Source organism: Anolis carolinensis, chromosome 3, assembly GCF_035594765.1.
Source record: "Anolis carolinensis isolate JA03-04 chromosome 3, rAnoCar3.1.pri, whole genome shotgun sequence".
Classification (NCBI taxonomy): Eukaryota; Metazoa; Chordata; class Lepidosauria; order Squamata; family Dactyloidae; genus Anolis; species Anolis carolinensis.
The window spans coordinates 256,525,274-256,593,144 of record NC_085843.1 but is presented as its reverse complement, the minus strand read 5'-3'; the positions used below and the strand labels follow the sequence as shown (position 1 = coordinate 256,593,144).

The following is a 67,871-nucleotide window of genomic DNA, read 5'->3' as shown; positions in this document are numbered from 1 at the left end:
ATTCTTTGCACTGCATCACTAGCCAAAAGCTTGGTCCCACATCTTTGTTTTCTTTCTAAAGGCCAGGGGGGAGGGTGCTGATCTAATCTCACTGGGGAGACAGTTCCAGAGCTGAAGAGCCATTACTGAGAAGGCTCTGTCCCTCATCCACACGCACCGTAATTGTGACACAGGTGGGACTGAGAGCAGGGCCTCCCCAGAAGATCTTAACCTCCGAGATGGTTTATAGAGGGATATACTTTCGGACAGGTAAGCTGAGCTGGAACCCAGCCCAGCTTACCTGTGAAAGGAAAGGAAAAGCTTCTGAAACACTTAGGGCAGAAAAAGATGTGCAGGGTACTATAAAAACAAAATAACTTACTATGTGATATTTCTTATTAGAGTAGACCACCTATAAAAATAGATGGAGAGTACTAGAATAAGTTTTTGATTAAGTATGTTAGTTGTTGAAGATTATTCAGATCAATAGTATGGTTTGATAAATTACTATCTATTTATTGACTTTTTCTAGAAAATAATTAGATGTTTCATGTTCTAATTTTGATAGTTAGTAGACAGATTTAATAGAGAATATAATAGCTACTGTACAAGAGTGATATAAATTGATGTGATTATTATAACTGCTAAAAAAAATAAGCCACTTTGATCATTCTACCTTTTCTCTCTCTTTTCTGTTTTTACTTTCCCCCCCCCCCCCCTGTTTCTATCTTCTTCTGGTTCTTGCTTAGTTTTTCTCTTCTTTGTTTTTCTTTGCTTTATGCATCCTTTTTAATGTATTGGAAAACCTTCAATAAACAATATTTTTAAAAAACAGAAATGAAGCATGACTAGGCTTTCAATACTCAGAAAAATCCAGTAGTTCTTTAGGGAGCAACTGCTAGCTTTTTCCACTGCATTTGGATGATGGAATCTTTAATTTTGAAATTCAGTGCCTCTCCACCATTACAAGGCCCTCCAGGGCAATGATCTATCAAGTTCTGACTGTCTCAAACTGTTTGTGCTGGATTCAGCATCTATCACTGCTCTGACTTGCTGCACAATCAGCCAAGAAACAATAATTTTCAATTAAGAAACCTGGAAAAGACTTGGGGACTTGATTTATGATGCATGACTAATTACCAAATAGCTACTCTAATGAAAATTAAGCTCCTGGTTACTACAAAGATTTAACTTTATTTTTGTGAGAAAATGTTCCTATGACGCAGGATATAATTTACAGAAATGTTATAATATATGTCAAGACAATAAAATGTCAGAGTTTGTAATTAAAATGATTTGATTCTAATTGTGCACCAGTGAAGTATATGAATGAACAGTTGTGTGATGATGCTTTTCCAAGTATGTTTCCCCTTCCCATTTCTTTATATCTATTATAATCACTCACTTGCTTAATGTTTTACTTAGGGCCAAACTGCACTTTACACCAAGTATATTATGTTTGGTTTCATGACTTCTAAAACATCGCTATTACTAAATGTTGTCCAGCTGTAACATTTTAGGAGAACTACACAGAAGCTGGGTTTGCTTTGACTTTTTCATTCCATACCACACTGAAACCTAAAGATAGGAACTTATTTGAGTGGTAATGTTTAGAAACTTGGACCAGTGCAGATGAAAACCCAGAGGAATTCACAATCCAAGTAACATGGAATCTACTAGCTAGATAGCATTGTAGCTGTACTATCTGCTATCTGCTCTGCAACTTGTGGATGTCATGTCAATGGGTTAATGAATCCACTCTGGGTTTTATTTCAGTATTTTATTCATTTATTTATTGTATTTAAAGTATTTACATAGTAACACCCAGCCCCCAGGGGCTCATAAGCCAATGCACAACAAATAAAAGCATTTAGAATAGTATAAAGGTTTTGTGTTTCTAAAAAACCTAAAAACACATTACAAAACTCTAAAACAATGTAAAAGCCATCTTTAAATATAATTCTAAACTAATTAAACAGAGCAATGTCAAACATTAAAGAACATGCCAAACAACTGACAGAAGCTCTAAATGAATGAGACCAACCAAACTTCCTTTGGCTTTCATAAGCAGAGTGCTGCAACAGAGAGTGTTGCTACCTGTGCATACCAGCCTAATTTTATAGGGTGTTGGGATATAAAACATTAAACTGGATTGTATGGCAGTGTGGACTCAGATAATCCAGTTCAAAGCAGATATTGCGAATTATCTGCCTTGATATTCTGGGTTATATAGCTGTGTGGAAGGACCCCTACACTGACATATAAAATCCAGATTAATTGCTTAGAACTGGATTATATGGCAGTGTAGAGGGAGCCAGAGTCTCTGCTGAGAATCTCAGATTTGAGGCAAGCTCATATGTTTCAGATATCCTTTTCCTAAGCTGTTTAGAATACTGTAGAGCAAAAGCAGCATCTTGAATTGAGGTCAGGAGCAAATTGGATGTCACGTATTCCTTGAAAGACTGATGTTATGTGGTTTCTAAAATGCACACTGGACATGAGTCTCGCTGCTCCATTTTGCACTAAATGCAGCTTCCAAACTCTTCTCAAAGAGCCCAGAGTCTAAAGGCATGAACCACTGTGGCAGCCTTCCCTAGGAAAAGGTATGTGGTCCACCAGCACATCAACTGATGTTGAGCATGAGGTTTTCTGAGGCTGAAAGTGTGTGACTTGCCCAAGGTCATCCATTAGGTTACCATGGCCAGGCAGGGAATTGAACCTCGCTCTTCAGAAAAACAGTCCAGTGCTCAAACCACAACACACTTGCTCTATTCTCATTAATTCCTCCCAATGTCTGGCCATCATTTTCCATCACTTCCAGTCATCACTCAAACAACTTGTATCACCAAAGGTGAATCATCACTGTGGTCATACAGATGACAAATTTTCCTATAGTCTGGTTGATGGCAGTAACAGAGTGCAAAACAGATTAAAAGTGATTTTAAAAGAAAATGTCATCTTATTTACACATTCAGTTCTTTCCATGCATGCTTATGCTGGTCTCAAAACTTCTATGAGCTACAGTGGAAACAAGCAGAGATAGCTCAGTCATCAGGTTGTAATGGAGCCTCTGGTAGCACAATGGGTTAAACCCTTGTGCTGACAGGACTACTGACTGACAGGTCAGTGGTTCGAATCCAGGGAGAGAGAGTGAGCTCCCTCTGTCAGCTCCAGATCCCCATGTGGGGATATGCGAGAAGCCTCCCATACGGATGATAAAACATTGAAACATCTGGGCTTCTCCTGGGCAACATCCTTGTAGACAGCCAATTCTCTCACACCAGAAGCGACTTACAGTTTCTCAAGTCACTCCTGACATACACACAAAAATTAGGTAGTAGGCAGATGTACATTTTGGAGCTTAGACAAACAATCAATACATAGTAATTCCTCTTTCAGAACTGCCATGTAGCTATACCCTTAAAATGCAGATCTGAGATATTTATTTGTTAAGCTGGATTGAAGACATTCAAGAATCGCAAAAGGGGGAAATAAAGAAAAAATTAGTAAACGTAGAAATCTTGCCGGTTCTTTCAAAAGCCTTTGTTGATAGTCAGAAGGACAGATGGCAGCCAGAAAGGAAATTTCAAATATGTTTCATTTCCTCCCTCACACTGTTATAATGTTTGAGATTTCTTTGAGCAGGTGTACAGATTTGCCCAAAAAACTAACATTACCAATTATTCTCTTTCATCCTATCTAGCACTGATCTTATTTTTCTCAAGCTCAAAGAGAGGCTAAATTCAGCAATGTCACAAGTTCTTGGTCAGAAGGGATAACAGAGCAATCTTGTAATCTTGTTGAAGGCTTTCACGACCAGAATCACTGGAGTGCTGTGTGGTTTCTGGGCTGTATGGCCATGTTCTAGCAGCATTTTCTCCTGACATTTTGCCTGCATTTGTGGCTGACACCTTCAGGCAAAATGACAGAAGAAAATGCTAAAGCATGGAGGTGGGAAGCAAAACCAGAAGTGGTGAGAAGTCTATTTCCGATTTTACAAATGGCTATTTTTGAAGTTAAATAAATCAGGGAAGGATTGAAATGTGTTTAAAGGGGGCTATTTAATTTTGGAACCTGAATTAATGAGAGACACTTTAGAGTAGTGGTTTGAGTATTGGACTATGGCTCTGGAGAACAGGGTTCAAATTCCCCCTTGGCCATGGATACGTGGCTTTGAACGTATCACACTCTCTCAGCCTCAGAGTAAAGCAACAATACCCCCTCTGAACAAAACTTATTAAGAAACCTCAGGATAGGTTCATGATAAAGTCACTCAAAGCCAAAAACAACTTGAAGGCATAACAACAACAACAACAACAACAACAACAACAACAACAACAACAACAACAACAAAAGCAGCCAAGCTGTCTTAGGTTCCAATACTGGAGAAAACCCTGTCCTAAGGCAAGAATATCAGGGCATTTTGTGCCATGTTCTTAAGTGCATCTACTTGGCAAGTGTTTCATGGAACCAATAGACATGGGGCCACCTCAATTTACACAGCAATCATGATGTTGTACAATTCATACATTGATGCTTGCTGCAAAAACATGGAACTGGTGAAAGGCACACTGCACAGTTCCACAGGACTACTTTGAAGTAAGTACTATCAACTTCCTTCTGCTTACTCCTAGGCAAAGGATTAATACTCCCCCAAATGAATTTCTAATTGCACGTGACCATGGATAATCCTCATCCCTATCCCAGTCACTCAACTCTAGCCTCTCAAAAATTGGTCTGAAGGGTAAGAAGTGCAATTTGTTCTATGTGTGAATAAAATAAGCATTTGTATACTGTAAGAACATCATATTCCATTACTCTCCTACACTTGTCACCTCTGTTATTTATTTTGAAATGGTTTTTATAATGGATTGAATAAGAGACCTTCTGAAACAAAGAATAAAATGTCATTATGCCTTGGCATTCTGTAACAAACAATTTATATAACATTAAGAATCAGCCTCCTTAAAATTTTAAGAAGTCTGATTCTTAATGTTATATAAATTGTGTAGAAGTGTTTCTGGTTGTTAGCTATTTTGTTGCCTTTTTCAAAATTTCTGAACAGTGCATTCAAATATATAAACATTATAGACACCTGGCACTTTAAAACAAATGCAACTGAAATACAAAGGTCAGGGTAATGGTTTGCCCATTTTTGAATTATTTACATCACCCTACCCTAACTTAGGAGCCCTGTGGCGTAGCGTGTTAAACCGCTGATCTGCTGAAGCCGGGGAGAGGAGTGAGCTCCCGCTGTTAGCCCCAGCTTCTGCCAGCATAGAAGTTCAAAAACATACAAATGTGAGTAGATCAATAAATACCACTCTGGTGGGAAGATAACAGTGCTCCATGCAGTCATGCTGGCCACATGACCTTCGTGGTGTTCTACGGACAATGCCGGCTCATCGGCTTAGGAATGGAGATGAGCACCAATCCCTAGAGCCAGACATGACTAGACTGAATGTCAAGGGAAAACTTTTACCTTTCCCCAACTTGATGCATTCCAGATGTGTTGTATTGGAACTCCCATTATCTTCCAGCTTGACTGCACAGGTAAAAGGGATGGGAGTTGTAGTCTGACATGTCTGAAGGGTATCAGCCAGGCCGGGGGGGAGGGGGAGCTGCCTTATATTGCTATTTTAGAATTATGTTCCCTTCCCTCTTTCTTCTTCTGTGCAGGTTCTCTCTAACTTATGGTGACCCTAAGCTGAAACCAACACAGGGGTTTCTGGGGCTAAGAGTGACCTTGTCCATAGTCATACAATGGGCTTTTATGGTTACGTGTGAGTTTGAAACATGGTTTCCAGAGTTTTAGTCTATACTCAAACCCCTATGCCATATTGACTCTATCCTCCCACTGACAACCCACTAATCCCTTATATTTAATGGTAATGTGAGCAGATGAGTCTCACACCTGCCTATCTGTATTGTCTTATGTTCAAAAGTGCCCATATTTTTTATGTGGATGGGGCACACATGGAGATTTCTCCCTACATGGAAAGGCATGCAGAAAATCCAAATGTGCAGGGTGATCAGTGACATCCTTCATTATATGTATACAATCATTATATGCACATGATCAGGAGAGCTGGCATAATATAGTGGGTGGAGTGCTGGACCACAGCTCTGGAGACTAGTGAGTGACCTTGGACAAGTCACATTCTCTCAGACTCAGAAGATGGTGGGGAAACCTTTGAACAGACCTTGCCAATAATACCCTATGATAGGTTCACCTTAGAGTTGACCTAAGTTAGAAATTACTTGAAGGAACACAACAAAGACAAATCATGTGGCACTAGTGTTTAGCATTAAGTATAGGATAGATAGATAGACAGACAGACAGACAGACAGATAGATCAGGAGTTGTTCTGAGAATCAATCCTACTGTTGATTGTCCCTGTGTTATCTGCCTGGTTCTTTGAAGCATCCCATTTTCATTCATTCACTTATTGCACATCTTAACGTGCTATATGGTTTAGAGACTGGTCTCTGCCAAAGCTGACAAAAATAAATATTAAAAAGTGATTCACAACAACATAATGCTTTGAATTGTCCCTGTCAGGGTTGATAACTGTTACCTAGCTCAGAATGGAAATCAAGGTCAGCTCAAGACATTAAACCACCTGAGGTGAAGGACAAAATGATGTCTGTCTTTCCTCTTTCCATATACAGAAGCTGATTAGTCAGGTAACCAAATCTTATTTTAAGATAGGATAATGAAATAATATTATTTAGCTCATCTGAAGAAAACAGTTTACCCAAAAGGGTCTGGGGCATGCTGCATCAGATGCACAGTTCTGTCCTTCAATACCATACCACATTTTCCTGTTCCTTAGCATATGTTGTTCCAAGTCAACCTAATGGCTGGACTAGTCCTGTAACAAACATAGAGGTCTTAATGTTCTGCTGAGTTACACATTGATCATTCATCCACTCCCAGTTCGTTTAGCTCAGAATGCAGAATACAATCTTGTGAAATGGGACAGATATGTGGTGAGTCTTCAGCAGACATTTGTAGCATTGTAATGAAAGTTCTCTAATGTTAAATCGTTTACTATTTCTGAAAGCTTGGATAAAATTACGATGCTGGGGGAAAAGGAAAGGAAAAGGAAGAGGGGCCAACCAAGAGCAAGGTAGATAGATGTCATCCTTGAAGTGACTGGCTTGACCTTGAAGGAGCTGGGGGTGGCGAGGGCCAAAAGGGAGCTCTGGCGTGGGCTGGTCCATGAGGTCACGAAGAGTCGGAAGTGACACAAACAATAACAACAATTTCTGAAACTTCTTTTGATTGCTGTGATTTATAAAGCCAGCTACTTTGTAGGGATATAAATATGTATTCTTTACTCTCAGTGAAATGCTCATCATTTGCTGTGAGCTCATTTCCTCATTTCCCACCTTTCTCTTCTGTTCTTTTATCTTCCTTTGTTGAGAGTATATTTTACATTTGATTGTTCATTGTCAATGTTTTATAGAGTTTCTGTGATCTATGCACACTAGATCCCACATTTGTTCCTGGGTATGTTTTATGGAAGGATACTGGTTGAAATTTTCAAAGACCAACCTGTCATTGTTAGTGATGGAATCTTCAGTTGCCCAGAGTGCAGTATGGGTATAGAGGCACATACATGCACCACAACCCTTGTACATATGCCAGCACTGTAAGCTGTGCTTGAATTCTCGGGAAGCAGCTGAGTTTCTTCTGGCTGTTCACCAAGAAAGCTCATAATTGCCAAGCCAATGCCAAATCAAGCTGTGAGGAATTTGTCCATCACTGAAGTCAAAATTGATATCACTGCTAGAGACCTGAAGAAATCTATAGTAGTACCATGAAATCACATTGTGGAAAATCCACATAACAATCTGTTTAAGACTTTTATATGTAAAACACAGGCTACAATGTTGTGGTTTTACAACCATGCACAGCAAAGCCTACTGGAGAGAAAGTTTTGATGCTGAAGTTCCAACTTATGAGATCAAGATCTCTCTTCCAGATCGTACCCATCTACTAAGGAGGTTTTTGTAATGGCCTTCTCTCCAGGCCAGAGACAATTTAGAAAGAATAAAAAAATGAAGGGTGTTAGTGATAACAAGGAGATGGAAACGAACCAACTAATTCCAGCCGTCAGCATAAAAAGATATTTAAATGTGTTTCTATTGTATTTATCTTTAGTTGCTTGCTATAAGAAGTGAAACACAAGCCCTGCAAGAAGATGGAGAAGCTGAAAATCCAGACCAGCTGATGCTTCAGGAAGAGTCTTGCAGAGCCTTGGGTGAAACAGAGATTCCAGGACCACAGTGGTTTTTTTTTTGTATATTGGGCTCCTCGCTATTACAGAAAAACTTTAAAATGCTTTTGAGACTCTTGTGTGAAGGTACAGAGAAGGTGTTTCAAACAAGCTTGATGCAGTTGGACGTGTAAGCTGGCCATTGTTTGGAAGGAAGTCCAACTGGTTTAAGTGGAAGACATTCCACAGCAGAAATAGAAAAGAAAAAGTCTTAGTGAATTATTCAAGCACAGTGGAAGGACAAAAGATAAACCTAAATTTGACAACTATAAATTAAACTTGAGCAGGGAACTGCTCTGTAACAGAACAGACTACCAAGAAATGCATGTCAATTTACAACATTTGTCCTTCTTTCTCTCTCCCTCAGTCGCATAGTCGTTTACGACTCTTCGTGGCCTCATGGACCAGTCCACACCAGAGCTCCTTGTCGGCCATCGCTGCCCCCAGTTCCTTCAAGGTCAGGCCAGTCACTTCAAGGATACTGTCCATCCATCTCGCCCTTGGTCGGCCTCTCTTCCTTTTTCCTTCCATTTCCCCCAGCATCGTGATCTTTTCCAAGCTTTCCTGTCTTCTCATGATGTGGCCAAAATACTTCAACTTTGCCTCTAATATCCTTCCCTCCAGTGAGCAGCCGGGCATTATTTCCTGGAGGATTGTCACGCCCAAGGCAACGGAGCACTAAGAACCGACACACGGAGGCCAAAAACTATCTAATATCTTTATTAAGGAAATATATAAGAATAATAAAAACAAGTAGGAAATGTAGTCCAGTGAAAGACCTTTCAGGGAAGGTCAAATATAGTCCAATTTTATATTGTCCAATATTTTATATTAGAGTCCAAAGTTATAATTCCAAACCGAAACACACTCTATTTACAAGCAATAGAGTGGGGAAGCGTCCAAGATCTTTCCAAAGTTCAAAGTAAGTCCACGGCAAGAACTGGGAACAAGGCTGGATACTAGAAGGAAGGTCCAAGGCTGGAAACACGGCAAGATAGTTCTTGAATACTTGGCTAGGCAAGGCAAGGCAAGGCAAGGGAACTGGAGTTGCAGAATTTACGAAGTCTACACTTGGCTGGAACACGAAATCACTCCTGAAGCTGATCTGTTGACTCCGCACGGAATCCTCTGTATCGGGCACTTTTAACTAAGTCTCATCTTCCTGCAAAGCAGGTGTCCGGAGCTTCCTTTCCCAAGGGAAAGAGAAGCGAAACACATCTCCCTCCAGATGCGTTCCTCCCTAGAATTTCCCAGGGGAACATAGCTAATTAATGTCTTGTTTAGCTGCTAATCTCAAGCTTCTCCGAAACTGCTCTTTTTCTCCCCGACTCGCAGCATAGGACTGTTTCCTAGCAAAAGGGGGGGAGGCAGTAGGAAAGGCCTGCTCAAGGTCTTTTTTAATGGGCTCTTGGGTAGAATAATCAACAACAGGCATCTGGAAAAATTCCGTCTCTTGCTGAGCCGGCAAAAAACCCATGTTTTCGTCATCATCAACCACGATGGCGCTGGGATCAGAACTCCAAGGCCCATGGGACATCACAAGGATGGACTGGTTGGATCTTCTTGCAGTCCAAGGCACTCTCAGGATTTTCCTCCAGCACCAGAGTTCAAAAACGTTTATCTTCCTTCGCTCAGCCTTCCTTATGGTTCAGCTCTCACATCCATAGGTTACTATGGGGAATACCATTGCTTTGACTATGCGGACCTTCGTTTCCAGTGTGATGTCTCTGCTCTTCACTATTTTGTCAAGGTTGGCCATTGCTCTCCTCCCAAGAAGTAAACGTCTTCTGATTTCTGGCTGCAGTCTGCATCTGCAGTGATCTTTGCGCCTAGAAATATAAAGTCTGTCACTGCCTCAGCGCTTTCTCCCTCTATTTGCCAGTTATCAATAGGTGTAGTTGCCATGATCTTGGTTTTCTTGATGTTTAACTGCAACCCAGCTTTTGCACTTTCTTCTTTCACCTTGGTGATTTGTCCTTAACCATATCTTAACTGAAGGATTAACATCCCACTGAACTTTGAGGACTTTTCAGATACTGTTACTTCATACAAATATGAAATTGTATTTATCACTGTTACCAAGAAACATTTTTCAATAAAAAGTGCATGGCAAATGTTCCAGCCACCAAGTTAGATATATCAATCAATAAAATAAAAAATCTATTACATTATGACAGAAAACAAGAGATGGATATCCATGGATAGATTATGAGATACTTTATGGGTACACCAACCAAAAATGCAGATAGAATGGAGACAGACTTTGTGGAATCGATAGAAGAAGGGTTGTTGTGTGTTTTCTGGGCTGTCTGGGCATGTTCCAGAAGTATTCTCTCCTGATGTTTCACCCACATCTATGGCAGGCATCCTCAGAGGTTGTGAGGTATACTGGAAAAACTAAGCAAGGAAGGTTTATATATCTGTGGAAGGTCCAGGGTGGGAGAAAGAATTCGATAGACTAAGGTAGCAGCCTCCCACTTGGGAATGTGCTGGAAGGAAGCTTAAAAATTGTTTATGAGTTCCATAGCAGATGAAAAGCCATGGGGATTTCCTGCAGTATGTTGTCCAATCAACATAGAGGTTGATGTCACATGTGACACCTAGTATGTGCCAAGTGTGATTGTCAGCCACTGAATTACAACTCTCATGATCCCATAGCATTGAGTCATGGCAGCTAAAGTGGTGTAACTGCACAGTTCGAGGAAGAGGATGTGACTAATTTGAAAAGGTAATTGTTAACACTCTACATTGGCTACTTATGCATATCTAATTAATGTATTCTAGCCCTCTCTGTCTCCCAACCCATCTTAACAGACAGCAGCTGAACTGAGCAAAGGGGATCTGTTAAGCTGCCAAATGTGCTGCAAGGGGTTAACATTTCTAACATTTCCACCAGTGAACAAGGCTGAGAAAAGGAATTGTAAGAGGGGTTTTGCTTCTGATTGTCACAGCTTTTTTAGATGGTGAGAAAAAGTTGGTGGAATAATCCTCCCCCTTGCATTGTGCAGTGGTGCCACTTTAATTCCCATGGCATCTAGTAGTAATCATGTGAAACTCTATGTCCTGTCCTTTCAAAAGGTTGTAGAGATACAGTTATTTCAAATTAGGTCCATCTTTTTGAATCAGCTTGTATTTTGGGGACAAGGTTCAGCACCTTGTATAGCTCCTGTAAAATGTAGACTAAATCAACTCTGGGAATGATTCACCATGCCACCTACATGGAAGCAATTGCTCTCTGATTTTCATAAGCAATAAACCTGACGTATGCTACCAGCTTGTTAGACATTCATTTATATGAATGGGTTCTTAATGCCACTTTCCTAGGCTGAATCCACATCTGCAAAATAATTTGTCCTTGCCTTCATCTCAGTCTTGTATGAATACCTAGTTTTGAGGTGAAAGCACTTCTTTTAGACACCTGAGAGTTTAAATACCTTTTTAAGGGAAAAGGTTTTACACTAATTTCTTGGTAAACAGTATTTTGGAAAATGTATCCTATGCCTCAAATCAGGACCAGGCTGAAAGGTAATGATAAGAATGACAGGAAAACAATGAAGTATTGGTTTATATGGCTGTACAAACATACATATATTAACCTACATGGTGTGAAGTGGGTGGGGAGACAATACAGCCACTGCAGCCCTGCAACCTAAAACAGTTTAATACTCTGAACATGTGAATATGGTAGAAATGCCCGTTTGTATGGCAGTGCCTTCAGGGTGGTGGTGCAGGGGTTGGATTTAAATGCGTGAATGTGGCTTTTAAGACCAATTTGAGTTCAAATGGATGATTGTAACCTAAGAGGATCCAGTTAGGCCAGGATAATACTCAGTGGAGTTAGAATTGATTGTTTATCCATCAGACTTAGGAACATGTGAAACTGAAGTGGATATGTGTATGTAAGATTCCTGGTTTATTGCATGTGAATGTGGATCTTAAAAGGAGCTATGGTTTAGTTAGCCGCCATTGTTCTATATTATGGCTGAGCCTAGTCAATAATTCAAGAGAAAGCTCCTTGAACTGAAGGACTCTGATACATAAGCTCTACTGCTTTACAAAAAACACAAGTTTCACTGCACTCTTAAAACAAATACACAAGATAAAAGGGCCTCCTTTTTAAGTTTTACTGCATACTCTGTACAGTATATCTGTAGGCACATTTCTGAAGGGAAATACAATTTCATTTTAAAAGCTTATTTTTCTTTTACTGTTCAAGCAAACCTTGTTAAAATGAGGAAAATGCAGTATAAACAAAACAGAAAAAAATCATAATAGCATCGTAACAACGGAAAGCTGAATCATCTTGTCTTCCAGTATTTGCCTGTGATTTTTCAAAGTGCTAAGTTTCTCTATTAAAAAGACATGGAGATCTTGTTTTACAGCATATTTGAAACACACAGAAAAATGCTACATGCTGGGCAATGAAATTGAATTTTTTTCCCAAGCCTTGAAAGAGACCTATCCATTTCATTCACATCTGCCATATTTTTAAGTAAAAAAACAATAGGCATCTAAAAAAATATTTTGGTAAAATCCATGGAGGTCTGCAGGGGTCCTGAAACCTAGAGAGTTATTTCTTCCAACCTTCATATGAATAACTCATCTAGTGCTCCTATTTTTATTTAGCTCAAATGAAATAATAGCAAGGAGATACTGAAAACCTATTCTCTGTTCTTCCCAATACTTCACACTTGTTATAAAGCTATTAATAAAAGCAAAGAATTTTGTAGGTTGAAGATTACAGAATCCAAGCAATTACATATTGGTGGTTAATTGGTGGTTTACAAAATAGTGCATTAAGAAGTGAATTGATTACAGATAGTTTTCTGGGCTGTATGACCATGTTCCAGAAGCATTCTCTCCTGACGTTTCACCCACATCTATGGCAGACATCCTGTAGAGAAAGCTCATGGGGCAAGGTACATAAAAATATACAAAGCACTACCACAACCGTGCAGGAATAATTTGTAATTAATTCTTTTTTGCAATAGCAACAGTATAACTACATTACAACTGTAATTTATGAAACATAACTTCAACCCTTTTGCATTTTCCAATTGCATTTATAGTTATGTACAATCTTACTAAATAGCAAAGGGAAAGTATGGTTAAAGTTCTGACTTGTGCCATGGCATGTTTTATTGCTTTGTGCTATATTGTACTTGCTGTGTTGAGGATAAGGCGGATGGCTATACACCTTCACCATATTTTGAGGGAATGCTCATGTGGTACTGGATGAAAGTTCTATGGACACCACAGATCACAAAAAAAAACCAAATAAAAGAGTCTAAGAGCAAATTAAGTCTGAACTCTTAATGACTGAAATTAGGATATCATAAATTAGATAAAATGACTGAATTTAGGATATCATAGTTTGGATACATCATAAGATGAAATGACTCATTGTGATTGTGCAGGCATCTTATTCTGACACCAGCAGATGCAAGAGAAGATGGTCAGGCACTCACAGGAAGCTCTGTGACTGGTAGGTATCATTAGTGGAATATGGAGGATGAGGTGGCAACCCAATGCGGTCCCAACCCATCTAGACACCGGCCCCAGAATCTGCATGTACATGCTCAATCTGGAGCTGTTCCAAGGCAGATTTATACACAAGTAACCTTCCCAGTGTAGATACAGCCATATTCTATTTTGAAGGGGTGTTTTTACTTGTCTATCTTAGTGTTTGCTATACATGCTATGAGATGGTACATAGCCCCCAGACATACAGACATACATATACTATAATCATATATTTTGGCAAGTTCCGCCTCCCAACATCTGCACTTTGGGTGCTAACATCTACAAAGGAACTGTTGAATCCTCTGGATCCAGAGGATATCAAAAGTCTAGATGACATTTTTATGTGGGCTGTGTAGGGAAGAACTTTCTAGGTATTAGAATCTGAGGAATATAGACAGGAAATCAGAGGAATTGAGTAATATTTCCATTCCAGAACCTAATATATCTAAGTAGTAGACATGCTCTCCATCTTGCAGATAAATCATATAAAGCTTAGAAACATTGGCCAACTAGAATTTGAACTTATGCAACTGAAAAAATGAGTCTCTCATACAGTCTCAGCCACCATCAAATTTGTTCCTTTCATGACAGGATCTTAATGAATGACGGTAACTTCCAAAACATTACTGAATGCATGCCACCATATTACTTAACCTCACCTTGTTGGAACCTTGAATCTTGTTTCCTTCATTCTTTATTCCAGTAACTGGTATGAAGTGAAGGATTGTATGCTCAAAACCAGATCATGATGGCTACTCATATAGTTTGGATTTCATAAATCATCCCCATGGTCATCAATTTACTCCCACTGATTTACGCTTTGAAAGCAAAGAGTGACTCATGCTTGGCAGTGTAAAGAATGTGTGGAAATTAAAAGCAATTGGGAAATGTATCTGTAGAACATCCCTTCTATGAATTATTTGCTGGTTGTCCTATAGAATTCAATGTGAAGGAAGCTTTATTTAGTGTATTTCTTGGAAAGTTGAGAAGGCTTAATGAAATGGTAGGTTTTTCCACTAAGGATAATGTAATATAGTTCAAACTATATTCTATGATTCTATGATTAATCGTACAGGCATAACTCAGTTAACAAAGTCTCTGACGCAGAAGCCTTTTTATAAAGTATTTTTATGACCATTCAGCCTTCTTTCCCTCCTTGTTCTCTATGTATCGGACACTTTTACACAGCAACAGAACTGGGGAGTGGTGAAGGAGAGCTGGGGGAAAATATCGTGATTTTTGGCTTACAGCCATGTGTCTTCAAAAAACAATTAAGCTTGAGTTAGGGAAAAGGTGAATGCCAACAGTGGTACACTAAAGAGGGTGATAATATTGGTAAGTACTCACAAAAATGCTGTGGGATAGAGGATTCATGTGATAAAGTCCTGAGAGACCTGATGGGAAGCAACAAGAAAGGATGGGAGCAATTCTTCTCTGATATTCCTGTTTTGTCCCACCTCTCCAACTATTAGAAAATCCCTCCCTCCCAAGGGAATACCCTGAAAATAACCCCCAACCTTTTCAGGGTGCAAATACAGTGGAAAAGATTAGGAGTCTGTGTTCATTCAGCCCTAAAATAAACTAGCCACTATGATCAATAAAGTATTAGCAATCTGGAGAGGTGAAATCAGTGGCTGGATATCAGCCTGAAATTATTACTAGGAATACTTAATGTTGACTCTTTTCTTTTCTTGGCCATTGAAACAGTCCTTTGAAAACCCTTTCAACAGCCAGAGTTCTTTTTTCTTAAAATTGCTTTCATACCACTTTGAAATAAAGTCAGAGAACAACTGTTGGTGTTGTATATTGCTAACTATTGCCATATATAACAAAACTATTTCAACTGCTTTTTCTTTCTCTCAATCTCCTTTCTTTAGCTACAAAATTTCCCTCCAAGTTGTCAGAAGAAAAAGCAGTACATATGAAGTAAGAGGCTGTACAAAAGTCCATTAAGTGTGCTGGTTGCAGAGCTATGCATTGTTTTTAGCAATTTTTCTTTAATGATCCAACATCCTCTTGGGTTTGCCAGTAGCAATATGTCAGCTGCTTTGTTTGTTTGTTTTGTGCCAGTTAATGCCGGATGTCACTCCTGATGTTCGCGTACGGATGGCTTTTGCCAGCTCCCAGCTAGCTAAATGTGCCGTTTAGTTGTCAAACGCCAGCACCCTTTCTGTGTGGAACATTTTTCTTAATCATTCCAGTACCTTGGGAGAAAGTTTTGTACAGCATTTTTCTGTCAGGTACGGCTAACACATTAACAAGGTAAAATCCCAAATCCATGCACAAAGGTAGCATAATAAAGAAAGCTGCCACAGCCACCACATTCAATGCCAGGAGGATACTACTGGATGGAGATTGAGTGGCACACTCTGATGTTGGCCCCACAGGGTGAATGTTCCTACAACTACAGCTTCCGTCAGATGGCCTTGGCAGCACAAGTCTGGCTTCCCAGTATGATTCACAGTGAACCTTTTGGTGATGGGCCCTCATTTGTAACTCTGCTCTTGCTATGCTTTTCTAGCTGTTTGTGCCAAGTCCAAGACATATGCATATTAGAATGGTGCTGTATCTGTTACATAACTCTTTGAGCCAGTTGCCTCTTCATAGCATGCTAGACTCCTGAAATCATCTCAGTAATTATGTGCAAGACCTTCCATTTTGACATACCATTTTATTTATTTGTTTATAGTATTTTTATCCCACTTTCTCTCTCTCAAGGAGACTCAAATCAAATGAAGGTATGTTTAAGGCACCTTGCAGCATTTAATGATTTAAGTATGTTTGACATGACAATAAATAACATCTAAGGGTATGTCAACACAGTGGATTGATAGTGAAATCAATGACTTTGATTATTTGCAGTTTCCTCAACTTCCAAGGCTGGTTTTCATTTTCAAAACAGAACAAAAGTATAAATGTCTATAAATATAGTAAGAGCCTCATAACTTTGGCTCTCATATCCATGGTTTCACTTACCCACACCTTTAGGAATTTTCTAAGTTATCCAAATTATTCTGTGATGCGAGAGTTACCATAGAGCTACACTGGAGATTTCTCTATGAATCTTTAGGTCCTCCAGCACAACTCTATGATATGTTGAAACCAGAAGTTAGATGATTTTATGATATTCAGCCATATCCATAAGTTCGGATAACTGAGGTCCAACCAAGAATGCATCCCTTGCAGATACAGGGATCTTACTGTAGTATCTATGGACTATCACAACAAGGTAGCAAACTGGCTTAAAAGCAGAAGCCTCAACTGTCATATGTTGCTGTGCACAACCCATATTTGATTGGTTACTTACCTGCAATAAACCCGTCAATGTCCTGATCGTGCCGTTGTCTCATTACTTATTATGTGTAATGAGTCCACCCTGCTTCTACCATGTTTTCCTGAAAATAAGACATATCCATAAAATAAGCCATAGCAAGATTTTTAAGCATTTACACAATATAAGCCATACCCTGAAAATAAGACATAGTGATAGGCATGGCTATGCAGCGTACTGGCACAGAGCGATAAAGGAGACAGGCAGCCGTTCTCATCTGCCCCATTGTGACAGCTGCTATCTTGGAGGTGATCAGAGAGGTGTGGGCTGTCCCATCAACAAAGTCGGCTTGCCTGTCAGGTCCTGGTCATTCTGTGCATGCTGCAAGCTGAGGCATAGAGGGAGACATAGAAAGTGAAAGTGTCCTCACTGAAATGAGGAGCAGGACACTCTGCTTTAGGTATTGTGTGTCCTCAGGGGGAAGAACTAAAGTTGCCGTTTTACTCAGAACTGTGTGTTGTACCATACTTACTAAAAAATAAGACATCCCCTGAAAATTAGTCATAGTGTGTCTTCTTGAGGAAAAATAAATATAAGACAGTGTCTTATTTTCGGGGAACCATGGCATATCAGCATGTTGGCATAGATGTAAAGTTAGAGGGCACCCTCTCCCACTCTCCCCCACCACAGTAAATCATTGAATTAATATTTAAAAGTTATTTTTACTGTTCCTTAATGAATTGCTAGGGCTTTTTTTTTCATTAAAAAAATCAACCTAAAGGAGAAGCAGATCTGTGGGAGGGTGGGGTCACATTGAGTATTTGCACTTTTGCCAAAATTCTTTGCTATTTGTGAAAAATTTAATGCTACTAGGCAATTGAGATGCATACAGTTCATCCCACCAGTGGTAATTCTTAAATGTCCCCAACACCTGAACTGATTCAGAGGCTCCTTGTCTGACTTTGATCAGAAAATCAGAAGATTTGCACTCTCCATTGACTAGAATTACAAAAACAGCCATAGTATGAATGGTTGCTAGACTTTTTTTAAAAAAAGAATGAATCCTGTCATGTTTCACACACGATGATATGGAGATTGTTGTCTTGAAAATTCTATAGTTTTAGGGCGTTGCTGCTGTTGCTGCTGAATACTGGAGAACCTCAAAATGCAGGAAATATACATAGAGTAATAATGTATTGAATATTTATTTATTTCATTTATATGCCACTTTTCTCACCCTTAGGGGGACTCAAAGCAGTTTACAGCATTATAAATGGCAAAGATTATGTTGGGTTATCTAAGCAATCATGCATGCATTTCCAATGTGGGATGGTTTATGTAGTTAGTTTTGTTTGTTGCTTAGTTACCTGAAGCCAAAGCTGCATTCCAGAGTTGATGGCACCATTTAGGGGTTTTGCATATGATGTGGGAAATGGGAGTATACTTCCTGGAGACTTACAGGAAGTGACATATGCCTTTAGAATTTGGGTCATAAAAGGAGAGATTTTCTTTTGTTCTATCTCTTTTGCCTCTTCCTGCTTCTTGATCCTGCCATGCCATGCTGATTTTACTTCTTTGTTAAGAGATATGCAGTATCCTGAACTGTATTCTTTTGGAACTAAGATGTTTTTACCTGTATGACAATCATACTACAAGATTGTGATTAAACATATTTTTGCTATTTTACTTTTGATGTTTCTGATGCTTATTTTATGCGCATGACTCTTTAAAGGGAAAGGGAGGCTGGCTATTTTGCTTTTTCTCACCTCTGCTCACATAAACCCCTAGTCTTCTGCGTTTTTGCTACTCTGCACCAATATCTAACCATATTGGTATCATACTCCTAACAGGTAAATAGATTCAATGCCTCGCATCCATATAAAAACATAAAAACATTGCACACCTAAAAGCAATCACATATAGCATAAATTAAATCATTAAAAACTATACAAACCATCAGCATAATGATAAAACATTAAACATAAAAACATTTAAAATCCAGAGGTGGCTTGGAGGTGGGAAGAAAAAGAGAGTCCAAGAAGTCAGAGTTGGCATGCCAATGTACAAATAGCAGACCACAAACAAGGCTCTGCCACGATCCAGTTTGGTGAAAACTGTCACAGCCCATTCTCTGTCTCAGGAATCATTCTAAGTGGTGTTCCTGTTGAACTTGTGATAACCATTGAGAGCTTCAATCCTCTGGGTTTTTTCTTTCAATAAAGAGGATGGGAGCATCAGCTGGTATTATGAAATCCCTATTTGGATTTTTGGTGATAAAGTCCTTTAAAACTGATAACTGTGGTTCAGAAAAGGGACAGATGTGACTTAGCAGGATCAGGTTTGATGGCAGTTGGTCTGCTTCCTTCTTGCTGGAAATATCAGTGAACAGGATGCATTTCCTCAGGAGGTCACTGAGCAATTCCTCCATCACTCTTGCTGTGACAGTTGTGTCAGCTGAACATAGCAGCAAGTCAGAATGATATTTATTCCAATATGACAATTATGGAACCATGCATGCTGATTTATTTTTTATAATCAGCAGCCACTTTAAAACAACTCCTTGAATGATGAGCATATATCCACATAGTTTACAACTTAAAAATAATAGCAGTTAGTTCTGATCAAAATAAACCAAATGACTCAACAGAATTTACCTCAATTCAAGAATTGATTCAATTGGTCTACTCTATTCGAAATACACCAACAGGATTCCAGCTAACTTTAAAAAAATGTGATAGGTAGATCATCTGTTTTTGCTAACTTAACGTTCTGTTACTTGTAGCTCCTATGTGATATTGCTGTCGCTATAGATACTATTTTTTAGAAGCAGAATAAAAGCTTGGGGAAAGCCTTTCAAGAAAATCTGCATGTGTAAGTTTAAAATGTCTTTTTTCTTCTTCATTTCCTTCTTTCCTTTCTTTTCCTTTCCTTCCCTTCCCTTTCCTTTCCTTTCCTTCTGGAATTGCAGTTAATTCAAATGAAAGAATTATCTTTTATCATCCATTGCTACTAAAGCTGTTGCTGTTGCATCTTATAGTAATTTTAATCATTGTTATTGTACACCATTCATATTTCTGACTGTATGCATTTTCAATCTGGTATTTTATACAGAAAGATCCCAGAGTAGATATCCAGATTTACATGCTCAGGCAGCTTTGTTATTGTTGTAAGCAGTGATTAATTGCACAAGTCCACTGTGGACCATTCATTCTGTGCATGGTGTGTATACACCCAGCCCTTTCATCTGTATTCTGTAACATCCAACTGGTTAGTTTTACTCCAGTGAACTAAAGCAAGGGTGCGGGGCCTTCTGAGACACACACTTTAGATAAATACCACTGTACATTTGCCAAGAAGGGCTCTAAAATCAGCTCTGTAAATGTCATGATCCTCAATGCTATTGTGGTCTTGATGAAGAGGGTTCCTTCAGCACATTTGGCGAAGCTGACTAGTGCACACTTTGTTTTCCCAAGAGATGAAAGCAGAGCAGTAAACCATTTTTGTACAATGTCTTTCTCCCACAACAGTTTATGAAAGAAACATCTGTGATGAGAATTTCTAATGTTATTCCTCAAAGCCACAGCAGACACTAAAATAGACTTGCGCAAAATGGCTGGCTTGATGCTGAAACTATACATTTACATTTTATCACAGAGTGTAGAAGGAGAAAGCAGACTTCAATGGATTGAGCTCTGTGTGTATTTGCCTTCAAGTCACCTGCTGACTTATGGCAATTCCATGAATTTCATGGGGTTTTCTTATTCAGGGGTTATTTAGCTAGTTAATTCCCCTGAAATATAGTCTATAACACCTGATATTCACTGTTGATTTAATAATAATAATAATAATAATAATAATAATAATAATAATAATAATAATAATAATAATAAAACTTTATTTATACCCCGCCACCATCTCCCCAACAGGGACTTGGGGCGGCTTACATGGGGCCATCCAAGTACTAACCAGGTCTGAATCTCCTTAGCTTCCAAGATCTGGTGCCTTGGATTTCCCATTTTTGAATGAAAATTGCTGCAATGACTAGAATCATTTCTGGCATTTTTTTAAAAAACTGTTCTTTTGTTTTTTGCTGCTCATGCTGCTTGTTCTATTGCTAATGCTATATTTTAATCACAGATTGTAGGTCAACTTGTCAGCTGCATTTTGGAGGAAATTATATTTTTATGTTTTTAAAAATAAATAAACACGCCCATTAATGGAACTATTCTATGCTGATTGCGATTTGCCTGGTGAAATAAATTCTGCTGGAGGAAACTGAAATTTCTCATAAGTGAAGGGGCTGGTCTGCATCTCTTCCTTTGGATCAAATGTAAGAAATTGTGCACGGGGCACAATTCTCCTTTTAGCTGTGCATGTCAGAAACAACCCTAAAATAGTATGATGTGACACCTTCACACCATTAAGCTAAACAAGGCCAGTCCAACCATTAGGCAGAAAACAGCAACTGCCTCAGGTGGCAGGTGTTAACAGTGATGACCATGCAGCCATTCCTCTTGAAACCCCTGGCCAGGGCTATGTGTATTGCATGGGCTGCACTATATTCCATAAATTAGTTAACATTTGGGGTAATGGAAACAACTGTCCCATGGTCAAGGTTAAAATAAGGTTAGGCTGCTAGTCCATGTAGAAATGGAGCAGTCCTTTAGCCCTTTGTCTCAGATCTGGCTCCAACCTTGTGCTCTGTGGAATAAATACAAATTTTACAATCCTTAGGAGGAGGATAAACATACTTTTCAGGCAGGTAGGGTGAGATGCAGGTTTTGGAGAGAGAAAAAAGCACATGAAATGCAAACTGGATTCCCTGAACAATCAAATCTGATTCACCCCTAAAAGATAACCTCTGTAAAAGAGTACTGAATCAGCCAAAGGATTACTATATTTCAGCCAAGATGTTAAAACAGCAACATCAATGTTTTTGGACGATGGCAATATCTCAGACATATGACAGAAATAACTACAAGATGGAGTCTTGTCTCTTAGAATAAAAATGTGTTGATGTGTGTGAGTGGTTTTCCTTGGAACTTGATTTGGCAATTGATTTTTGACCTCCATAAAAAAAGAAAAACCCTGATACTGTGCAAGTAATCACAGAGCTGACAATCGTTCTTAAAATCTAAACTAAATTAGAAGACCATTTATCTACTCCTTGTTGACACATTACAACACATGATTACAAAAGGGTAATCCTTGTTCCATCCTTTTGCTGCAATACTATGATTTTAAGAATGATGTCATGCTGAGAACATATCAAAGACATTTTGTGTATTTGATATCTTTAGTAGGTAACAGTTAGATTTTCACTTTCAAATTTCTTGAGAAATGCCTTCTTAGGCCCCTTCTACACTGCCACATAATCCAGATTATCAACTCTGATAATCTACATTATCTGTTTTGAACGGAATTATATGAGTATAATCCAATTCAAAGCAGATAATCTCAATTTTATATGGCAGTGTAGAAGGGGCCTTACATATCAACCTACTCCAAACTTTAAGAATCTTAGAATGGCATTTTCATCAGAATTAAGATGGGTAGTAATTAAGGCCTTTAAAAGAAATTTGGTGTGCCCCAGTTGCAGAATACCCCTCCCCGAAAATGTTTATTTAAGTCCCAACATTACTAAATTTTTTGTCTCAAGTTTAGTTTTTATTTTAAAAAATATCTCTGATATTTAATTTTATTTTCTTCACTCTGATTTTTTTATTTATTTTAAATTGTATTCCGCATTTTTGCTGTCCATTGTTTAAAAAACTGTTAAATTTTAAACCACCCTAGAATATGATTTTTAAGGAAAGATATTGAAAAAGAAATTGAGAGGAAAAAGAGAATCCATGCATAGTTGTGCTTTAGTCACATTGAACAAGCGATATGGAGTAGACAAGACTGACTTACAGTTCATCCAATAAATGCAGCTCTCTGTTCAAAAGTCTTTGCCAATAGAGTATACTGAGAAAACAAAGCTTCCTATATCTTGAACAGATTGAGGACCCTGTTGTATGTAAAGGTGTTTCCTTTAGAGCAGGAATAGGAGATACGTGCATAGGGGCCACAGGCAATTTCATCCATTTTTCAGCTTTGAACTCTTTCAGACTACCCCTCACAAAAACAAGTCTTCTACTTCAAAGGAGAGAGAAAGAGAATGGTCCCTCAGAGTCCATCTAAACAGGCCAGATGAGGTGAGGTGGGGGAGAGTGGAAGCCATGGCATCGACATGATGCATGGAGACTATTCATTCAAATGCCCAGCAAGGCTGCTTGATGCAGTCTTGTCCCACATTGAAAAACATCAATGATGCTCCAGGGCTTCCCCAAAGTTACAAAGCTCACTAATAATAATAATAATAATAATAATAATAATAATAATAATAATAATAATAATAATAATAATAATGACAGCAGGATTGAAGAAAAACAACTGGAAAAGCTGACACGATATGAGGACTTAAAGACTTAATTGCAAAGACTCTGGCACAAGCCAGTCAAGGTGGTCCCAGTGGTGATCAGCACACTAGGTACAGTGCCTAAAGACCTTGGCCTGCACTTAAACACAATCGGCGCTGACAAAATTACCACCTGCCAGCTGCAGAAGGCCACTTTACTGGGATCTGCACACATTATTCGCCGATACATCACACAGTCCTAGACACTTGGGAAGTGATCCAAATGATCCATGTGATCCAATTCAACAGCCAGCAGAGTGTCTGCTGTGGACTCATCTTGTTGTGTTTCAAATAATAATAATAATAATAATAATAATAATAATAATAATAATAATAATAATAATAATAATTCATTTCTTATAACCAACCTCCATCTCCCCGAAGGGACTTGGGGTGGCTTACACAAGGATGAAGCCCAAGGAACAAGAAGTTCAACATACAGTTAAAACACAATACAAAATACAAGATTAAAATGCATAACAAAATAGAATACTTAAAACATCTTAAAATGGATCAACAACATCATCTCAACAGGACAAAAGTGGAACTATACCTACACTTTGTGGCAGTGTAAACTGTTGGACTGGTTCTCCTTTGGGATCAGCTTCAACTGTTCATATGGATATCCCACTTTCTCTGGGCTTGGGAAGCCAAGGAAAAGCAGATAGCACTTACCATCCCCTTGGGTTGCCAGCTTAGCATGAAATTGCTGGTGGTCATCACTTGTTGCATCTACTTTTGCTGTATGGAGTGCCAGAGTCATTGGAGAAGGGAGATTCCTCCTCTCCTCCCTTCCCTCTGCTGCATCCCTGGAATAGCATCCAGGATGACAGGATCCTGGTGCCTTTAATGTTTCATGCTACAGCTTGCACTTTAAACAAAGAGAAAAATGTCATGATCTCAATATCATGCATTAACTTCTAGGTCTGGAAACACTAAAAGGCATTTATTCAGATAAAATTCACTGATTGAAAGGTGACTTATTTGAAAGGACTATTAAGGGTGGACTTGGAATCTGACCATCCAACTGAGCTAGCTGAAGCCTTTCCCAGTGGGCTAGTTTTAGTGATATCCAAAGGATCTTGTTCTTTGTGAGTCCCCACTTGGGAGTCCAGAAGAAACACCAAAATAATTTTATAGCAATGCAACTTCATTGTATTGGCCACTGAAGTCACATCCCTCCTCCACATCTATGCCTGACTTGTTTAGAAATAAAGGCTTATGTTTTGCCAAAGCAACTTATCTTCTACTTTAGAGAAGGCTTCTTTTGACCTTGTGATCCTGCTGACATGTCATCTATGTAGTAGTCAAAGCTAAGGACAAACCTACATTTCAACACCAGTGACGAATGAGGTTTCAATTTTTATTAAATAGCTAATTTTTACTAGAGCCGTTGGTCACAATGTGTGCCATTTCATTTCACAGCACCACATCTCCCACTATCAGATTCATACCCAGCTTACTTTTTTTTTAAAAAAAAAAGTGGGAACATGTTAATAAAAAGCTTCAGTTGATGTTTATGAGTTTCCTGAATTTGAAAAGTGAAACCTATTCAAAATTCATGTAATGTGATATGTAATAGATTTGTACCATACAGGATCCTAAACACTCTCACCTTCCATTACAGAGAACAAGATGCAAAGACTGCTTGCAGAAATACAGTCATCAACAAGAATGCTTGCGCAAATGCTTTAACAGGGTGAATAGTTGTGCTGATTTTAAAAGGACTATTCATAAGCCTGATGCCAAAGACCTCCTTATAGCGCTTTATTAACTGGGAGGCCATGGTGAAAAACAAATATAATCAGCAACAGCCAAAGGGGGAAAACTTCCTACATTAGAGCACAGCAGCTGGGAGTCGAGTTGGTACATTCTTTACAAGAAGACAAATACAGCACAGAATAGGTTCTATATTCTTGTGCAGTGTATATAATGGCAAGTTCATATATCTGTTTTGGAAAAAATGCCTATGTTAATGCAGAAGAAATTATGTTCCATGTGGCATTCAGTACATGGAATTAACATTTGATTTCAATTTCCAAAGCCCATTTACTCACAGGCCAAATTAAAGTGTTTTATTCCCAAGAATGAAATGCAAAGATTCAATACCTTGCTACTCCATAACCCCCTTCTCTCTTGGGAGCTGCAATTAAAGTTTTTTATATGAATAGTCATTTGGTGCGCTAGGTATTAAGCTGAAATACTTGGGATACTTGCATTTTCCCATCGTGCTGCAGCTGGTTTACACTGCACAGTTTTATTATTAAACATTAGATTTCTAAGTATGTGTTATATAATTTTAAGAAACAAAAATGCAAGAAGAGATATATTATTTTTCACACCCAAACTAGAAAGGACAAACAACTAGATGTACAGTGTTAAGGACAACTAGGCAATATTTTTTTTTTCTGTTCATTTCCCTCCTATGGATTTGTTTCCCTCATCAGGGAGGAAATAAAATCAAAATACCACTTTGCAGAGAACAAGGTATGTATTCACAATTTGAGAACTTGTAAATTCCATACGCAATTGTGCTAAAGTGGTATTTCCCATGCTCACACTAGACTTTTATGAATATCAGTATGCCTATTTGACTTGGAACATTGTATGCTACAGGCAATTCACACAACAATTTGTTTCTTTTTTTTCAGCAACCCCAAGCCAAGTTAAGAAATCTTAAGTGGGCTTTGGGCAATTGTAGATATGGTAATCCTTGTTTTACTTCCAGTTCTTGCACTCGAGACCCACAAATTTTGCAGTCTGAAGCAAAAGAGAAAGCCAAGGCAGTTTAACTGCCATTCAGTTAAACTGCAATATAGAAGTCTACACTGACCATATAATTCAGTTTCAAAGAGCATTATATGGCAATGTAAATGGGGTCTAAAACTCATGGACTAGTGAATGCTATTTCCACTTGTAACAAGACAGCATCTTCAAATGTGCCAGAGGGCAACAGGCTAGTTCACAGGGGAAAAACATGGCACACATGTCTCAGTTGTCCTCTAATGATCTAAAGCAGTGTTCCTCAAACTCTGCTCCTCCAGATGTTTTGGACTTCAGCTCCCATAATTCCTAACAGTTGGAAATCTGACTGGGATTTCTGGAGGAAATCAGAGTTTTAGAAACACTGCTCTAGAGCATCTTCCACCTGAAGCAGATGTCTCACTCTCCTTCACAATAGGATCAGTCCTGCCTATATGCATGAGTGTGTAAGAATGAAGTTAAGTTTCAATTAGTTTCTCTTTTTATAGAAACTCATAATGTCTATGGATTTGCCTTACTTTTCAGGCTGTGGTCACTCTTCTACTGTTTCAAGACAGTTTCCAGCAGGTACATAATTCCTGCATTGTATATTAACTTTATAACTGCGAACCATAAATTAAAAGTTTCTGTAGTTTCTGCATGGGTTTTGCTTTTTTGAATGAGCCTATAAGGTAAGGAACCATATTCATGGATACCCATGTTGGCCATGCAGTAAAATACAGCAAAATCCAATGTCTACAATATCTTTATTGCCCAATCAAAATGCAGAAAACACACCATAAAAAATTTCAAAGCTTTGCTGGCTTCTTCGTCAGGCAAAGATGTGAAAAACCATACAGGATTTAAAAAGGTGAAAGTGGGCACATCTACACTGACCACTTATATCAACCTCATCCAAAAATGACCCAAGACCAATTTTTAAACTGAAAAACGTAATATTAAGAGCAGTCGGACATCATATTCTTTCCTAATACCAACATATTCATGCAAGTTGGAGATCTTCACACCAGGTTATCGGTCCAATTACAGTGAAAACTGGATTTATGTATATGCCACATTTTATATTTTATAACTAATTATAGATGCAAAGAATATGTATGCACAGGTGTTATAACATGAATGGACAATATAGATTCAAGTCTTGTAAAGAAAAAGAATGTGCAAAGAGTTGTCTAGAATCAGAGGCGGTCCAACCGCATTGGGAGGGAGGGATTTGCCTGTGGTGCCATCGTCCTGGGGGCGCAGTTGAGCCCCCAGGAGAATGGCACCACCCCCTACCCTCCTTCTCCTTCGGGCCTGGGCCTTCCGCCGCAGCCCACGTGCCCTTGCCCTGCCAGGAGGTGTGGCCGCATGATGTGGGAGGCGTGGCTGCCCGACATGGGAGGTGGGACCAGGGCATGTGGCACGGGAGGCGGGGCCAGGTTGGGCCACGCCTCCCACGGTGCGGGGAGGGGCACCAAAATTAATTTTGCCTACTAAGGCAAAATACCTATGGACGCCTCTGTCTGGAATATAATGTAATTTTAAATCAGGCATATATTAAAGCCTTAAGTATGATGTTAAAGGAGGTGATCCATCTGAATTTACCATACAGATTAAAATGTAGAATATTGGCTAAATATATAATTAAGTAAGAAAATGGTTAATGCAAAAAGAGAAGAGAAAGAAATTAACAAAATACAGTATTATGGAAATTTCATTAGATTATGGCATTTTAAATCAGGGAGGCCGTGGTAATATGACCAGGAACATCATTTCTTTCTCACGTTGTTAGTATTGTTGCTTCTGTAGTAAACTTGTGGGTAGCTAACAATAGTCATTTTCCCAAGATGGAAGCAAGTTTGTGTGGTCAACTACAAAGGGAGCCTAAGTCATAAGGGTGATGGAGCTGTCACATCATCTATATTATATGAGTAGGAAAATAGATTAGAGACTATTCATACTTTAAATGGTAAATATCAGATGCTAATAATATGTCAAAGAGCCAACCTGGTATAGTGGTTTGAACACTGGAGAATGAGTCTGGAGACAAGTGTTCAAATCTCTAATAAGTCATTAAAACCCATTGCGTGACCTTGGGTAACACATATTCTCTCAGCTTCAGAGGAAGGCAAAATCAACTCGTCTCTGAACAAATTCTGCAAAAAAAAACACCATGACAGGTTTGCCTTAGGATCATTTAAAGTAAGAAATAACTTGCACACAACAACAAAAATAGTAAGTGCCTAAATACCCTGAAGACACCAGATTCTGTCTGATCTTGGAAGTCAAGTGGGGTCAGCCCTTAACCGAATAATTAAATGGGAAACCACTAACCACCTCATGCAGGGAGAGAAGTGTCTTCTTCCCACTTCTCTCCTCTTCCAGCATGGAGTCCCCCAGAATCCATCATATGTCTGTTAAGACTCTGTGGGGCACTGTGCTGGCAGCATTGAGGCAACGGAGCCCAGAGGCAGAGGAGCCAAAGAGAGAGCGGGGGACAACAGGGAAACATCATGGGAAGGAATACCAAAGATCCCGACTACTCTGCCTCACGATTTCCCCCTGCCACTCGCTTGACAAAGGGTCATCTGATGAGGTACAAAGAAATACTATTGGCTGTAGGCTATATTCCAGAGGAAGGAATTGGCAAAAAACATCTTAGTATTCCTCGCCTAAGAAAACCCAATGAAATTCAGGGATTCGCTATTAATCAACAGGTAACTTGAAAGCACATACACATATTAGTAAATTATTGCTTCTTTACTAAAAAAAAAACCTACAAAATACTTTGTGCATTCTAGTCTACACCCATGAAAAGAAGTTAACACTGAGCTGTGTGACTCTGGCTAAGTACTGCAGCTTCTCTCCCCCCCCCCCCTTCTCTTCATTTTTCAATATTATTTATTGTCAGACAAATAAATGTATGGTTCCTTCATGCAGGAAATGAAGTGCTGTATGATGCTGGCCAAAATTAATATAGGTGCTGCTTCCAATTCCCATCTAAAACTCTTGATGTAATCTTTCCTGACATTAGGTACTGAATGTGCAGCTAGAAGCCTGGGTCTTTATGCACGTGTTATGGTTTGCTAACATTTTAACGTTTTAAATTATTTCTCTTAAAGAAAAGGAGCTAAATGCAGAACCAGGATGGAATTGGAATGTTGTGCCTGGGGCTCTTTTCTATTATCAATTAGGAATTGTTCTCCCTTCCTGCCCATCAAAGGGCCATGGTCTATGGGCTGCTGTTTAGAGATGTGCATAATGTGGCTTTAAATTTCATTGGGAAACTGAACAAAACCTCTGGCCTTAAGGCTGCATGTTCAAATGCTACAGTCCCACAGTGCTTTACACTAGTCAACACTTCTTTTCAAATGCCACCCGCATAACAATTAACCTCACTTCAACCTTGAGGTCTCTGATTAGTGATGGCCTATTGTTTAAGTTCCATTAACATAGCCCCTGTGTTGCCCTATTCTCACTCAAATGGACTAATCAAATCAGTCACCAAGGTCTTAAGCTCAAGGTCCAACCTCTTTAGTGATCAGTGGCTTTCAATTGAAGGAGAATGGTTTATGTCACCAACACAGTCACAATGAGGATAGGCCTAGCATGGAAAAACATCCCTAATGATCACCAATCTGGGAATATCAAGAGCCCCTGGAACCCACAATATGAGAATTTCTCTCTCTGCATACAGGAAAAAATTACAATATCAATGGAGAAGTCATTAATGCATCCAATTGCAATGAGCTTGTATCTGTAAAACTGCAGAAACTCCAATGGTTTCTGCTTCATTTCATGATGCACGCTGTCTACTGAGCTACTGGTGGAGTTTGCAAGAGACTACAGCAAGACTTTTTTCCTACTATGTTTCCCCCCATCTGTTCACTATATATATTTATCTGTTTAAATTATCAACATGGTTTATTTTTCCAAATATTGCTACTTAGTGTTGTTAATGTTAACCTACTCACACCACTTTTATAATGTAGTGTGCCGTCCGCCGGACAATAAAAAGCTATAAAACTGAAACGTGCTGTCCTTTATCCGGGCGAACTGCAAATCCCTATAAGCTGTCCTATAGATATTGAACGACTGAGTCTGGATAACTTCAAAAAAGGATGTTTATTCATACAAGGTTGTAAACCTGGCACAGATCTTAAAGTTGCAGAAAATGAAACAAATTTCTATAGGTTTTAGTCACAGAATTATCCCTGGTTCCAGAAGGCAAAAGTGATTATAAAACCACTATACCCTAATCACGCTGCCTATATTAGAAGGAGAAACTCTTTCCTTCCCTATCTTTACAGCAAAGATTAGTTCTAGAAGCGATGGAATAACTTTGCTCCTCTAACTAGATTTCCTATTCCAGATCAATATAATTCAATACTTATCTAATTTGGATAGGCTTAGATTGGCCTGGTTTTGAGGATGATTTGTCCCAGTTAGCTTTGTACAGCTCCAGCACGTTGGAAGACTATAGCCAGAATGAAACTCTAAAATGGAGACTAGACCCTGGTAAAAAGGGCGGTCCTAAGATGTTGCACTCTTTGACCAATCACTGCAAAGAAAACTGCAGCCAGCTCTTGCAGATTCCAAGCCACTTTTCCTAGGCTTTTGCAGCCAGAGGCTCAAACAAAATGTAAAGGAGGGAAAACAAACAAACGACCAATAGGTAAGGCAAACCATCGTCCTGGGGGACGGAACACTCCCCGCTAAATTCCCAGGATGTGGGAATTTACCAATCAAAAACATACAAACACCTTTGTATACACAACAATACAAACACTAGAACTTTAAACATCTCCAATAAGCAACACGAGGTCACGCATTGGTCTGTCCAAAATGGACACTTTGCCTCTGTTGCAAGTCTTTAATTGAACTTTCCTGACCTTACCGTCCGGGCAAGGAAAGGTCTTTAATACAATGCCCATGGGCCACGCATGGCGGGGCAAGTCTTTGTCCTTTAACAACACAACGTTGTTAACCTCAATGTTGTCCTGTGGGCTTTGCCAGATTCTTCTAGCTTGAAGCTGGCTTAAGTACTCAGCTTTCCACCTTTTCCAAAAGTGGTTGGCCAAGGACTGCACCTGTTTCCACAGGGCACGGTGAGTTCCGTCCGGAACTGGCAACATGACGTCCTTCCATCCTGGCACCTTTTGTGTCAAAATAAGTGCAGGAGTCAGTGGTTGTAAGTTCTCAGGGTCACTGGTAAGGGGAACCAGCGGCCGGTTGTTGATAATTGCGGTAACTTCCGCCATAAGTGTCACCAAAACATCATGCGTCAATGACCTATGACTCAAAAACATGGCATTAAGGATTTTGCGACTAATACCAATCATCCTCTCCCAAACACCACCCATATGGGAGGCGTGAGGAACATTGAAAGTCCACATAATTTGTTCAGTATTCGTAAAGTTCTGAACCTTTGGGTCTCTCCCAAACCTAGACACACAATTGAGTTCTTTGGTCGCACCTACAAAATTGGTGCCACAGTCCGACCGAATTGACTTAATTGGCCCTCTGAGGGCTATGAACCTTTTCAATGCGTTTAAAAATGATGAAGTGTCCATTCCTTCTATGACTTCTATATGGACAGCTCGTATTACTAAACAAGTAAACAAAACTGCCCACCTCTTGTTATTTACAACACCACCCCTGGTTTTCCTAGTGACAACCTCCCAAGGACCAAACACATCGATTCCCACATGGGAAAAGGGTGGGTCTGTCAAAGTCCTATCCTGAGGTAGTTCTGCCATCAACTGACTTTGACAGTTTCGCCTAAGGCGCCTGCATTTAACACATTTGAAAATACAACTGTTGACCAACCTTTTGGCATTAACTACCCACAGACCTTCATTTCTAAGGGCTGCCTCAGTTAGAGTTCTACCCTGATGATGGATCCTTTCATGGTGATGCCGAACGAGCAGCAATGCAGTGTGACTATTAGGGGGTATGATGATGGGGTTTTTTATGCACGCCTTGAGTTTAGCTTTGGCTAACCTTCCTCCAACTCTCAAAATACCCTCCTTGTCTAAAAATGGGTTTAACTCATTTAGAAGACTTTGATTAGGGATGTTGAGCCCTTGCTCTAGCCTAGCTATTTCCTGCTTGAAAGCAGATCTCTGTACTGACTTGAATATGACGCTCTTAGCCTTTATCATATCCTGGACCTGTAAAGGCTCACTATCTTTGCAAGCTAAACGATGTATAAGCCTAGCAACTGCTCTAAGAAGACTGTGCCACTCCGAAAAACGTTCAAAACGGTGTGGTTCCAGGCAAGATCTTTGGCCCATCTTGATTTCTGTGGTTGATTTGCAGGCTTTCACCTCTGCACTTCGTGAGACTTGAGCATTCATAATGTCCGAAAACCTTTGCTCATCTTTCGAGAGCGCTGTGGCTTCGTCTCTCTCAGAGACTTTGAAGATGGAGGAATACTCTGGAGTTATTGCTTGGCAGTAGACTGAGATGTGACTTAGGCAACTGCGCACAAGTGTAGGACGTCCACCTTTAAGCACCTGTGCTTGATTGGAGTCCAACGACGATGGTGGGTGCATCTTGTTTATGCACACTGGGCCTGTAACTGTCCAGCCTAGTGGTAGCAGCTGAGCAATGGGCGCCCCTGGAGGTCCCTTAACTTGGTCGTTCACATAAAACAAGTTCGGACAGTCCGCACCAAGCAAAAGGGCAATGTCCACATCTGGCTGAAAGGCTGGTATGGCATTCTTTAACCGTCGCAAATGTGGATGAGCCTCCACAACTTCTCTAGTTACAATTTGTTTTTTGTTCCGAGGGATGGAGGAACACTCAATCAGGTCTGGCAACTTGAACTGTCTCTTCTGGTCGCAAGAGGAGACAACAAAGCCAGATGCTATGCGACCCTGCAACTTCTTTTTTCCTGCACATGTAGTCATGGTGTAATCGACCGTCTGGGTTTTTATGTCAAACAGTTGGAAAAACTCTGGAGTCGCCAGGGAGGCGTCGCTTTGTGAATCCAAAGCCACGTAAAGTCTCTTTTTAAGCCAAGGTCTTCTGGCTGGATATACATCTGCTAGGCAGATGGGATGGCAGACTCTGAACTGGTGCACGTCAGAGCATAGTTCAGTACAGGCGACCGATGGAGCATCCTCCTGCATCCGTGACGCGGCCTGCATGTTGGTGGCATCAGTAGATGACCCTTCTTTGGAAGACGTGTCCCCTTTGGCGCGGGAGACAGCGTCAGAGTTGTGCATCGCGGTGCAATGCTTAAGGCTGTTACACCTTGCGCATTTGACGTCCTCTTTGCAGTTGGATGCAAAGTGAAGAGTTGCTCCACAGCACCTAAAACATATGCCCAGCTTCTGTACAATCTGTTGTCTTTCTTTATAAGGCTTCTTGCCAAATTCCCGGCAGTTGGCCAAACTGTGAGGCTTTTGGTGAATGGGGCAGAGCACCTCCTTCACCTCTGACTTGGATTCGTTGGCCCTGTGCTGAGTTTCAACAGCCTTAACACTAACCGGTCTTTTGGCCTCTCTGGATGGTTTTTTCTCCACTTTAGGTGCCTTCTCTGGCTGGGTCCCTTGGTATAAGGTGGGGAGGCCCGTCTGCGGATCATTCCTTTCTCTGGCCGCCCTGGTGATGAACTGGACCAAATGAGAAAATGGAGGGTATGCCTGGGAGTGGGCCTCCTTGTAGTTGAAGACCTCCTGTCCCCAGCGTTCTTGCAAAGTGAAGGGCAGCTTGGTCAAGATCTGCCTCTGGGACAGGTGCTGATCGAGGCACTTCAAACCGGGCAGTTCTGGATTCTCCTTGGCCGACTCTAATTCCGTAAGGAGATCGCTGAGGTCCCACAAGAGTTTGAAGTCTTTGAGTTTTAAAGCTGGGAACCTTTGGAGCTTGTCCATAAGAGATGCTTCAATCTCTGTGCTGGCCCCATACCTCTGCTGCAACCTGGCCCAGGCCTTTTCCAGGGCTTTGTCGGGATCGGCTACGTGGGCTGCGTAGATCTTCTTAACTTGTGAGGATGAGGCTGGGCCCAACCATGCAGCCAGAAGAGTCAGTTCTTCCTCAGGCAATAACTTTAAGTCTCTGATTGCTCTCTGGAAGGTGGCCTTCCAGAGAAGAAATTCCTCAGGCTTGTCCGAAAACTTTTCGACACCCTTGTCCTTAAGATCTCTTCTGGGGCTTCTGATGATGGAGACAAGCTGGGACTCTGGCGTCGAAGGGAACAATTGAGGAGTTTGCTGTTGTGGAGTGGACTCCCACCGTGTACCTTGCGTCAACCTTTGGCCTCTTGGAGGGATGACATCGACCACTGACGAATCGATGGTTCCCTGTGCAGCTGTCTGTAGGGGCCAACTAGCGCTCGGCCTTGAGGCCCTGATTGACTGACCTAGGGTTTTAGCAGGAGGCACAGGTAGCTCGAGCAAGGGTGAGCTCCCCGCTATGACGCTCTGCTCTGCAGGAAACTCAAAAGTGACTTTGGGGCCCTGCTCTGGGTAAGGAGAGAAGTCTCCCTGTTCCTCATCCGAAAACTGGCTGTACATGCTGCCAAGGTGCGCAAACACTTTGGCAGAAGGGTCCTGTATTGGTAACTGGCTTACATTTTCTTCTGTGAGTGGCTCAATTAGGGCCTTGGCCAAAGTCTCAGCCCTTACCCTTTTGGCTGCGGCATCCATCTTTATTCTAAGCATCTCTATACGAGCCTGTTCTATTTGCATTTCGCTTTGTCTACGGGCCTGTTCCATTTGCATTTCGCTTTGTCTACGGGCCTGTTCTATTTGCAGTCGTTGCTCTTCTTCTTTAAAGGGAAGGGTGAGATCAGCTGCCTTAGCATCAGCCTCCGCCCCCGCTACCTTGCTCTTTAGCTCTAGACGTGCAGCCTCCTTAATGTGCAAGGCAGCTAGGGAAGAGATGGCACTCCCAGCAGCAGAAGACTTGCTAGAGTGGCTATGTTTAGATGATGCACACTCCCTTAGTTTAGATACCTGGCTAGAGCGGTTGGACTTAAGACTAAGTGCCACAGCAGGTGATTTTAAAAGATTGGTCTCATGGCTGCTTAAGGAAGACTGATTTCCTTTTGGCTCAGACCTTAGATTAACAGATGGAGAACTAAATTCCAAGGCATCTAGAATTGCCCTCACCTTATTTTCTTTCTCATTAGTGTCAGCTAAGACACTCACTATTTCTAACTCTGAATCCTTGGCGTTAATGCGCTCGAGGACCTGGACTATCTTAGACACCAAACCCCTCCAAATACCGAAGGTCTCTTCAAGGTCTGTCTGTAATATGGATGGCACCCTTGTAATACCCAAGCTCTCAATTCTGTCCATTAATGTTGTGATGCGCTCCCATGCCGAACCTAACCTCACATGGAGGAGCTCCTTTTCGTCTATTAGATGGGCTAGCATTTTGGCTGAAGGGTGCTTTATCCTTTGGGGCCTTTCATTCCTACCTTCAGCCTCAGAAGGAGGTATACCATCTGTATCATCTTGAAATTGCATAGACATTATGTATTCTTAATAGCAAGTAAATTTACAACAAAGGCAAATGCAATATACCTGCAAGTAAATTTACAATAAAAGCAAATTCAATATATAATACAATTCACAGCACTTAACCATAGCAATATATATCACTAAGTAACTATACTTTACAAAGATTGTGACCTTTGGCGCCAGACTTTGGTGGGCAAGCTGCAAAATGTCAACTGACAGCAACTTGCCACTTGATACCTCCCTTGCCCGAGTGACGTAAACTGCCAAAATGGCGACTTCGCCAAATTTTCAAGCACCTCGTGCTCTGCGGCTCGAGGCCTGCCGCCGAAGGAGCACCGAGGCTGGCTTTGGAAAGGAGGAGAGAAGAGACGCCTCCTCCCCGCTGTGAAGGGAGGTCACCACCGCAGGTCGATGAGGCAGGTCACCACCGCAGGACGATGAGGCAGGTCACCACCGCAGGACGATGAGGCAGGTCACCACCGCAGGACGATGAGGCAGGTCACCACCGCAGGACGATGAGGCAGGTCACCGCCGCAGGTCAATGAGGCAGGTCACCACCGCAGGACGATGAGGCAGGTCACCACCGCAGGACGATGAGGCAGGTCACCACCGCCGGACCATGAGGCAGGTCACCACCGCAGGACGATGAGGCAGGTCACCACCGCCGGACCATGAGGCAGGTCGAAGCCGGCCGAGTGCTCCGGCCGAACTCGCAGCAGCGTTGCCAGGCCTGTCCAGGTTCTAGCCTGGTTCTGGTGGGCTTCACGCCTCAGAGCCAGCCAAAGAACTGTCGCTGGTGCTCCGCGGCTCGAGGTCTACCGCCGAGGGAGCCCTGGACGTTGCTGGGAACTGCACAGCCTGTGCAAACCCAGAAAGCCACTGGGCCACGTGCGCACACGCGAGCCAAATAGCAAGGAAATAGAGCCCCACTATTTGACTCCTTCAGGTCTGAGAGCGGGCTCCACTGCCTCAGACGCTGGTAGAGTCTTTAGGTATGCAGACTGAGCTCAGGCGGAAAAGCCGCGGCCTATACTAAACTTCCTAAACTATAAAAAACTATAGGCTGTGCAAGCTAGCTCAAGCGGAAAAACCGCTGATCTACCTCAAAACTGTGCCGTCCGCCGGACAATAAAAAGCTATAAAACTGAAACGTGCTGTCCTTTATCCGGGCGAACTGCAAATCCCTATAAGCTGTCCTATAGATATTGAACGACTGAGTCTGGATAACTTCAAAAAAGGATGTTTATTCATACAAGGTTGTAAACCTGGCACAGATCTTAAAGTTGCAGAAAATGAAACAAATTTCTATAGGTTTTAGTCACAGAATTATCCCTGGTTCCAGAAGGCAAAAGTGATTATAAAACCACTATACCCTAATCACGCTGCCTATATTAGAAGGAGAAACTCTTTCCTTCCCTATCTTTACAGCAAAGATTAGTTCTAGAAGCGATGGAATAACTTTGCTCCTCTAACTAGATTTCCTATTCCAGATCAATATAATTCAATACTTATCTAATTTGGATAGGCTTAGATTGGCCTGGTTTTGAGGATGATTTGTCCCAGTTAGCTTTGTACAGCTCCAGCACGTTGGAAGACTATAGCCAGAATGAAACTCTAAAATGGAGACTAGACCCTGGTAAAAAGGGCGGTCCTAAGATGTTGCACTCTTTGACCAATCACTGCAAAGAAAACTGCAGCCAGCTCTTGCAGATTCCAAGCCACTTTTCCTAGGCTTTTGCAGCCAGAGGCTCAAACAAAATGTAAAGGAGGGAAAACAAACAAACGACCAATAGGTAAGGCAAACCATCGTCCTGGGGGACGGAACATGTAGGGTGTAAGAAGGTTGATCTCATTCTCATGAAATGATAACTTACACAACTTACTGAGTTCTAGGGATTTGTGATTAAAAATGTGGTAAGTATTATTTTCTGGTTTCCACTTTTAAAATGTCTCTTAATTTCTCTCTAGGCAATATATCTTAACCTGCTGAAATACTACAGCTGAGAACAAACACGAGTTGCTTCATACAGTGAACAACTAATGGGGCTTCTTCACCTAGACTTATAGCAAATTCTTGCATATATTTGTGGAGAGAAGGACCAGCAGCAAGATGGTTTTGGGAACCTCCTAAGATTCTGCATAAAATCCTGGTCCTGTTGCTCCTCTTTCTTAATGTGTCATCCACACTAACAGTAGCAACTACCTCTTGCTTTTTATGTTCCCTCTGGACTGGAGGGTTGTGATTGTACAGAGAAGTATAAAAACCATCATTGGAGGGTTTTAAACAAAGTTTGAATGGCCACATCTCAGGAGAGCCTTAGTTGCAAATTCTTCCATCGCACAAGGATTTATATGGATCTTGTGGTCTCCTCCCCCCACTCTACATACTATGAAAGAAAAGAGCAGCAAATGAATGCAAGTCATTTACCAATACTTTACACATCTAGTCATAAATTATTGTAAATGATAATGAGGCCCCTTCTACACTGCCATATAATTGAGTATCTGCTATGAACTGGATTATATGGCAGTGTAAATTCATATAATCTAGTTCAAAATAGATAACCTGGGATCAGATACTGGATTATATGGCAGTTTAGATTCAGCCCAAATTCAAACCACTGGATGATCCAGCCTTTTCCTCAACATGACCTACAAAAATTTGAAAAAGAGTACCCCTAAAATGATTTGTACCAAAGTTGAAAAAATTATATGGACTCCAATTCAATGTTCTGTGCACCAAAAGTCTATTCCTGAAATCTACTCCATAGTTATAGTTAGCAGGGCTCTTAGTGCGGTGTCACCCATTATGAGAAATATTCAACATCATCTACTTTTCTTATTTCTTTGATGTTTACTGAAAGCACTCAAATATTTACAAGCTTTCCTGGTGTAGTTCAGCCTATCACAAATCTGGGTTATTTATACTTTTGACTGCATTTGAACCAGCATAGTACAATGGTTTGAGTCTTGGACTAGGACACTGGGAGACCACAATTCAAATCTCTGCTTAACTATGGAAACCTACTGGTTGGCCTTAGGCGAGTCACACCCTCACAACAAATATAATTAATGCATTTTGTTCTGTACACTTTGTTGTTGTAAGCTGTTTTGAAAAATGTATAGGAAATCTGTGTATAAATACTTGTGAATGAATACAAAAATATGTTCTATAGGACCTTTCTGAGTAGAAATAATCTTCACAAGTATATTCATGTGCAGTAGATTGAAATCTAATTTCATAGCTGTTCAAAAGATCATTTCAGTACACTGAAAAACATGCTGTCCAGATGGTCTTGTGAATTAGCTCAAAGGATACTTCCATATGTCAAGCTAAAAGTAACCTTTGAACCATTCACATCCTGAGCGCTCAATGAGGAAATGGAATAAGATGCTGAAGTGACCCATTTTAAAATTAGTATCACTTTTAAATTGATGTTTTAATTAATTTCCATTATGAAATATACATATTAATTTATATAATTGATATGTAATAAATGGAAAGAAAGCAAAATACACATGTGAATTCCTTAAATCTTTCCCTTTCTAGATATATACATTTTTACATGTATACAATTAACTGTTCCTGGTTGCTTGTCCAGTTATCTTATGAAGAGATAAAACATGGCCAAAGAAAAGAAGTTGTCACAAATATTTCCTTACCCACCACTTGACAGATTATGGTTAACAGGATGTGGTGATGGCCACCAGGTCTGAAGATTCTCTAGGCATATTCAGGTAGGATAAGCATGTCAATAGCTATTAGCCAGGGGGTTATAAACACTCTCTTCTGGTTTTGAGACTAAATGGCAAGAATCACTGCTTTGAGATACATAGAGAGACAACAATAATGTAAGACTTTTTTTTAAAAAATCCTCTTTGCAACTTTGTGGCATTATACTTGATGACTGACCCTTTCAACATCACCTGTACAGCACTGCAAGAGATCACCTCTGTGACATCACAAAGGGTTATCCCTAGGTGTGTTTTGGGTCCTGAAATTTCAGGGCCTGGGGTAGTCCAGACCTTGCAAGCCTAATTAATCATGATAGCATTTGCCAAGAGAACTTCCAAGCGTAGAGGCTATTAATCCAAGTGGTTGAGAGTGTTCTGAATTGCACCATGCACATCAGTAAATTGGTGTCCACAATACGCTGTGTACTCTGCAGACCAAATTCACTGTGCAATGTGGGTGACACTGTGGTGTCCAGCAGCACATTCAGGAGCTTATTCCAGACTTTCCCCTGACTTTAGTCCTTAAAGCATTTCAAACTGCATTATATGGTCAGTGAGCCTGAGGTGATCAGGAATCTCCCAAACATACAAAAAGTGGGGTTTGTCTTTCCCACTATAGTGGGATTATTGGGAAATGTAAGAGATAGTACTGGATCTCATAAACAGAGTAATGAAATTGGCAAGGCAAAAGCTGAACAACAACAATTTCATGTCCACAACCAGACAATCTAGCATATTAAAAAATCAGTTTAGGTTTCTCTGTAAAGCATCTAAAAATAGTTCTCCTTGTTAATATCCATGTGGAGTCAAATACACGATCTAATGGAAGAGAAAGTTAAAGTGATGCTGGAAAAGTGAGGATCTGATTAAAACAAACAAACAGGTAGCAAATGTGCAGGCTAGTCATTGGTGAGTATAGGCATGGGAGGGTTACTAACTTTAACAGAGATGGGTCTCCCCTCCTGCCAATTTGAATCATACCACTGCTTCTCGATAGTCATCTGTATATAATATGTTATTGTTGTGTATAGCCCTAAAAGTGAACACATCACTTGGTTTTCTGGGCAGGTTGTTTTGTTCAGAAGGTGTTTTCTTTTACTGTCTGTGAGATTGTGATTGGTCCAAGTAATACAGTGAAGTTTGTGTGAGTAGAGATTTGAACTATGGTTTCCAGAGCTATAGTTTAACCTTGAATCACTACATAACACTGACTTCTTGATTATGCATTTTTCTTCTTTGCACATATATAAATCTGCCCTCACCTGTTTCTGGGCTTCCATAAGTCATAGAATCAAGCCACTGGACCAAAAGATCTAAACACTGCTGTGATCCTAAAGGATTTATGTGATGCACAATTATTTATTTATTTCTCCTACAATGGGATTCTTAGTATCTGAAACACATATCTGTAAATTGATTTTGCTTTCAAATTAAATGAGAAGTCCTAGTCCTCAGTTCTCTGATCCTTAATCTTAGGTAGAATGCAGGGTGATTTTTTTTTATTTTTTAAGCAGGTTTAGTAAACCTATCAAGGTACAATAGTCAGGAGGTCTGAAAAAAACGCTTCACATTCCCCAGCCATTGTTTTTGTGACAGCACCTCAAGGCTTTGACTCAACCCCACACCCCACATCTACCTCCTGTTGCTCTTTTGTTATGGAGGAAACTTATGCTTCCCAGGCTGATTATTAGTTTTCCTTTCTCCCCCTTCCAACCTCCCCCCTTTTAACTAGATCATCCCTATTTTAGTTCTCTCCCCTTCCCTTTTTTCAAAGCAGAACAAAATAAAATCCCTGTTCCAAATTCCTTATTCAACCTCTTCTAGTCTCACCATCATTCTCCCCTTACCTCAACAACAGGAAGAAAAAAAATCTGCTTTTAAAATAAGGCATCAATAAAACATGAAAACACAATTTAGGAAGGTGTTAAGCTGATTTTAGGAACAAAGTCATTTTGGAAACTTTCCATATGTTGAGCTTAACCAGGCCTATTGTGTCAAGTGACATTATTTGCCTTTTGGCATGACAATGTGGCAGCTATTTTGAATAGCCATGGCCTTCATTCTGATAGTGAATACAGAAAAGGTGGGCTAGGTTTGCATCCTCTATAAAACAAAAGAAACAGCAAAAAAGAAAAAGAAAAAAAGGAGTGAAGAACCCAATGAACAATCTTTGCTCCCTCCTCTTCCTCCTCCTCCTTCCTCCTCCTCCTCCTCTTCTTCCTCAAACTTTTTAAAAAGCTGAAGCCAAATGATTTTCAAAGTTTGGGCGAGATTCTACTCTCTGGCTCTGCCATTCACCCACCCAGATGAAACCCTTTTAAGAATGGGCTGTAATTACTTTTATGCCCCAGAAATATGTTCTTCTTTTGGCAAATCTGCATCATATTCATCATCTGGAATGCATTCTCTGCCCTTACAATGTTGCTTTAGACTTGGCCTACAGCTGCTACTAATCAGAGCCAATCTGCCAAACCTGGTCCTGAAGAAACTTCAGCTGGCAAAGTTGCCAGCTTTCTTATCAACACTCTTTAGTGGGACCACATTATAGCCATTCTCTAGAGAAGCCGCTTGCTTTCAGTTCATTTCCAGCTGTAATTCAAGATGGCATTTTGATCCACAGGGTCCTTGGAGGTTTGTGTCCAGTGCGAGATTAGCATGCTTCTGTAACAAGTTTCAACCTTCCATTTAAAGATCAGCTGGGTTACATATGCTGGTGGTGTCTAAGAAGCAATATTAAACAAGTCACATTTCCTAATGAATTGGGGAAAGGGGGATAAAGGTTTTGATTGTTCCAAGCAGTTCCTTGGTATTCCTAAATTACTCTTTACTAGCTAATTAATCTTTAGTGTTTATTGCAGGATGTTTTACAATCTCAGTTTTGTTTATTTTCCCTTTTTAATGGACTATTTGTGAAAGGAGCTGATAATCAGTGAAATCAGGTTTAATACAAGTTTGCTACGACCAACGTTGTTGTGTTTCCCTTTGGGCTCCACTTTATATAAGATCTTTGTGAAGCTGCACTATATCTTACTTTTGGTATACGGGCTAGCTATCCTTTATCTGAAATTCTTGAGACTAAGAGTATTTTGGAATTTAGGATTTGGAATACAGTAGAATCTTATTTATCCAACATAAACGGGCCAGCAGAACGTTGGATAAGCAAAAATGTTGGATAATAAGGAGGGATTAAGAAAAAGTCTATTAAACAACAAATTATGTTATTATTTTATAAATTAAGCAACAAAATATCATGTTTACAACAAATTGATAGAAAAAGCAGTTCAATACACGGTAACGTTATGTAGTAATTACTGTATTTACGAATCTAGCACCAAAACATCACAATGTATTGAAAACACTGACTACAAAAACATTGACTACTAAAAGGCAGACTGTGTTGGATAATACAGAATGTTGGATAAGTGAAGGTTGGATAAGTGAGACTCTACTGTACTTGTATTTGTGTATATTTACATAACAAGAAATCTTGGTGATAGGACCCAAGTCTAAACATGAAATTCATGTCTGTTTCACATGTACCTTATACACATAACCTAAAGGTAATTTTATACAATATTTTTTAATAATCATGTGCATGACACAAAGTCTGTATATACTGAACCATCAAAAAGCAGAAATGTCAGTATCTCAGCCACCCATGCGGACAATTTTGGAACTTGGGAGCATTTGGGATTTTGAAATTCTGGATAAGGGCTGCTCAACCTGTACTCAAAAATAAGTGTGATTTTGCCACACAAATTTCCACTTGTTAGGGTTCCCACATCTTAGGGACACTGTTCTCCCCTGTTGCCCCCCTTGAAAAAAAACTCAACATGAGAACACTGCCTTGAAAAGTGAGTGAGTGAGTGTACACACACACACACACACACAGAGAGAGAGAGAGAGTGAGAGAGTGAGAGAGAGAGAGAGAGAGAGATTTATTCATTTGTCAGATTGGAGTTTTTCTTTGAATAGTGTGCTCTGTGCATAAAACATGTGTTATTGACCTCAGGTTTTTCTTTGATTCAGATCTTATTCTTTGACTGGTTCTTTGAGTGGTATAAAATGTGTTTAGTTGAAATGTTATAGGGTCCCCCCCCCTTTTATTTGCATTCTAGAAAATAACATTCCTCTTTAGATGAAACGCAAGGCCAGCACTACTATTAGGCTGAGTGAGGCAGCTGCCTCAAGATAAAGATTTTGGCATGCAAGTTGTTAGATATTTAATTTTTAATTGTACTTTTGTTACCAGACAAGAGAAGAGGTGCTTGAGAGATATGCTGCCAGCTGTGCCAAAATAACTTGCCAGACTTTATGGCCTATGAATGGCACCTTTTGCTTGGTTCAGGCCGCAAAATTCTTAGACACCATGGTGAATTTAGGAAGTGTCCTTTATTCATTCTGTTCATCTATAAATAGTTAATGTAATAAATGATCCACAAGTAAGTGCATTACACTATTCCTAATATTCTTCTAAGATGGCAGTTTGTATGAGTACAAAATGGCCAAGCAAGTGACAGAGGCAGTGTGAACATGTCTTTTGTATGATAAATACGGTCACTAGTAAATAATCCCGACACAGGTGGATGCAGAAGTGAACGAGTGTGTGTCTGTGTGTGTCTTCTTACAGAATATGAAGTTGTTCCCTACAGTCCTTCGATTTCCCATACACATGGGATATTGTCTTTCTCACACACCATTTTTTGGCTGTGTCCTCCAGGTGGAAAAAGGAAGACCCTGAGCATTGCCTGCCTTATTGGCTGTAGGAAAGGAAGCATTCTGCTCTACGGCTGCCAGCATTACACAGCCTAAGGACTTGAGAGAGATGCCCGAGGTTCCTCATTGGCAGTTGCTAGGGAAACATTTTAGGGAATCTTTTTCATAAATTCATAGTAATCTTCATTTCTCAAATGTCAAGGCTAATGACTCACCCTTTGATTACAAATGGGATTTGCTACTGCAGAATTGCTGGCAGCCTTCAAAGCTAAATTGTATTTGTCGGCATTTGAAGACTTTTAGTACGCTGGATACCACTGCTCCCCTTGAGTGAGCAGAAGAAATACAGATACATGAATATTTACCTCTTCCTCGAGCCCATTTAGCTGATGTCCTCACAGTCAGCCAGACAAAGACATCAGCTGATTTTGAATGAGAAATGTAACAGAACTGTCTCTTGTCTTCCATTTTGTTTCCAAATAGGAAAAGACACATTCAAGCACATCTATGTACACACAAACACATATATGCACACAGGGATGCATACATGCATGGGCACACATACATAGGTCTCATCCCAATATCCCCTTACTGTAGCATAAATACCTACCTGCAACATAGGTTACATCGCACCATGTAAGTGTTAATGCACAACACATGTGAACTATTGGGTGTCATTGTGCAATGCACAATATATGAATGTGCAACCACAATGCAAAATGTAAATGCACAACTGCGAAGTGAAATCACAATGTAAAGTATTGCATTGGATGCATAGCCACAATGTACAATGTGTAACTGGCAAAGACACGTTGAAATTCAAAAAAGAGGCTTCTTAAAAGAAAAAAAAGCCATATATAACTCACTAAGACAGTGTGACAGACATTTCAGAATCTGATAAGTATTTTTGGTTGTCATTGAAGTTTCTGTGGCTGTTTTCAGAATGAAATTGGAAATGGCAGGCTTCCTAGAAACAAAAAGAAAGAGGGCCTGCCATAACTCATTGGCAAATATTTCTAAAGGGCGAGAAAACTGGAGAGAGCTCTTACAGCAATTTCTGCCAAAAGAAACCCACTGGATTTGATTTGTTCATCTTTTAGTTATTAGAATAAGCAAGAATGCATTGCAAACAACAATTAGGATGTTTGTTCAAAAGCAGTCCAAAGTTTTAAAGCACCGGAGTGCATATTCCTCTAGATGTTATGGTATTACAAGTTCCTCAACATTGGCTGTGTTGCCCACTACTGATGAATGCAGCAGGTATATATGTATGAATTGACACAGGATGTTATTTAAGCCAGTCCCAGACTTTGTAGAGTTGGTGAGCAAAGGTTCAACTCTCAAAAATGAAAAAGCACCTAAATCTGAAAAAAAAACCATTAAAAATCCTTCCTTCAGACCTTCATGGTAACCAGAAACACCTCATAGAATTTTGAATGATCATAGAATTCTGCTGGAGGACCTAATTTTTCAGGTTAAAAATCAGTTTCGAGTCCAGTAGTCATGAGGATCAGCTTAATGAACAATATAATCATACATAGAGATGATCCAATTGATCACCACAGCTAACTTCCTGAATTTATTTATTTATTTCCGATATTTCAACCCCACCCTTCTCCCCGAGGGGACTCAGGGCAGCTTACACAACTGGCAGGATCACTACCAGTATATCATAATACAATAAAATAATACAACAATTAAAATAGTTAAATAACATAGTAAAATACAATATATAAAAGATTTAACACAGTGCAACGGCAAATATATATACCAGTCATCCATCAGACCTTGTGCAAGAGCCTTAATCCAATCCATATCACTAACTGAGTTCATTCATTAAACGCTTGCGTTTGGGGTGAACTATTCTGTAGCATCCACCATTGCTGTTTAGAAAACCTCCAGGGAATCTTGCTTAACCTTTTCCTATCCAAAATGTTCATTGTGAAATATTTTGGTGAAATATAGCATAATTTGGGATAGAAAAGGGAATGCTTTCCTCCAATTTACGTTAGCAGATATTCAAAGTTCTGAACATTTCCTATGATCCATTATTACTTCTATAGTTCATTAAATCCATTTATATCCTGTCTGCCCAGGCATCTGTTCTGGGTAGCTAACAAATGTAAACTTGCATATATTGCTCTAGGCACTGTGGAACTGTTTTCAAGGTTGTGGGGTAGGCAAAGCTGTATTAATTTCTGCACCAGAAGTTGGAGCATCCCCTGACTTTGGTTATTGCATGCCAAAACTGTATTCAGATGGCCTTGCTCTATGTTATCCCACATCGGCTCCGTGCAACATTTGGTCGTCCACCACGGTGCTGATCCCAGGCTCTTCCACATTAAGTGGTCATTACCTATCCCCAAGTTTTCCTTAATAATTGACCATGTCTACCTTGAAGTCCTGTTTACTGGTATTTAAATCCTTGATGGAGTATATTGATTTGAATTTGTAATTTTATGTCTTGTTATTATTTATGAATATATTCTATTTTTTTTTCCTTTTGTGAGCTATTACAAATATTTTTAAAGAAAAAATAAAGGTGCTATTAAAATTTCAGAACCAAAATAAAACAACAGTACTGCCTAAAGAAGCCATCTCACTCTACTCAATGGCCCTGTGCTAAAAGAAGAAACATAAGTGAAGTAGTAGCTCCCTTTGCTGGAAAATGGGCAAGATTATTGTCTCTTCTTCAAAATCAGGAGCTTATCAGGACCAATCTGTGGGGTCCCGGCAGAGGGCATGGAGAACCTGTCGCCCTATGCCCCACATCTTCTGACTTACCCATCCTATGAGGAACAGAGGAAGACTAGTACTTTTAACATACTCACCCTGAGTCAGAAACTTGATTGCTTTCAAATGATAAAGAACCAATACTTCAACAGCCCTTGTGATGGTTTATTTTTTTAAAAAAAAATGGACTGTATAGAAACAGCGAACACAGATGGCATGCTGAACTAAAATTACAGGATATGTATACAATTTCATTCACGTTTCAGTTCCCAATTTTAGCCAAACTAATAACCCTTTAACATAGCATGCAACTTAATTTATTTTATTTTTTCTATCCCTGTCTTCTGTTGCTATCAGGATATGGAGTAACACTTCTGTCACTATTGTGAGAATATAACTGATAACATTTTTGGAACGATAAAGGACCTTGCTGATGGAACTAGACTTAAATCAAGGGTAACTCAAGGGTGTTTTAGTTAACCAAAAGCTGAAATAAAGCTTAGGCAACCTTCCATAAGGCATTTTTGCAAGCAAGGGACTAGAGAGGGGTTATTACTAGTTCTATGTATAACCTAACCATACAACTTTTCTCCTTATGCTAAGTGTAGGATGGCCACATCATGAGGAGACAGGAAAGCTTGGAAAAGATAATGATGCTGAGGAAAATGGAAGGAAAAGGGAAGAGAGGCTGACCAAAGGCAAGATGGATGGATGAGATCCTTGAAGTGACTGGCTTGACGTTGAAGGAACTGGGGGCGGTGACGGCCGACAGGGAGCTCTGGTGTGGACTGGTCCATGAGGTCACGAAGAGTCGAAAACGATTATGCGACTGAGCAGCAGGATGTGCACATGGGATGCGGTGGCTCACGCTCTAATAGCAACCTGACTGAAATGTAAGATCTTCTATAGAGGCCCTTTTGCACATTCCAATGATTTAAGAGGCCAATGGGGTGTTTACATATGACAGGGATTTTTCTGTAGTTCCACCCCACCACTGAAACCAAGGGCGGCTCAAGGCATACGCTAACTACAGTGTCGGGGAAGGCGCAAGAGCCTGCAGAGCTTGGAAGGGCGCAGCGCCGGCTTCCTTCCCTTCCCTCCCCCTCACCTGCCCTCTTTGTGCCTTGCCCCTTTAACTGTGTCCCCAGGGCGCGCCTCTCTCTTTTCCACCCTCCTACGCCCAGAAGCAGCAGCAGCAGCAGGCTCAGCCCTTTGTTTCCCGCCTCAGCCGCTGCCAGGCTTTTGGATCCCCTGGTGTCCTCCCTCTTTTCCCTCTTCTCCCTCCCTCCCTCCTTCCTCTTTTCCCTGCTCTCCCTTTCTGCAAGGAGGGAATGCCTTGCAGTCAGGCTTTGAAGTTGCAAGGCTATTTAATGCTAATCAAGGTGGCCAATTGCAACATTCACACCTGCCTCAGACAAGAGTTCTTTTTCCCACCCTGAACATTCCACAGATATATAAACCCCACTTGCCTTGTTTCCAACAGACTTCACAACCACTGAGGGTGCCTGCCATAGATGCAGGCAAAACATCAGGAGAGAATGCTTCTGGAACATGGCCATACAGCCCATGAGAACCATCATCTTGATCAGGCCACGCGTGGGCTGTGGAGGAGGCGGGGCCTAAGAGTACTGAGGGCACGCCCCTCCCAGGAGACCACACCCCCTGCTTCCCCTGCTTCTGAAGGAGGCTGAAGTGAAGACTGCCTTGTTGGAAGTTCAGGGAAGGAGAAAGAAATAAGGCAGGAGGGAGAAAAAGAAAACAGAAATGAAAGCAGGCAAAGGGGGGAAGAAAGAGAAGAGAGAAAAAGAATGATTGGGTTGCTGAGAGTTTTCAGGCTGTATGGCCATGTTCCAGAAGCATTCCTTCCTGGCGTTTCACCTGCATCTATGGCAGGCATCCTCAGAGGTTGTGAGGTCTCTTGGAAACTAGGCAATTGGGGTTTATATATATGTGGAATGTGGGAAAAAGAACTCTTGTCTGAGGCACCTTGATTAGAATTAAACAGCCTTGCAGCTTCAAAGCCTGTCTGCTTTCTGCCTGAGGTAATCCTTTGTTGGGAGGTGTTAGCTGGCCCTGATTGTTTCCTGTCTAGAATTCCTCTGTTTTCTGAGTGGTGTTCTTTATTTACTGTCCTGATTTTAGTTTTCAAAATACTTATGTTTTGCCCACATCTACTAAGTTTGTCCCCACTTCAAGTAAGTCACCCCAGCCTTACCATCAGAGTTGTCAGAGGTTGAGAAGAAGGTCTGCTCATCATTCTCATGCTCAGCAGAGGGCAAGGACCATAGTTAACATGCTGGGCATATTCTCCAAAATGCCAAAGCCTAGTTACTGTAGCCCCATTCAAGCTTCTATCTGAGTAAGAAGGCTAAAACTACCATATTTCATCAATCTCAGCCACACCTTTTTTGCCTAAATGACTGTGCCAAAATTGAGGAGCACATTACATTTGTGTAATACGGTAAAGACAAGTGGGTTGCTGTGAGCTTTCTGGGCTGTATGGTCATGTTCCAGAAGCATTCTCTCCTGATGTTTCACCTGCATCTATGGCAGGCATCCTTAGAGGTTGGAAACTAATCATGTGGGGTTTATATATCTGCGGAAAGTCAACGGTGGGAGAAAGAAAGAACTCTTGTCTGTTGGAGGCAGGTATAAATCTTTCAATTGCCCACCTTGATTAGCATTGAATAGCCTTTCAGCTTCAAAGCGTGGCTGCTTCCTGCCTGGGGAATTCTCTGTTGGGATGATTTATTAATATTATTATTATTAGGCCTTGTTCCAGGGAAGGTTCTTCTGCCATGGCTCCCTATCTATCTATCTATCTACCTTGCATATATTCTCCACATTGTGTGTATGTGTATGTATAATATATATATATATATATATATATAAAGAGTGATGGCATCACGGCAATTCACAAAACAACAAAAGTACAGGCCCCCCAACCTCAAAATTTGACAACACAACCCATCATCCACGCCTCAAGGTTGATACAACAAAAAGAAAAGAAAAATAAAGTCCTAATTAGAGGGAGAGCAATAATTTTTTTTATCCAATTGCTGCCAGTTTAGAGGGCTAATCTCTGCCCACTTGGTTGCCTAGCAACCAAGGGACAGCCAGGTATTAGTTAGGGGACAGGCAGATTTAGGCCTCACTTAGGCTTCTTCCACAGATTATCTAATTTGCACTGGATTATATGGCAGTGTAGACTCAAGGCCCTTCCACACAGCTATATAACTCATTTATAATCTTATATTATCTGCTTTGCACTGGATTATCTTGACTCCGCACTGCCATATAATCCACTTCAGTGGCCATTTAATACAGCTGTGAAGAAGGGGCCTCATATAATCCTGTTCTAAGCAGATAATATAAGATTAGAAATATACAGTAGAGTCTCACTTATCCAACGTAAACAGGCCGGCAGGATAAGTGAATATATTGGATAATAAGAAGGGATTCAGGAAAAGCCAATTAAACATCAAATTAGGTAATCGTTATACAAATTAAGCACCAAAACATCATATAATACAACAAATTTGACAGAAAAAGTAGTTCCATGCGCAGTAATGCTATGTAGTATTTACAGTAGAGTCTCACTTATCCAACACTCGCTTATCCAACGTTCTGGATTATCCAACGCATTTTTGTAGTCAATGCTTTCAATATATCGTGATATTTTGGTGCTAAATTCATAAATACAGTAATTACTATATAGCATTAATGTGTACTGAACTACTTTTTCTGTCAAATTTGTTGTCTAACATGATGTTTTGGTGCTTAATTTGTAAAATCATAACTTAATTTGATGTTTAATAGGGGTATCTTTAATTCCTCATTATCCAACATATTCCCTTATCCAACGTTCTGCCGGCCCGTTTATGTTGGATAAATGAGACTCTACTGTACTGTATTTACAAATTTACCACTAAAATATCACAATGAATTTAAAACACTGACTACAAAAACATTGATTATGAAAAGGAGGACTGTGTTGGATAATCCAGAACATTGTATAAGCGAATGTTGGATAAGTGAGATTCTTCTTTAATATGAAATAATTACTGGGATAGAATAATGCAGAACAATATAATCTCTAAAACCAGGACAGTAAATAAACAGGGGAATTCCACACAGGAAACAATCGGGGCCAGCTAACACCTCCCAACAAAGTATTCCCATCATCAAAGTCTGGCAAATCCTGTTTTCTCAGGGCCACAGACAGTAGAAGCACATAAAATATCGCAAACAACATCACTCTGAAAACAAGGGAATTCCAGACAGGAAACAATCAGGGCCAGCTAACACCTCCCAACAAAGTATTCCCATCATCAAAGTCTGGAAAATCCTCTGTTTTCTCAGGGCCACAGACAGTAGAAGCACATAAAATATCGCAAACAACACCACTCTGAAAACAGGGGAATTCCAGACAGGAAACAATCAGGGCCAGCTAACACCTCCCAACAAAGTATTCCCATCATCAAAGACTGGCAAATCCTCTGTTTTCTCAGGGCCACAGACAGTAGAAGCACATAAAATATCGCAAACAACACCACTCTGAAAGCAAGGGAATTCCAGACAGGAAACAATCAGGGCCAGCTAACACCTCCCAACAAAAAATTCACTCAGGGAGGAAACAGCCAGGCTTTAAAGCTGCAAGGCCATTACATCCTAATCATTTTTCCTAATTGCAGCATTCATACTTGCCTCCAACAAACAAAAAAAACCAATCAGAAATATTGTATATTCACAACCTTTAGGAAATAATATCCCCTGATGGCGCAGCATGTTAAAGTGCTGAACTGCTGAACTTCTGGACCGAAAGGCCACAGGTTTGAATTGGGGGAGCGGAGAGAGCCCCCACTGTTAGCCCCAGCTTCTGCCAACCCAGAAGTTCGAAAACATGCAAATGTGAGTGCATCAATAGGTACTGCTCCGGCGGGAAGGTAACGTCGCTCCATGTAGTCATCCCACATGACCTTGGAGGAGTCTACGGACAACGCCGGCTCTTCGGCTTAGAAATGGAGATGAGCACCAACCTCCAGAGTAAGACACGACTGGACTTAATGTCAGGGGAAAACCTTTCCCCTTGACCTTAACTACCACCAGTTCCTCAATACTTTTATTTCCCATACCACCAGACTTCGCCACAGCAACGCGTGGCCGGGCACAGCTAGTACACACACATATACATACGCGCGCACGCACACACACACGCACACACACATGCAGGGACCATATGTGCCATATGTGTGTGTGTGTGTTTGTGTGTATTCTATTCACGTCTACCTTCTGCCTTTTATTTTTCAGTGATTGGTTTGTAGGGGGGGGGGCAAAAATACTGCTTGCTTACACTTGAAAATTACCTAGGGCCGGCCCTGACTGAAACACAATGCCAAGCTGGCTCAATCTTTTCTTAACTTCCAGAGGGCAATGGAATTGGTAGTGTTTCACATGGTCTCAGGTCCTTGAAAGTGTTTTAGCTATTTTGGATGTTAGATTTTAGTTTGTTTGAAAAGTTTTTATTTGTACATTATTTTGAATGTTTGTTTAAATTCTTAAACACCCTGGCAGGCTGACAGGCAATATAAAATGCCTTAAATAATATAATAAAAATGTAATATAATAATTATAATGAGCAAATGTTGTCTATAACACTAATAAAATAGTGTTTCCCTATGCATTCTGTATGTGCCTAATAATGTAATTACTTTGGACTACCTTTAGTAACTTTTTGTCCTAAGTGCAGCTAGTGCCAAACTGAAAATGTGTAGTCGTTTCCTATGAGATGCAAACTTACTGTTGCATCTTTATTCAACATCAGCTTCCAGATGGGAACTATTTTTCATGGTTCATAAAGCCAAATACAGCTGCTCCGTTTGGACCTACATAAGGAATTGACGCTTTTTTATTGCCTTAGCAGGGTTTAGAAAACAATTGTGGTTGTTTCTTCAGGACTGATGCACTTCACATCCCTCAGAGGACTTACGATATCAAGTTTTCCTTTTCACAAAATTGAAAACTAAATCAAACCGCAAGGTATCATTGTTCAATATTTTGTGAAGGAATAGAGGCTGTTTTTCTAAATCTCTAGCACCAATGACTGCTTTGAGCCTCCTTGTGGAAAGAAAAAGCAGAGAATAAATAATAATAATAATAATAATAATAATAATAATAATAATAATAATAATAATAATATAAAAGTGATTTTAAACAGAAAGCATTCGACAGAAAAATCATCCATTGAGCATCTTATTTACAGTGCACAGACATATTTCTAACAAATATGAAATGCATGACTCTAATTTTTCTTGCTTTTTTCTTGTCTGTTTCCAAGAAACAGGAAGTACACCCACAATTTCCTTCTCTCCTTTGTTCATATTCCCCCCTTTTCTGTCTTCCAAGCAAAACCCCGTCTTTGATGGTGCTGTGCTATGGAATAGCCATGGCAGTTCTCACAGTGCATAGCATTCTCACAATGTTTGACTACAATTTTTAACCCTTGCTATACTTCAAAGAATGAAAAGGGGGGGAAAGGGAGCTGAGTAAACCTAATATGATGGAAGGAACCATGCAACATTTGCTAGTATTATTATACCTGGACATTGTTCATTTGCATTTCAGGTTAGATTGTCAAAACGTCCAAAGCAAAACCCATCAGTTCTGTAGGAAAATTACTCAGACTGACCACCCTTTTCTTTCTCGCTCTTTTTGTCACACAGAGCTTTCTGGATTGGTTTCTCCCACCCCACCTCCTCTCTATGTGTACTCCATTTAGTCACATGTATTAAAGACTCCCTTCCTGCACATACATTATTCTTATTCATTGCAATATAGGATGTGCCAACACATGAGAAAAACCTGAAGAAAAACCAAAAAGAGGCACACAGAGAGTTAACATGCCCATATGACAGGGAAGCAAGTTTGCCTGTGAATTGGGAAGCACAAACTATAGTAAACCATTGGATAATCTCCACCCTGCTAAGTGGCTTCCCCAGAGGCCTGATACAGTGCCAAAGCCTCTTATGCATACTGAGACAAAGCCTTTTGCAAGGCGAATTCAACTCCTGAAGCCACCATACTGCTTCCTGACAGCCTCCAATTGCAGAGCTTCTGTATTTGTGATTCCTGCTGCTTATATTTACTTGTTCCCAGGGCCACAACAGGCTCCATAAACAAATAGTTGCTATTGCAATGGGCTTGATATCAATTCAGGTACCATGCTTTGCTTTGCTTTCCAGGATTTTCCCCTCTGCTCTCTCCCTCTCGCTCTCTCTTGCATAGATTTGTGCAAATAGGCTTTTAATACCTTGGAGAGATTAATTTGGCAATTACAAGCCAGTTTAGAAACACATGCTAAACAATTGGTCATATAATCACCATCCCTTCTAGCATAGCACTACTGAAGCTTAGGGGAAAGGGTTTCCAAAGCAGAAAAGACATGTTTGCTCTGTGGATTTGTTAAGAAATAAACCTTAATGTGTTTATTAGTTCCCAGCGGATATTCTATGTTGCTGCCTGTTTTTGGCCTTCAGACAAGTCTAGAAGTGATATGCCAGATTTCAGGTATTCAAAAGCTTTGCAGAGCCATGTCTAGGGTTTCAATGAGAGATCACTTGGCTCCCTGCTCCAATACCACAATTTGCATTACACCAGTATAATGAAGTGACCAAGGCATTGCTTTCAGATGACAGAAGTGAAGCACATGGCAGTAGGATGAAATGAAACTTTTTTTTTGGTCAGAGAAAAAAAATGGCTAGAGAATCACTTCTAAAAAGGGAAATATAACAGACAGTGCCTATATACAGGTTGAGCATCCTCTATCCAGAATTCTGAAATCCAAAATACTTCAAAATTCAAAATTATCCACATGAGAGACTGAGATAGTGAGACCTTTATTTTCTAATGGTTCAATGTACATATACAAAACTATTCTAAATGTTTGTATAAGATTACCTTCCACCTATGTATTTTTATTAAAAAAACAAATGAATTTTGTGTTCATTCTTGAATCTCATTTCCATGATATCTCATTATATACATAGTATATGCAAATACAAGTATTTCAAAGTCTGAAATCCAAAACACGTCCCAGGCATTTTGGATTGGGGATACTGAACCTGCATAATAAAACAACAACTCTTATCAATTTTAGTGATCCAATCAAACAGGAAAATAAATGTGACTGGAGAAAGTGACATGCTGTCTTTCGTAGATTGTTTCCTGTAAGAGCCATGTTGGATCCAATCAAAGGCCACAGAAGCCATAGTCCTGAGTTCACAAGACCTGAATAGCTCTTACAGGGCTTTTATTCATAGAGTCACCATAAGTCAAAGTCAACTTAACAGCAGATAACAACAGCAAAGCTGATGCCAACGGTGAGCACATTAAAAGCCATAAATGTCATTATTATTAATAAATAATAATAACTTTATTTTTGTACCCTGCCTCCATCTCCCCGAAGGGACTCGGGGCAGCTAACATTGTGCCAAGCCCAGTTAATTGCAACAAATCAAAATAAAATACATAATACACTCCTGGTCCAGCAAGGCAGCCTCGGTACCTAGTTAGCCACTCCCCAGTTTGGCGGGGTGGCAATGGCAGCTTCTGAGGCCCGTAGGTTCCCTTTCAGCCTCCCAGCTGTTTCCCAGTCTGATGGACTGCCAGGGGAAGCGAGGGAGGAGGGAGGAGGCCACAGGGAGCTTGGATCTTCAAGGACGGGACTTTTTGCGGCTCCAATGTGGTGGCGGCGGCCACGCTCTACCTTCCTCACTCCTGATAATTCCATCTTCTTTATCATATCCTGGAGGCAATATAGTTATGATTTCAGTCTTTGTCAAGATATCAGTCACCTCAGGCAGCAGATGATGTGTGATATGAAGATTAGAGCGGCAAGCTCACTGACAGTTTCCTTCTGTTGGAGGACAGAGGTATGTGTTCCTTGTGTTGTGACTCAGCAACAGCATAGCCTGCAGAGCCAGAGTGAAGATGAGGAAGGGGATTTTGTGTTTCAGATGCAAGGGCCAGATGATGGGATGCAGGATTAATTTCAGGATGATGGCATGGGGATGGGAATTATACAGGCTGATTCAGAGGCTGAAGAAATGCAGCTTGTGGGTGAACTCTTGAACCAGCCTGTCATAGATAACAGCCAGGATGACATTCCCATGGGAAATAATGAGCCAGAGATGTCTCAGGCCTGTGTTCAGGTGTGAGATAAATGAGGTGGCTGGCCTTGAAGGAGCGCCATCACTATCTAGAGCAGATCGCTTGCAATGGAAAGAAATGCCTCAGCCTCACCATAGTTTGAGATTGGCTGGAAAGTGGGAGGCCTCTGAAGGAAAGAGAAATGCATTTTTGGGTTGCTTTTAAAACTGTGTGTTGAGAGACAGATCTTTGTCAAAACAAATTCTCACTTCATCAGAGTAGATGTCCATGCTTTCCTGCCTTAGAGTTTCTCCTGTTCCTGTATCTTTGTAACCTATGGACCTTTGTTCTTTTGGATTTACTGACTCTTGTTTTGCCTATGGACTACTGGATTTTACTGACTCTTTTTTACAACTATTTTGGGGAACTTTATATTTGCCTGCTTTTATATATATATATATATATATATATATATATATATATATATATATGCTTTTGCTCAATAAGATTACAAAAGACTATCTTCTGTGTGTGACTTGGTGTCAACAGCAAGGTGAACTATTCTGAGGTGCGACACCTTGTGGCTTACACTGCCCCATTCTCACAAGGTAATCAGCTCCACTCAATGTGATAGAAAAATATTTTCCCAATCACCATGGACTTACGTAATTGGAATGAGGGCATGCCCTCTTTTCTCCTTCTCCTCAGACAGAACATCCACCCATCCGTCCATCCGTCCGTCCATCCATTCATCCTAGGATGGGACTCAAGGCAGAAAGCCCTGTTAACTAAATTTTAAAAAAGATACAGTTAAAACCCATGGTAAAAAGTTTAAAATAATTTGGCTAACATTTTAAAATATCTGTAATCGAAAGCAATATAAAAACAATTAAGCACGATAAGATAAAAAATGTGTGAGCCAATGTAGTGACTTGAGTATTGGATTACAGCTCTGGTGACCAGGGTTTGAATTCCCGCTTCATTGTGGAAAATCACTGGGTGACCTTGGTCAAGTCATAAGGCTTCTCTACACAGATTTTAAAAGCCCTACTTTCTATGTAGGAGCTGCAATTCTGACACACAATGTTCTTGATTATTTACTCGCAATGCAATTATTTGGAATTTAATGTGTGGACTTTAAGAGAATTAGAGATGAGTGGAATGGGTTGGTGGGAGATGAGCATTCCTGCCAGAAAGTGGCCTTTCCTTGAGTTGGATTTTATTTTATTTTTAAAGAAGAAGAGTTTATGTGGATACTTGTATCAGTGGATGGATATCCATATTAGCGCACCTCTACTTAACAGCTATGTGGCCTAAATTAAAGCAAAGGAGTGAAAATGTGCAATGTCTTTTATTCTTCTAGAGAATAAAACTGAAGTTCAGTATTTCCGAATAATTCTTATTAGAAACAATGACATTATTTTTAAACATTTTCAGTCTTGCAATTTACACAGGTAATGCCAATGTACTCATTGATTAGCTTTTCAATTAAATTCAGTTTTTCGACACTAAGCCATTGGTTTCCTCCCTTATAGTTGATAGCTAAGAACTCAATCTACAGTTCAGTTAAGCTATCTTAATGGAATTTAATCAAATTTAGTTTCTAGAGAAATGCATAAAATGACAGACTTAATCTGAATATAAATGATTCAGTTGAACACGATCCATAGAATACAAATGGGGATACGAAAATTCACAGGGAAACTGGACACACAGAAATGATTGGGCTGAGCACAGCATCCAGTGCTCAGATCTGAAAACCCAGTCGCACCTCACTTTCATTGGTGACACAGATTATTCCAGTCATTGGGGGTGGGGGGGGGGGGGGAATAGTTCTGTTGATTGTACCATAAAGAACTGGAGTGAGACCTCTGGTCCTAATCCAGTGTTGTCATGAACTAACTGTCAGCAATTCCTCATGGCAATACTTCCCTAGCTAACCTGGAGATGCTGAGGATTGAACATAGAACCTTCTGCATGCAAAGTGTGTGGTTCACCACCAAGCCGGTTCCTGAAAATAATTGCTCCCTCCTCCAGGGAATGAGTGTATCTAGAGCAGTGGTTCTCAACCTGGGGTCCCCAGATGTTTTTGGCCTTCAACTCCCAGAAATCATTACATCTGATAAACTGACTGGGATTTCTGGGAGTTGTAAGCCAAAAACATCTGGGGACCACAGGTTGAGAATCACTGGTCTAGAGCTTTATTTATATTTCCTGGGAATATCCATCTGTCTCTCTATGAAAATCAGGACACATGTGAACAACCAAAATCAGGGTGTGGTAAAGATGACAAAAAAGTATAAATGAGAAAGAAATGTGGGAAAGGCCACATTTCTACCCTCCTCTCCTGACTGCATAAGTCTAGCAATTTTACAGGGGAAGTGACCGAAAAACCATTGGAAGGATTTATCCATAAGTTCACATTGTATATAAAATTCACTGAGGAAATTTTTCCAAGAGTACCAAACGGCAAGAGTTTACTGGGTTGCTGTGAATTTTCTGCACTGTATGGCCATGTTCTAGAAGCATTCTCTCCTGAAGTTCCATCTACATCTATGGCAGGCATCCTCAGAGGTTGTTGAGGTCTGCTGGAGAATGTAATTGTCCAACAGACAAGAGTTCTTTATTCCACTCTATATAAACCTCACTTGCCTAGTCTCCAACAGACATCAACAACCTCTGAGGATGCCTGCCATAGATGTGGGTGAAATGTCAGGAGAGAATGCTTCTGGAACATGGCCATATGGCCTGGAAAACTCACAAAAACCCAAAAATGGCAAGAGCTTAGTCTGTTCCAGGAGAAGGTTTTAAAAAAGCATTGACCCTCTCTACTGTCTCCATTGCAATGGGGCTTCTGCCCTTTTTTGAATACTTGGGTAGGAAAGTAGTAGTGGTAACCAAGGATGGCTGGCTTCCTAAGATGCCACTGGGCTTTCCCTTCTTCACAGACTCTTGACTTATGCATGGGTCACATCAAAATCCATAATTTTGGCCCCATAACCTGTTTATACATCAGCTTATGCACAAGTATATGCAGTAACTGAGTGCAAACTATTTTTGTACTTTGAATGCAGTTTGCAGCAATTGTGTTGAGCTGTGGACACAGAATGAAAATGGGAGGAGTGAGAAACTAGGACATTCTAAAGCCACTGAGAAGTGGAATAACAGAGGATTAAGGGGCAGTCCCTGCCAAATCAGGCCAGTTAGGGTTCTATCAGTCTTCGTAGTTATTATAAAACAGCATATGGAAAACATTCATATTCATCCCAAATTTCTAAGGAAGGAAAAGAGTAGAACCTTTATTAGGATCCTTAATGTATTAGACCGCTATTTTTCTCTCTCAGTCTCTTAATCTGTTGTTTTATTTGGCAGTTACTACTGCAGTTCATGAATCTTGGCATATGTAAGGCTGGCAGTCCTTTAAGCCTTTAATATTTTATACTTCAATAGGAACATAATAACTTATTTACCTTATGAATAGTTATGGTTCACCAATAACGCAAAAAGAAGTGTGCTAGAGTAAAGTCAAAGGCTTTCAAAAATCCAGTTGAAACATTTCAAATCTTAAAACTAGAGTTCCTGCCTTGCTAAAATGCAGGATACTGGTTTGGTGCAGATTATAAATGTGAGATACAATTCCAATTTTTCAAACTTTATCTCATTGCCAACAGTGATTCTTAAAGTTCAGGTGCTAGAGGCTAGTTTTTTGGCAGAGATTCAGAGCAAACAGCATTCATCTGAATTACCTGCTGGCTGAGGTTGCCTGTCCTCTAGAATAATGTAGATAGTCCAGTCTGACAGCTGGACTCTCAATGGGGACTGGTCTGAGAGATCATTCCAAACCTCTTACTGACTTGCCTATTGTGCAGATATCTGTCTGTGTACATTGCATTAAATAAATAAATTTAGGATTCCAACAGGGGCCTTGCCACCCCACAGTGATTAATGGATATAGCTGTCAGGTGGAGTGTTGAATATCACCTCACCAGTGTTCTTTCCCCAGAAGAAAATATCAAACTGAAGAACAAATTTTAGCAGAGGTATCAGATCCTTTCAATTAGAATGTTAGGTTAGTGCCTGGTTTTCAACACAATCCAAAGGAACTGCAGTAGTGCAATGAATTAAACCCTAGTGCTGGCTGAACTGCTGAGCTGAAGGTTGGATTGCTAACCTGAATGTTGCTGGTTCGAATCCCCAAGATGGGGTGAGCTCCCACCTGTCAGCTATAGCTTTCGTCCCCTGGCAACATCTCTGTAGACGGTCAATTCGCTCACACCAGAAGTGACTTGCAGTATGTTCTAAAGTTGCTTCTGACACAATAAATAAACCACAATCGAAGGAAGTTCTGATTACAAAACCACATTACAGCCAAAGTACTCAACAAGGTAGAACAACAATATCCAATTTCCCATGAAAGTGTTGTTGGTTGTGCCTTGAATTTCCATCTTTGGTCTACACTTAGACAAAGAATTAACTCATAGAAGTATCAGATATATCAAGGAAGACTAGAGAACTAAAAATTATGGATATGTTGAAACCTGGGGGAAGGGGGTGGACACAGAAGGAATGTTTTTTTTCTAGGAATGAAAACTGAAATTTACAGAAAAAAATCAAAATGTAATATTATTAGCCTCTTTTACATTATCATCCTTTGTTACTTTAAAAATACAAAATGTGTTACATGTATTACTTATTTTGGCATATATTTGATACATTACAGTACAATTTATTATAATTATATATAATTATATATAATTACAAATTGCACATACTTGTTATAAATTTTAATCTTTGTTAGAAATGGAGCTATAAGGAAGCTCTTTGAATTTTCCTGTGTGAAGACCAAGCATAATAATAATAATAATAATAATAATAATAATACCTGGACAAAACATTGAGATCAGTAAAAAGTAGGGGTTGCATCCTCCAGTTTTCCAGGAGACGTAAAACAGTCATTCTCACAAAAATAGCTTGGAAAACAAATACAGACAGGAAACTGCAATGATCGGATACTGCACATGGTGTTATAGCTATTAGAAATTATTTCAGAGCATATTTTGGTAAATACGTGAAACCTTGTTTTGAATATTTATTCACCATCATAAAATATCTCACAACCCAGGGATTTAGAGGAGTGTAGCTCTCTTCAAATGTCTCTGCAGAGACATCTGAGATTGCATACCAATAAAATGAGGAGTTGCAGGACATCCTGAATTGGCTGCAAGATTAGGTAGCCAAAAGAAGGGTCAGGTAAATGCTGGTATTAATCCTCTGTGTGTTCCTTCAAGTTGCCTGTCGATGTATGACAGGCATCCTCAAATTGCTTGTTCAATGATCAGGAATTATGGAAGTTGGAGGCCCAAAAAGCTGGAGGGCCACAGTTTGAGATAGCCTGCTTTAGAGACATTACATTTCCGGGCCTTTTACCTTCACATACATTTCATCAGACAACTTATCATCCAGTGAGTTCTTGCAAGTATGACTTACAGGTGTGTTCTACTCCTGTTCAGCAGATGCATCAACTTCAGTGGGAGTCTGTGAATCAAGAATCCTCTAAGAAGGTCTCGCTAAACTGGAACAATACCTATCATTTGAACAAATGGTAAAAAAAGCAAAGTACTGTGTAGTGTTTTATGTATTTTAATAGATTTTTAAATGTTTTCATTAGTTTTTACTATGTATTTTTATATAGTGCTATATTTATATTATAGTGTTTTGTATGTTTTAATGTGTATGTTGTATTGTTTCTAATATTCTTAGCTGCTTTGAGTCTCTTTTAAGAGAGAAAAATAAGCATATATAAAGGAGGAGGAGTTGAAGCAGAAGAAGATTTAATGTAAGGAAGTGCAAAGTGATGCAATTTAAGCAAGTATGAAGTGCTTGCATTCAGTTCAAGACTGAGGAAGCTATATTGCACATATAAGTGTCATTGTGCATGCAGAGGCACGTATGTGTGAAATGCACATTAAGCATGCAGATGTGTGCAATATATGCATTTGTCTGTGCATTCATGTGCAGATGTGCATTCATTTGTGCAATATTACCATTGTCCAGACTCTCATACATGATGCCACGTGAAATCTGCTTTTTTCTCATCTTCTGATGATCTTCCAAACTTTACTTAACCTTTGAAGCTGCTTTGCTGTTGAACCTCAGAGAATGATCTGATTTTTTTGTGTGTCAGAAGCGACTTGAGAAACTGCAAGTTGCTTCTGATGTGAGAGAATTGATCATCTGCAAGGACATTGTCCAGGGGAAGCTCAGATATTTTGATATTTTTACCATCCTTATGGGAGGCTTCTCTCATGTCCCCGCATGGAGATGGAGCTGATAAAGGGAGCTCATCCACACGCTCTCCGTGTTGGATTCGAACCGGCAACCTTCAGATCAGCAAAGTCATCAGTCCTGCTGGCATGAGAGTTTAACCCACTGGCCACTGGTGGGCTCCTAATGATCTGATAATGCAGACCTTAAAAGTCATATGGTAAAAACCTGTTGCCAATAAATAGATAGAAAGACAGATAGATAACACAATCCATATTTTAATATAGATATAAAGCTAGGTACTTATCTAATGCCCATTTTACTTTCTCTGTTGTTTACCTTCAGGTTTGTTCCAAGTCTCAAAGATGTAAAGTGTCTTCAAAAATATACCTGTAAGTGTTCAAGATGTTCATTATTCTGTCACTAAGAAAAAAAATATATTCCTCCCAGATTAAAAAAAAAAGTTGGAAGGGAAGAAGGCTTTGTGATTTAAAAAAATTTCTGTGGGAAAATATTTTCATAGGTAATCACAAAAGTAACATGCAGTTACTGTATTTTAATTAGAAAGTATGTTGTGATGCTTCCAAAATAAGCAAATCAATGCAAAACACTATATTTCCCACATGCAAAATAGTTGCATAAGTTAATGCATATTGTTCAAGTCATCATACTATATTGCTAGTCTGATGCACTATGATATTTCTGCAAACCTGTGGAGAAATTGCCACTGGAAATTTCTTTCAAATACTAAGATGACAACATTTACTTTTCTCCCATGAAGCACTGAACACTTGTATGGTGTCAGCACATGTCAAAGTTGAGAATGAATTTTCTCACACAGTATTAGATGAGGTGAAAGGTGAATTCTGAAGTAAACAAAATGTATATGTGTAAAAAGACATCTTTGTACAGGTACAATGTCTCAGAAGGTCCATGAAGTGCAGAGGCGGTTCTACCACCAGGCAAACTAGGCATTTGCCTGTGGCGCCATGTTGTTGGGGGCGCCATCGTGGCAACTCCTGTCTCCTGCGGCAGGAAGGAGCTGAGGTTGCCACTTTGGGGAGCAGAGAAGCTCCCCAAAGCAAGATGGCGCCTGGGATGGGGCAGTGGGCAAGGCCTGGGCTTGAAAACATGGCGCATTCCCGGCCGTGGCCACTAGGGGAGCTCTTGCCAGAAGCAGGAGCTTGCTTTTCTGGGCCGGTGATTGGCAGCTCCCAGAGTGAATTGGAGCCCTGCTTTTAGAGAGGCCCAGCCAAGGAGTCCTGCCTCCTCGGGGCTTCAGCAGTCTGGCTGGTTTGGGGCAAAGGTTCCCAGGAAAAAATGTGGCCGGTGAGTTATGGTGAGCTGCCGTTCACCTTCCGGACCCAATGCAAGGTGCAAGTGATCACCTACAAAGCCCTGAACAGTTTGGGACCCTCCTACCTTAGTGATCACCTCTCCCCCTACGAACCTGCACGATCTCTTCGTTCGTCGGGGGAGGCCCTCCTCTCGCTCCCACCTCCGTCACAAGCACGGTTGGTGGGGACGAGAGAGAGGGCCTTCTCCGTGGTGGCCCCCCGGCTCTGGAACTCGCTCCCCAGGGAAATCAGGCAAGCCCCCACCCTGGTAGCATTCAGAAAGAGCTTGAAAACCTGGCTCTTTACTCAGGCCTTTAGATAAAGATTGCTAATCCAGAAGCAATCTGTATCTGTGACCATTCTTGTACCGGTTTGCACTTTTTATCTTTGTCAACTCGATAAAGACAGGGTCTATTCCCATCCCAATTTGCACTTCCAAGAATTTGCAGCACTTTATCAGTCACCTCGTGTTTACAATGTTTATATGGTGCACCTTACCCAGTCTACTTTTACAATCTCTCCGTTTTAATCCATGTTTTTATTAGTTTGTTTTTATTGTCTAATGTTTAAATTTTTTTAATTGTGCATGTTTTTGTCTATTGCTGTGTTTTATACTGCTACTGTTTTTATTTGGGCTTGGCCCCATGTAAGCCTCCCTGTGTCCCCTTTGGGGAGATAGAGGCAGGGTATAAAAATAAAGTTATTATTATTATTATGGGGGCGAAGAAGCCTTCACTTTTGGCCCCATTTATGAGAAAGGAGGGAAATTGTTAAATAAGTCCTAGTACCTTCATTTATAAGTAGATTTTCCCAAGGATTAAAGTTTTAACAACTGTATGCAACTATTTAGTTTAGCAGAGATATAGAATCTACACTTTCCAATGGATGTGCAAGGCAGAGATGGCAGTAATGAATGTCCAGCACTTCTGGAAAATGTCAGTTTGAGAAAATCTGACATACATTGTCAGAAATAGTTGTACTGATTCAGACTACTGGGTCATCCAACTCAGCCTCCTCCTCCTCTGTAGGAAGTCTAGGAAGCAAGGCAAGTGGGGCTTCCTCCTTGGGGGCATCCTTGGTTGGGGGGTGTTAATTGGCCTTGATTGCTTCCTGTCTGGATTTCCCATTTTCAGAGTGTTGTTTATTTAGGCTTTTCCTTAATCCCTCCTTATTATCCAACATTTTCGCTTATCCAACACTTTTATTTTTCAGTGATTGGTTTTTTGGGGGGGTGCTAAAATTTCTGTTCACCTACACTTGAAAATTACCTTGGACCGGCTCAGATGAAGTGTTAAGGCTGAAATTCTGCAAGCCATACCCTATGCTTTTAATGCCTAACTCACATTTTTCAATGCATATTTCTTAATGCTCGATACTATAATGCTATACATTTCAGGAGTACCAAAAATTTTCAGTGAGGGAAAAAAAAATTTGGGGGAGGCAATGACCTCATTTGACTGCTTCCTCCGTTACTACAACTATAAGCAGAGCTATTTGTTGGAAAGGAAAAACTTACCTTGTTTATGAGGAAAATAAATGGACATCAGGACCTAATTTAGAACAGATATAACATGTTAAAACCTAATAGAATAGGTCTGCAACAAAAAGACTTTTTCCCAATATTAAGCTGTTTAAGGTCTTTGCCTGCTGGGCAACAGAGAGTAAAGAAGGAGTATTGAAGACTGAAGCTACCTGGCCATATAATGCAGTTTGCAGGTCCAGCCAAAGTCTCCCTTGGTACATTTGCCCATTATACCCTCTAGAAAAGATGTTAATTTAGCACCACCATTGTGCTTTGTGAGAATTAACTATAGCTACAGTAAGAAAAATAATTATTATATACAAACACTATCAAATATATGCTTCCCATGGCCATGCTGTTTGCATACAAATATGTACTCCATTGTCGTTAGTGCTACAAAGATAACCTGTCACTGCAAATCAGCTGATTTCTTGCTTTGGCTAATGAGCCAATGTATCAGGCTCCCAATCTTATTTCAACGATGCACACCAAAAAAAGATGAGAAAGAGAGACTTTCATCTCAAACCATAAGAAATTAAAGGAGAAGCACGCGAAGATTTCTGGGAAACTGACAAGTGATGCAGTCTGGATTCTGTAACTGATGTCACAGTTCCTCTTGCCAAAAAAAAAAGTTTGTTGCTAAGCAACACTACCGTGTATATATTTCACTTGCCTGCTCCCATGTGGGATTTCACATATGCATTTTCACTTTAATCTCAGGTGCATATGTACACTTGTTTGCTTTGAGTGCCAAGATCCGATACTGGATATGCAAAATGTCCAGGAAAGCTTTTTCCACTCTAAGCCATTATTTTTGTAATAGGGTTCACTCACCTTCAGCTGAGCCACTCACTCTGTTAAAAAAGATGCTGGACTTTATTTAAGGAAACCACCCATTCTAAAAAGCTGCTGCCAACAAAGCCAAAAGGCTTCGTTTTGGTGTATATCTATCTACACTGTAAAAATTAATGCAGTTTGATAGCAATTTAAATGACGTGGCACAGTGCTATGGAATCCTAAAACTTGTGGTTTGTTGAAGCACCAGCAACCTTTAGCAGAGAAGGTAGAAGACCTTATAAAACTGTATCTTCCACGATTCCATAGCATTGAGTCATGGTGGTTAAATTGGCATCGAACTACATTAATTCTTCAGTAGAGATACATCCCTAGATTGGCATGGCACTGTGAAATGAAAGGGCCATACCTGTAACCCAAAGCCTGATTGTAGGGAATAAATTCCATTAAATGGGAAATCTTTGGGACTAGTGTGCAAATCCACTACTTGGCCTTAACTGGATTGCGGATTAGGCTCTCAGTAACGTAGTATGACGTACAACATCCCTGAGAGCATTAGTCCCCAATCCAGTTAAGTACATGACTGTTTTGACCCGTTCAATCATGCCATTTTTAAAGACATCTTTTCAGCTTTTAAAGACATCTTTCGCTGCCTTTTCTTTATTTCATTCAGCTTGTATGCTTATTCCATACTGATACTCTCTTTGCCCCTTACCCTCATCCTCCCTGTGGGTTTTTGTATATTAATCTGTGCTTAACTGGTGATAAATCTTCTTTCCTGGAAGCAATTAACTGACCACAGCTTCCCATCCCCCAACTGGTTTATTTATTTATTTGATTTCTCCCAATATACACCATTTTGCAATGATTTCTCATTTATTCAGGCCAGTGACATATATGTTTTAAATACACAAGGCCTGGGGAACAAAAAAAAAACCCTGAAATTCATTACCAGAAGTAACAGGGAAAAGTTCTGAATTGAATTTGTGTAACTGGATAACTACAACAAAAAACAAATCCCCCAGCAAATTGCACTTAATAGAATTCTGAGACAATATCATTCATTCACATTTTGCATTCAATAATTAAATGTCAAGAGTGGCACAGAATTTACTGTTTATGATATGATATGATGAAAACTGAAGTGATATTCATAGCTTCCTTTTAGTTGTGCTATTGTTTCTATTAATAAGCATTAAAGAGAAAGGAACACTATAGGAATTCTCCCAGCATACTTGGTTTGTGTTTTACTACGCTTTCCCGATTAGTTTAATTTCCCACTGGAAGCTTGATCTTCATAAATTTTGGCCTAGGATTATAATCATGTAAGACAAAACTACAGTATTAGGGCGGTTAGAGTTCATTCGCATTAACTCCTAATATGCAGAACTTGAACATTTGGACATAAGACTCAAATGCATAGTAAGAAAGTCATCACCACAAGTGTTTACACATTTCAAACATGTCAAAAAGGAGGAGGAGGAAGAAGAGGAGCTATTGTTCTAGTTTTAAATTACAAAACAAATTGGCATTTTTTTCTCCCAAAATGAATAAAGTGCTATCAAAATCAATACCAATTGTCATTTAAAATCAGTTAGATTATTTGAGAAGTACCTGACCAAAGTATGAATACCAGTATTTAACTCATATCAGACTACAGTATAGACACATTTAGAATATAGGTTGGCTAAATGAAACCTGATATTGAGTTCTTTTACTAAAGAAAAATACCACAAGCCTTTTCACACAGCAGAATTGTAACATTCTGATTCTATAAGTTTGTGCACATTGAAGCATCAGAACCATCCAGTGGCCCGACATTATACAACCACTCATGTGGACAATTTTGGTTTTTTAAGTATTTCAGATTTTGGAATCCCAGA

General features: G+C 40.0%; 1 long non-coding RNA gene across 2 annotated transcripts; it reads right to left on the bottom strand.

The window, feature by feature from the left end:
* Positions 1–14,943: 14,943 nt before the first annotated feature.
* On the bottom strand, positions 14,944–40,053 carry LOC134298098 (uncharacterized). 2 transcript variants are annotated; one of them, XR_010005073.1, is made up of 5 exons: positions 39,403–40,053; positions 28,271–28,419; positions 24,194–24,389; positions 17,095–17,182; positions 14,944–15,991 (listed from the first exon to the last, which is right to left on the bottom strand). It is a non-coding gene; the product is annotated as an uncharacterized LOC134298098 (long non-coding RNA). The 2 variants fall into 2 exon arrangements; XR_010005072.1 differs by lacking the exon at positions 24,194–24,389.
* Positions 40,054–67,871: the final 27,818 nt, after the last annotated feature.